General features: G+C 30.3%; 2 long non-coding RNA genes across 2 annotated transcripts; both read left to right on the top strand.

Moving 5' to 3' along the window:
* Positions 1-26,163: 26,163 nt before the first annotated feature.
* On the top strand, positions 26,164-27,400 carry LOC122513367. The gene is made up of 2 exons (XR_006302735.1): positions 26,164-26,408; positions 26,902-27,400. It is a non-coding gene; the product is annotated as an uncharacterized LOC122513367 (long non-coding RNA).
* Positions 27,401-35,198: 7,798 nt separating this feature from the next.
* On the top strand, positions 35,199-36,303 carry LOC122513369. Its single transcript, XR_006302736.1, has 2 exons — positions 35,199-35,527; positions 35,891-36,303. It is a non-coding gene; the product is annotated as an uncharacterized LOC122513369 (long non-coding RNA).
* Positions 36,304-72,089: the final 35,786 nt, after the last annotated feature.

The raw sequence follows: 72,089 nt of genomic DNA, 5'->3' as shown, positions 1-72,089 counted from the left end.
GAAAAGTAATAAACAGCTCTTTGGCATCTTCCATGAATGCTTGTTTCGAGTATCAATATTACCGAGCACTATAAATAGCTTATCATGTATTGCTTACAAATTTAAACTTTAACGAAAGTCAACGGGTAAAGCTTTACTTTTGTTCATCGTCCTTTTAACAAATTCATTTTTTTTACAGCTAAGAGAAATTTTTAACATTGGCATTTTTGAACATGTTTTTTCCTTCATTATTCTAAAATATTATTACACGCATTTTTGTTAATAGTACCGCGTCGAGTACTAGTATTTAATATACGTAAGCAGGACCATCTACTACGTCAATTTGTGCTAAAACATCGGAAATAAAACCTTTTACTTTTTAGAAAGCTATAAAAAATAATAATAATATTGATATAAAAAGTAATGTTCGTTTATTGAACATTTAGAGTTAATTTAACATTTTTTTTTTTTTCTATAATATTTACAAAGAAGTTTCAATATCATTCAGAATCTTAAATTTTTATCTCCACGATAACGCACATTTGTTTTTACAGATAAAATCGCAACTTTTTCGAGAATATACTTCTTTTTTTCTTTTGAACTCTGACTAATTTATCATTATGAATGAAGGTAATGTTTCCTAACACAGTTTATACCACTTGTCACTAATTACATAAACACTTCTTTTTCGTATACATAAATGATGTTATAGAGTATTGTGTTGTGTTTTTTAATAATTCTATTATTTTTATCAAATTTATGATTATGAAATTATTCTTGACTGTCTACTGAAGTTTTTTCTGGACTGTCAACTTTTTCTTCACCTTTTTGTTGCTTGTAACACATTGCAGCTAATCTTATAGGGTCGTAACATTTCTTTTCATAAAATTCCATGCGTTCGGCTACATGTACTGCATTATCGAACGTTATATTTGGTGTTTGTAGTAATTTAAGTTGAGTACTATGGCTTTTCAATCCAATTATGAATCGAGTTATTAAGAAAGTGGGTTTATTTATACCATAACGGCATTTATCAATTAACTTCTTTAAAGCATCAGCATATTGTTTTACGGATTCGCCTACAATTTGATTTCGAATATCAAAACGAAATCTTGCCGCCATCTTTCCTTTATAAGGTGAGAAAAATTCTTCTAACAATGATATGAGCACATCGTATTCTACGTCGAAAGGGTTCAGAGGAGAAAGTTTCTTTTGAATGTGTATATAAGCACCAGTTTCAATCATACATAATAAAAAATAACCTTTTTTATTATCTGGTATTTTGAGAAGATCAACTATATACTCAAAACTATTTTGCCAAACAAGAAAGTTCATAATATCCGGATCGAACTTTTGGAGGAGTAGAATACCTCGAGTTATTGCTGCCACTGATGGATCTATTCCACTCATTATTACAACAGTAAATAAAAACTTCCTATATTTTATATCACGTTAATAGATTATTTGTTTAAAGGTCTCTTTGTTCGATTTTTTGTTTCACTAACGAAATTTTTCTTCTTGTAATAAACTTCGAAAAAACGTTAAAACTTTGCTCTTGTCTTCAGTGTTTACTTATTATGTATGAAAAACAAAATATTAGGTAGATCACTGTATACTTTTCGTAGCAATAATATTTATTCAGAGAATATGTTCGGATGATTAACACATAAATTTGCTACGTTCACTGGCACGTACGAAAGTGGAATGAGAATAAACGGTTAGGGTTCTAGTGTTCTTCTTCTGATGATCCCCACTTTTATACGTTTCGAAATTTAGGATTGGGGGAGATTTGTAAGAGAGTTTATACACTGTAGAGGGTTGTTCACACCGTCCCTAGATGTCATAGCAATCGCGTGACATGCGACGTTGAACGTGCCTTGATCAAAATCTACAAAATAGATCGAATTTATTTGTAAGCCGTGATTTGTTTGTATTCGTTAAACAATTCCAATACATTGAATACTACGAGAAAATTGTTTGATTGGCAAAACAACTGTCTGTGTAGATAACAGAAGAATACGTCAGATAAATTCTTCTAAAATTCGCTTTAATTTTTAATGCGTTTTCTGACGTTGCGTAATTGTTCGTAAAAAAATTTGGTTGCACGGCATTTGTTTATGTTTGCATTACGTTTTATTTGTATTGATTTTTCATATGTTTTTTGACGTTTATTCTATAACCTTTAGTTGATATTATGTAGTGTTTATTATTATACGTTGTTTTTCTACAAAATTTATTATTATCTATTTTCATCATAATTTGTGGCCACTGTAACCATAGCCAATGGTTTCCTGAATTTTTACATAATCTTCGATAGATTCTCATATTAATAAAATCAGACCCATGTAAGGATACTTTTTCCTTTCTTGTTTAGGCCATTAACATTAAACAACTATCTTATTAAAGAGAAAGAAACGTGTTGAACGATTACAATTTCAAGGATTTCTCTAATTTCATAAAAGCTTGATATTATCGTCAGGAAGACAATAAACCGGAGCAAAACTTTATTTTGATTGAAGTTCAAATTCGCAAATATCAACGTGCTGTTTATAGTTCTTGGTCATACTGTTTCTTCGAGCAGTGACTTATCTAATGTATTGTATATCTACCTTTCTCTTCCCCGTTTTCTAACCAAATAAATCTAAACAGAAAATAGATTAGCATTCGTTAGGCACATGGGATATCAGTCAGAACTTTTCTATTTTTCTTATTCTATTAAAATTATACTTTTGTTAGATGGAATCTCTGTATTTATTTCAACCTTTTAATATTACGTTTGTATTTATTTTTGTTTATAAAAAAAGTATACAAGCTACACATCGAGCGATACGAGATTCAAATAAAAAATAATACTAATTGAAAGTACATCCAAATTAAACAACAGAACTTACATGACAAATAATAAACAACAATAAAATTATTTTCTTCAATTATTATTTATGTCTTTTTCAATGCAGGGTTTCTAAGGCTCATTTTCTATTCCACAGGATATTTCTATTATTCAGAAAACCATTATATTCACACTTGCTTACAATACAACTTGTTTATTAGCCACGTATGAAAACTTTTAAATTGCAACTAATCCTGATTGAACAATACATCAAGAATCTTGAGCATTAAATAAAAAAATGGAAATTAAAGTCAATTTAAATTAAAGCTGGTAATATCGTATACGCAATAAGATAAAGAAAATATAATAAAAATTAAAAGAAGTAATATATATATTCCTATATAAAATACATATTTTCTGTGGGAAAAACTCTCAGCTGTTAGAAAAAATACATCAAATTTGATGTAAAACGCTCTGTACAGTGAAAAAAATCGATTTGTCCACTTTAATTGGATTTTAAAGGATTTTCTGTTGCGTTTGATAAAAAATGAATATCTCCATTGAAAAGCTGAGAATTTTTCCTACAAAAAGCTATCAATTTCAAATTTTTATGAAAAATGTTACTACTTCGAAATAATTGATGAAAAAATTCGAAAAAAAATTTCAAAAATTAAAAAAATCGTAACTTTAAAAGGGCTGCATATTAAGGGTCGAAACTCTCAAGAAATTTTTGTTACAATGTAGAGAACATATTTACGAGGTTTGAAAAGAATCACCGGGGGTCGTCCCGTAAAAATGATTTTATTTGGTGGAAAGTCCCATATACGTTCGAGATTTCTGTTGTCGTTGATCAAAAAGGTTTATGATAAAAACAAGAATTAATTACATGAAATAAAAAACGTAGTTAAAACATTAGAAATAATGAAAATTTTATTAGCTTATTAGGAAAAAGACTTTCAATATAAGAACCCTTTTTTTATTGTGGGTGAATACAAAATTATGAGTGTATAACGTAAAAGTGAAGTGTTTGATTGTCACTCGTTGTTGACAGATATTCAATGATTCAGATATTCAGATATTCATAAACAAATAAAAAGAGGGAAATATTGGTTTGTTCTCTCACTCGCACTTTCATTCAAGACCGAGAGTCCCGAAGATTGCCGAAGATCCTTCGTTTGTGTATTAGTGCACACGGACGCTCGCACGCACACTAGCTCGCTCGCGTGTAAAAAGCGACAGATGGGCGATACTTGCTTCCTCATTCTTACAATTACTTTGACCACTTTTTCTCGTTTATTTTTGCAGATACGAAGATAAACCATACAACATTTTTTATGTATTTTTCAATTCTCTACAACTTTTGTTTGAAACTTTTTTCGCTTAAATGCCTAGATTCTAAGATAAGGCTATATTTTACCCTTTTTTTACCCTTTTTCCCCAAGATTTCTTTTCCGTAGAAACACCGTAATCCAGATATGAGTAAAATTCTTCTTATTCAATTAAAATAGGATTTTTAATTAGAATTTAATGCAATAAGCACTGTGTGTGTGTGTGTTCGTGTGAAATATAAATATAAAATATACAAAATAATAATAAAAATATATATTACAGTATCATCATCATCATCATCAGCCTATACTGTCCACTGCTGGACAAAAGCCTCTCTCATATTGAGAGGTTTTTAGCCTTAATCTTCCTCGCTGGCTAAAGACGTGTTGGAAGATGGTGTAAGGATGGTGTGTTAGGGAAATTTATAGGTTTAGACAAGGATACTGGATGGGACAATGGATTCCCCCGTATGGTCTTGGGAGATAATCCAAGGTTTGCGTAGGCAGGGTCGCATCCCTGAAGTAGGTCTATCCTCCACCGGGATCGTGTAGGAGTACCTACCCGCTACCTTAATATTACAGTATACACTATATATAATACACTTGTATTATATTACGTTGGAATACCATAGAAGATAAAAGAATATAGGAGAGTGTTATGTGTAGGAGAAAAGGACGGTTAGAAAATAACTCCATTGTTGCGTACGCGTTTCTTTGTTTGTCAGACGATCCGTTTGAGCCAATCGTTTGATTTATGGGCGGGAAGCGTCGGTAAGGAATGCGAGGAATGACGAAGAATGGTAGAGGGAGGAATAGATGTATATATGAGATTAAAAAGGACGAGCGGAGAGCATTTGATATTGTATTGTTCGTTGGACGACAGTTTTGTGTGGAAAGAAACAAACGACGACGAAAGCGACGGCAACGAAGAACTAAGGATGATTTTATCTTCGTTAAATACGATGTTTAAATTAACACAACACAATGAGTTGATTAATTATAAATTTAGATTATAGATACTTACCCATGTATATTTTCCTTGTATTATTAAAATTATTTTTGCATATTTTGTAAGGTATTAATTTCTTCAAAACATAGAGATAATGATATTATTTAAAAATGTATCAGTATCGATATTTATTATAATTATGAGTTGGAGGTCGATTATAAAATGCTAATCTATCTTTTTTGGAAGGCTCTTTTCCTTTTTTTCAAAAAAAGATTTAAGAAATTTACTCTCAAACGAATAGAAAAATTTTTTGATACTATATATAAAGCCGAAAGTTTAAAAAATTCAATACAACAAACTTTTAAAACGATTATATAACCTAAAGGGATTTCCACTAGATACTAAAATTACAAATAAATTTCTTCTATTCTATGTTTATAAATTAAAAGGTATAGTTATTGCTATAAACATAGAAATGTACGAATATTTATTACGCGTAGATTTTCTGCAAATTTTTAATAATTTGTTAATAATTTCATAACAAATATCAATAAACAATTATTTTTTAATAAAATTCATTTTAGAGATTTTTAAAAATATGTAAATGTTGTTTGTTAATATTTTTTTATAGTGAATAAAATTTAACAAAGTTTTTGTTCGAAATTACTGCTGTATGAATACTTTTCATACTCACCGTATATATGAATAATATGAATATTATTAAGGATATTATTACTGGGACGAATGAGGAATAAGTCATATAAATTATTATTATATATGAACTATTTTTATTTATTACTTAGGAGTGATACAATGTAATTGTCAACGTTTCAGAGTTTATGTCGGTAAGGTAGAGATCAGCATATTTTCTCTCTTTCTTTTTGAACGATCGATCTTTCTTTTCTTTTTCTCCTACTCTTTCCATACAAAATTTTAATTATCTATTTTACAATCTATTTTCATTACAGTTTCTTTTCTATTCTCTTTTTTTTTTTACATTAGTTTATATCTAACCGACTGTTTCAATAGATTTTCCGGTCTTAAATTATATTTAATTTTTTTTTTTTACAAGGTTTTTCTTATCAAGTCCTAGTTAGCTTGCTTCTAGAAACTCTCAAAAACTTCTATTATTTTCGTAACAATTGTTCTTTCATTCATCAATGTCGTAAAAATTCATATGTCTACTTATTTCTTTTTTTTCGGAAGCATAATGGTCTTGTGTCCCTGATGTCGCCGGATCGATTCCCCGATAGGGAAAATTTTTTTTTCCGGTTTCTCTTTTTTAATTCCCATTTTCGTTATTGTAAAGTATGTTCAATTAATTTTATTTTATTTTTTTTCTAAAATAAGAAGAAATAAGTAAGCATAAAAATTTTTGCGAGATTTCTATCCCAATTTTTTCGCAAACGGTGAAATTTATACACCATGTTTAAAAGTATAATGAACATTCTTAAAAACTACTACAAGTGTGCAAAATTTCAAAATAATATCAGATCAGCCACTCCTTCTGTACACTTGTTAGAACCAAACGCATATTTTCAATCATAGTCGGCTCCAATTTGTTATCTCTATACTGGGTAAGTTAGAATTAATCATACACATGAATATCTCTGTTGAATTTAAAGTTATAAAATATGTCTACATCAGAATCAAAATTGTTTTGATGCACGTATATGGTTATTATATATTATGTTTTTTAAAACGTTGAGTGTCATGTCAGTCACAGGTGACTGACACTGAACTTTTCGTTCAGGTTCATTCAATTGTTTTTTTAATACTAATAATAAGTAACGTTATTTTTTTAGGTGTTCTTTTTTATGTCACCAACATTTTTTAAAATAAAATTGCATTTTTTTCTACACATTTACACATTCTACACATTATCTTAGCATTCACCTAAACAAGTTCAATAATGTATCATTATATGGCCTTCAAACGACCTTTAACATAATAATACGAAATAAATAAAATTGAGCGTGTAAGGCTTATTATACAAGGTGGTCCATCAGTTATCAGCACTTAAATATTTCTGTTATTTGTTATAATATAGAAAAATGTTATACACAAAACTTATATGCCATGAAGAGATAAATAAGGTAGTGTAATTATTTTTTGCGTAAGTGAAGGCTTTCAAAAGCTTTTAAGATCACCTTGATTTTTTTTAAATAGATTTTTATGTTTTTTTTTATAGCGTAACAATAGGAAGGTATGAGCAGATTACAATGACATATTACTCAAAGTCATACAAAGTCATCCAAGGTCAATATTTACAAGATAAATAACAAGTATAGTTTTCGAATTTCTAACATTATTGAGGCTTCAATTTACAGTAAATGTTCGAAATTATGGCCGTTCACATTGATGCAATGCTGTTTTGGATAACTTAGTGTAACCTTCACACACACACACACAGACACACAGCCGTAATTATAATTTACAGTTCAAATTTTTCAGTGGTTTCTTCGAATAATGGTTTCTACAGTCGATTTGCCGAATGTAATTTTACAATCATAATTATTCCCAATACTGCTACACTGACTGACTTGAATTTAAGAAATCCGACCCACAAATGCGACGCGAACTTTTCCGCTAAATCACTAATTGTAAGTTCGTTTTCATTTATCACGTTTAACACTCACAGCGATTCTATCGGCATCTTTTGTCTTAAAACTCTTCTCTCGTTATTGTGTTAAGTATTGAAGGTCAATTGAAAGGGAACATTATGTGGTCTCGAAAGTTATCTCAATCAGATTCAGAGCAGATTCCATTAAAAGTCAGGTGTCATCATATTTCTAATGTATTTCGATGCTGAATTGGTGCACCTGTTGTTCCATTGTATAAGCAGGTTTATGTAGGAATTTGTACTATATTCCTTTGATAAAATACTTTCGTGACAGTAGTACGTTGCATGTTTCTATTTTTCCGGTGTTCAATAAGGTTCTGGTTTTCGGCTTTAGAAACATGCCCTGATTTTGTGATTTTGAAAGGTTACTAGGTTATTACTGGTAACAATCTATAGTATGACGAATGTTAACCAGTACAAAGTGTACTTAAAAATGTACACAATTTCATCACTAATTACTTCCATATACACTATTACTTCCATATTCCGGGCTCTTTATGACAATGTATACAAAGATATCTGGTAATACACTTGCAAGCACAGTTTTTAGCACTTGTTTCTCCAAATTGCATCGTTGTTCTAATATGTTACGATACAAGACTTCAATTGAGCCCGAGATTGTCTTCATAATTGAATAATACAAACAAATTTCGAATTAACATTATGTTTATGTTTTCTGAAGCAAGTCTTGATTTGGTTGCTTAGGTTTTTTCATGTGTTGCCTCCAGAATGAATAATTTGGAATGTTCCATTCTTCCCAATGTGTATCCGCACAGATGATATTTTTGCATTCACATCAGGTCGAATGTTGCATCCTTAGTCGTTATCATGTAAACTTCAGGAACGGTTGTCGAAATATTTGTCAAGCATTTACCTTTGGAGAACACGCATTGAATATGTCTTTTTTACGAGACAAAATAATCTTTCATTTTTACTATATCAGTATAAATTCCTAGTTCCACTTGTACTACTGCTTCCACTCTTACGCTGTCCAAGTATCATAAGTGTCAGTGTATTGAGTACCTGGAACATTTGCCTTCACTGATCACTGATCCAATCAAAGTTATACTATGATAGTTAGTTGTATTAACTCTGTTAATATACGAATGTAAACGATAATGTTCTGGTGTTGATAGCGTCATGGCATGTTTCTGAATTTATATTCAATGCCTGTTGCTGATGGCCGATATATGCGAGTGCATTCCACAATAATAAAATGTCCGATCTATCTCAATACGGCACTGATGCACACGCGTTGATTCGTAGTCAGTCAGCTGTAACAGTTATAGGCCTCATGCTGGCTTGGCATAGTGGAGGGGAAGTCGCACTTCCCCCTCTCCAACAGCTATTGGGCGGTGACCTTTACAGCTGATCCATCGCAGGATCGTAGTTTACAAGGGCCAAAGTGGTGCTGACGCAACAGGTTAGATAAACGGTGATAAATTGCATTCTTATAGTAATTCAATCTTCTGTAAAATACAGGCTATTCCAAAAATAATTTCTTTCGACTACAGGTCGTTACAAATCAGGGTATTACGAAAATTGTAAGTGTGATATAATTAAGTTCATTGGCTAACAATGCGAAATTCAAGTTTACGTTAGAGTACGAAATTCAATACGCGGACATAGGTTTTACAGCTTATTTTCGTTAATTACAAATTTTACATTCGTATTCAAATTTGCCAAATTTCGAATTTTTACTTTCTAAGGTAGATAATGTTTCAAATTCGAAGGTTCTAAGTTTATTTCCTAGGTTTGAAGATACTGATCTGCACAAGATACTACAGCTTTTGGTAATTTATTAAAAATTCAAAATTTACGATTTCTTAAGCTTAGATATTTTAACCTTATCCTGATGAACCACCTTTGCGACTTTCGTAGTTTTTATTCTTCAATTATTATTTGGTAGCACTTCCAGAATTTTATGGAGATAGGTGCATTGATCTTTTAATTTCGATTTAGGTTCTTATAGTAAAAATACTTTTAGTCCTATTACTACATGCTGTTTTTTTTGTTTTCTGATCGTAATATCTTATTGGTCTTATTTTGGCATTCATCAAATTTTTTTGTGCTATTTCATGCGTTTAGCGAATTTTGTTCAATAAATTAGTATAGTAATCTAAATAGATTGTTTCTAAATTATTTTGGCAAAATACTAATTCATAAAGTGTAAATCGCCGTTGCCTTCGTGGATACTCGGATTTTATGAAAACATGGCCATCCCTACCAATACGTCCCAATCATTTCCTTTATCGATGAATTGTTTCAAATATTTTATCAAAATAAAAAAAAAAGAAGATATTTTACCAGTCTATTTGCACATTTATCAAACAAATATTTTAAAACTATACGATCTCAAAATTGGAGGGTGTGTTTAGCTTGACGACAGGAATATCTACTGGGATTCACCTGTTTGCAGGTTCATGTGGTTTTACGAATTTTATAAATCAATTAAAACCCGTGAAAAATGTTATTGGATTGTCGGAGACCAAAATTGTTACAACAAGCTACTTCTCGAGCCATGGTAAAGATAATAATCTTTCTTCAATTCCTAATCTTATGTTTTCTATCTAATGGTATCCTAATCAAATTTCTGTTAAAATTACCCACCTTCTTCTTCAGTTTGTCATTCATCCCAGCAGTCTCATCACCCGTTATCACTTTCACAATAGTTTAGGTTACTCCCTGGTAAAGGCTTCACAGCTTGCATAAAAACTGATTTATTACGTCACAGGACGAAAAAACAGGTTCTTGAAAATATATTCGCAATTATAAAATAGTATCTCAAGCCTAGAACAATAATATAAAACAATAAGATTAGTTTTAGTTCTTGAAAATATATTCGACCTTATAATATTATCTTGAGCCTTTCAAAGGCCCAAGATAAAAAGAAACGTTTCAACGAGGAGAGAAGCACGTTAGTGGCAGAAAACGAGCAACATAATGAAAAGATTAGACAGTTAATGGCAAAATTAAAAACGGTAACGGAAATATTAAATTTGATAACATCAAAGAAAGGGGAAGAAGGAGGCTATTCTACCGGGTTGCCGCGCCCTGAACTTCTACTTCCCGCAAGTTCATCCACCCCTTTCCTTCACGTCGGTGAAATTCTTGACCAAAACCGAGAATCATTCCTTAGACCGAAGGAAATAATAGATCAAATTCCTAGATTCGACGGCTATGACATATCTGTGTATGATTTTATTCGCTGGTGTAAAGACGCGGCTCGCATTTTACAAAATTTCTCAACGCAAGAAATAATAAAAAATTTCAAAATTAAATTGAACGGGGATGCATATAGATTATTTTCCGGCGTGGAATTCGAGACGGTAGAATCAATTTTACAAGCAATAAAAAAAACCTTTTCTTCAAAAAAGACATTAAATAACTACCGCGGTGAAATAGCTAACTTAAAACTAAGATAAGAAGTGATCTTTTAGTTGTTCTATTTGATGAGGCGTATATATTCCGCTGGTTGCGAGAGTACTAGGAGAGGTGTATTTCCAGGAGAGCGCTGTCTCAGGTTTCAGTATTCCAGGTGCCAATACGTCTATTGCGTCAGGTGTTAATTGGATCAAACCGTGTTCGGATAGGAATTCCGTCTGTAAAATCACGTTGCACTCTCTCTCGCTGCCCACTTTCTTGAGGATCCTAGTTTTTGGTGTTAGAAAATATGAGCTATTTTTATATGTTACTGGCAGTTCGTTCTAACATCTACCAAAGTGTCGGAATGGTACTTCGACAGGTGTACATTTAACTATGTGGATTACTTCTCCTGCTCGCATGGCGGTATATCCAGGTCCTTTCATTATGGTGTATGCAAATTCTACCGGATCTCGGAGAGCATCTGCCAACGCGATTTGTAGTACCTGCCGTTCGAGCTCGCATTTTTGACTTATTACATTATTGTAAAGTTCTGTTATTTGCGTCTTTAAATGTTTTTCAACGAAGACGAATTTGGACTTCACGTAAGTGAATCTGTCGAGGTTTTCTATGAATATGGGTTGGCGCTGGATGAGTGATCCGCCCAGTTGTGTTTCCATGATGAAGAGTTTCGGATGTTCAGTACGGTAGATGGAGAATCCGCATAATTTAGTCTCCGTAGTCCTGGCTAACGCGAACGTGGTTTCTTTAGTGGTGAGAGAATAGACTTCGATTGCTCGGGGATCACTCATGTCGATTGTTCGTTCGACGGGTCCTTCGTACAATACATTGTAACTCGAGAAATCGCATAGTCGGTAAGGAGCTATTATGTTCCAGAAGGTGTAACCATTTTTGAGGTTTAAGCAATGTAGGTCATTGAGTTGACATACGATCCCGGAACGTAGCGTGACTTTTCATGATGAAATTTTTACGGGGATATATCCTGACTTCAGCGTTATCACCAAACTCGCGAGCACGACGACGCTTGTCCATGACCCGAACTGATCAGAGTATTACGATCCAGAGCACGACCCGTCGACCTCCACCTTTCCGGATAGCGTTATCGAGCGACTGGTAGTGCTATTTACTTTAATAGCGAATATATTTATTCCGTTGGCAAAAGTGAAGGTACCGGTACGATGCATTGTCTCGCATGGTTGTACCGTCGGTTCAAAAAGGTATTCTGCGAGTCCTTTGTTGACGATGGATATGTGGGAGTTCATGCTGCAGTAATATACGGTTCGAGTTATCATCACCTTACATTAGATATACGGGATTACTTGGTATTCTGCTGCTTGAAGTAGTTGTATATAGGCGCGCGTGGTGTTGAGGCGATGCATTTCCATATCGCAGTCACCCACGTCGCGGGGGGGTATCTTCGTGACGTTCAATAGACCGCCGCCGTAATCAAATCCGATAAATGCCTCCACGGTAGCTATGACTGCAAGAGCCAGGGTGACGTATCGCGCAATTCCTAGTAAATCATGCGCGGTTACCAAAATGTTGAACTTTGAGGGGTGTCTTCCGCAGGTGTACATAATTATTAACTAGTCTTAGGATCAAGCATGATCGGAGCGCAACTTACGTCCTGTGTAAGGAAAAGGATTCGTCTGGTTTCGGTTTTAACCAGTAATCTCGAAAGCTATATAATTTGTAAGAATAAATTCGTTCTGTCTAAAATGAAAACCAGAACGATTCCTTAAGAAAAGGAGTTTTATTTATCCGAACCCATCCTTTTCTACGATTTGGTTTGAAGTCAAAGTGTATTATTCCCGTGTCTAAGTCACAATAAACGAACGTCAATAATGTAAAATTGCTATTTTTATTTAATGGGAAATAGAAAAAAAGAATTTTTTTTATTGGCCGAAATAATGAATTTTATTCCGTATCAATTGGATTTTCTTCTAGGAACAAGCTTTGAATGGCTTCATCTATTGCTGTTAGGTTTTCTTGATGATAGTTCATTATGTCTTCCTCTCGGATTTCTGTATGGTTGGTGGGATGGGGGGCTGTGCGTGATTTTCTCCGTTTGCTAGTTTTCGACAGTGGTTGGATCTTAAATGTCAGGAGCGGCTTATCTATTCTTATGTTTTTCCTTTTCTCTCTTTTCGTTTGTTGTTGCTTTTCCATGTTGTATTAAATATGATTCGGACGTTCGTGCCAAAAATCTACAATAGGCTAAAGGCCTATCAAACAAGCTAGCAAAAATATAAAACTCTTAGACTTTGACGTTGGTCTGACAAATTAAGCGAATATGATTTCAGGGAATATATAAAGGTAATATATAAACTGAGAAAGGTAAATCTCAACGCGGATGCACTCTCTTGAAATTCGGTGGTTTCCATAAAATTAATTGTACCTTGGGATATATCGGGAAAAGTATATAAAATAATGCTACACTACGGGTTTCGCGAAGGTCAAAGACTCGGGAAAAATTCCGATGGCATTGCTACCTCCGCCCCCGCCCCCCATCCAACCGACATCCTCACCCTCGCCTCATGACATTAACATAATAATTCATTGCAGAAATACTAAATAAAATAGTAAAATAATCCGTCAATACTCACTTAAGATGCGATGCTCCATTGTCCTCCCATCCCGAAAAGAAACGACGCCTACTATCCCCTCCTCTAGAAAAATCCACTAATGAGGAAAAGGCAACTGTTGAAGGGCCTGGCACGTGTGAGTCCTTTGAGATTCTTCACTCCTCCCCGAAGCCATCCTCTCCATCGTCACCATTCTCATCTAGATCACTATCCCCTTCCTCCTCTAGCTCCACCGTCCCAGATGAACCTGACCCATGTGCTGTCCTCCGCCCTGCAGCTCTGAGTTCACTTTTTAAACTAATTGATGTCAGAGATTGCTTAAAAAAACAGGAAAGATTATTTAGTAATATTCATAACGTACGATGGCAAAACTCTCAGAAATAGCAGCGGCTAAAGCCATAGGTATCTCCATATATAACCGAACTAAACCAGATCTTGCGGTTATTGAGGGTATAGGCAAGTCGGCGGTAATACTGGATGACGCCAGAAGAATCCAGAATGAGGAGGAAAGACGTAATGGGCATACGTCAATGATAAAGATTCTGTAAATTCTGTAGTCTATGATGCTGTAGAAATGGCTCGAACTAATCAGGATAATATCTGGAGGCATCTTCCATCAAGAAACCACGCTTTCTATGCAGCAAATGGATTTGTCGAATTACAATTGCAGAGTACCAGTGTAGGGTCTCTCCCTGAAGTTATTTACGGGGCAGAAAATGTGATCTCTGAGGAAAGGGCAGAATATATGAATTTGATAACCCAATACACAGATCAATCATCTCAGCAGTTTTTAACACATGTTAAAGGGATATTGCCTAGATTTAATGGGATTAGAGCATTGGAGGCAAGATTCCTGACTTTGACAGGATTCTTAGCATTGACACTCCTGAGATTTGCCACTAAGACAAAGGATCAGATGGGTAATGCATTTTTTGAAGAAGCAATATTCTCCGATGTTCTATTATAATACCAGTGTACATGAGGGAACAAAGCATAGACCTTATGAGCTAGTATTTGTAAAAATTTGCCCGATTACACCGTCATCTTGCCCTCCTATATATATAGAGGAAGACGTAGATCTCACGTACAACCAATATTTAAATGATCAATTCGATGAAGTAAATAGATTACAGTCTCTAGCGCGAAAAAATATAGAAAAAGCTAAGATTAAGAGTAAAACTTATTACAATAAAAAGGTAGTGGAACAAGATTTCTTACTGGCAGTAAAACAAGGGAAATTCAGTAACACTTACAACGGTCCCTTTAAATTATTAGAGCTATTAGAGAACAATAATGCTATAATAGACTAAGGAAAGGGAAAAACGAGAAGGGTAAACGTAGATCATTTGAAAAAATTACAAAGTTCAGAATTAGAAAACAATGGTCAATATAATTTTAGATTTTTGGCACGAACGTTCGAGTAATATTCAAAAGAACATGAAAAAACAACAACAAACAAGAGGAGGAAAAAAGAAAATCCTAGGAATAGATAAGCCGCTCCCGGCACTTAGGATCCGATCACTGGCAAAAACTAACAAACGAAGAAAATCACGCACCGCCCCCCCATCCCACCAACCATACAGAAATCCGAGAGGAAGACATAATGAACTATCATCAAGAAAACCTAGCAGCAATAGATGAAGCCATTCAAAGCTTGTTCCTAGAAGAAAATCCAATTGATACGGAATAAAATTCATTATTTCGGCCAATAAAAAAAAATTATTTTTTTCTCTTTCCCATTAAATAAAAATAGCAATTTTCCATTATTGACGTTCGTTTATCGTGACTTGGACTCGGGGATAATACACTTCGACTTTAAACCATATCGTAGAAAAGGGTGGATTCGGATAAATAAAACTCCTTCCCTTAAGGAATCGTTCTGGTTTTCATTTTAGACAGAACAAATTTATTCTTACAAATTATATAGCTTTCGAGATTACTGGTTAAAACCGAAACTCAAAGAATCCTTTCCTTTACATAGAACGTAAGTTGCGCTCCGATCATGCTTGATCCTAAGACTAGTTAATAATTATGTACACCTGCGGAAGACACCCCTCAAAGTTCAACATTTTGGTAACCGCGCATGATTTACTAGGAATTGCGCGATACGTCACCCTGGCTCTTGCAGTCATAGCTACCGTGGAGGCATTTATCGGATTTGATTACGGCGGCGGTTCATTAAACGTCACAAAGATACCCCTCCGCGACGTGGGCGACTGCGATACGGAAATGCGTCGCCTCAACACCACGCGCGCCTATATACAACTACTTCAAGCAGCAGAATACCAAGTCATCCCGTATATCCAGTGTAAGGTGATGATAACCCGAACCGTATATTACTGCGGCATGCACTCCCACATGTCCATCGTCAACAATGAACTCGCTGAATACCTTTTTGAACCGACGGTACAACAATGCAAGACAATGCATCGTACCGGTACCTTCACTTTTGCCAACGGAATAAATATAATCGCCCTTAAAGTAAATAGCACCACTAGTCGCTCGATAACGCTATCAGGAAAGGTGGGAGTCGACGGGTCGTGCTCTGGATCGTAATACTCTGATCAGTTCGGGTCATGGACGAGCGTCGTCGTGCTCGCAAATTAGGTGATAACGCTTAGGTCAGGATATATCCCCGTAAAAATTTCATCATGAAAAGTCACGCTACGTTCCGGGATCGTATGTCAATTCAATGACGGACATTGCCTAGACCTCGAAAATGGTTACACCTTCTGGAACATAATAGCTCCTTACCGACTATGCGATTTCTCGAGTTACGATGTATTGTACGAAGGACCCGTCGAACGTACAATCGACATGAGTGATCCCCGATCAATCGAAGTCTATTCTCTCACCACTAAAGAAACCACGTTCGCGTTAGCCAGGACTACGGAGACTAAATTATGCGGATTCTCCATCTACCGTACTGAACATCCGAAACTCTTCATCATGGAAACACAACTGGGCGGATCACTCATCCAGCGCCAACCCATATTCATAGAAAACCTCGACATATTCACCTACGTGAACTCCAAATTCGTCTTCGTTGACAAACATTTAAGGACGCAAATAACAGAACTTTACAATAATGTAATAAGTCAAAAATGCGAGCTCGAACGGCAGATACGACAAAATGCGTTGGCAGATGCTCCCCGAGATCCGGTAGAATTTGCATACACCATAATGAAAGGACCTGGATATACCGCTATGCAAGTGGGAGAAGTAATTCACATAGTTAAATTTACACCTGTCGAAGTGCCAACCTGACACTCTGGGAGATGTTATAACGAACAGCCAGTAACATATAAAAATAACTCATATTTTCTAACACCAAAAACTATGATCCTTAAGAAAGTGGGCAGTGAGAGAGAGTGCAACGTGATTTTACCGACGAAATTTCAGTCCGAACACGGTTTGATCCGATTAACAACTGACGCAATAGACGTATCGGCACCTGGAATACTGAAACCTGAGACAGCGCTCTCCTGGAAATACACCTCTCCTAGTACTCTCGCAACCAGCGGAATATATACGCCTCATCAAATATTACAACTAAAAGATCACGTCATGTTTCCGTCCGAGGAACAAGCGATGACTAACAACATTATAAGAACGATGGCAGGAAATTAACTATCCAACGGCATATCCATTACAAATATGTTAAACGAAGAAGCCTTGGAAAAGATCGTGTTTAAATACCACAACGAGATAGGACACATTGGCGTCGGTAACACAATGAAAAATATCTTAAACAGCTATTGGTTTCCGGGAATGAAATCGAAGGTCGATAGCTCATAAAAGGCTGTTTGAAGTGTGTCGCTTTTACGTTGGATTCAGGGAGGTCCGAAGGTCTGTTACATTCGATATCAAAGGGTGAGATACCGTTTGTTACGTTGCATATAGATCATTTATCTCTAATATCCAGAACAGCTCGTTCAAAAAAACGCTATATTTTCGTAGTCGTAGATGCCTTTTCGAAGTATTTAAAATTGTATGCAACAAGGACTACGAGTACGTCCGAAGTACTTAAATGTCTTACGTTATATTTCAATTATTATAGTCGACCATTGCGTATCAAATCCGACCGAGGAAGTTGTTTTGCCTCTAGCGAATTCGAAAACTTTATGAAAATAAATAATGTGCAGCATATGAAGATCTCTACAGCTTCACTTCAGGCAAATGGCCAGGTTGAGAGATATAATCGAACTATTTTACCGATGATTGCGAAATTAATGAATGAGAGGAATGTGCGTTGGTATGATGTGTTAAGTGACGTGAAGTTTGCGTGTAACAATACAGTATCTGAAACCAAAAAAATGTCCAAGTGTTTTGTTATTTGGTGTGCATCAGCGAGGAACGGTCGTGGATGAATTGCGTGAGAGATTGGAAGCTCATGGATGTAACGGAAAAATGCGAGATTTACCAAGTGTGTGTAAGCAGGCGGATGAACGAATCCGACGAGCTCAAGAAGCAAATAAACGCGTTTACGATAAAAGACATAGAGTAGCGAAGCAATATCAAGTGGGCGATAAAGTCATGATAAGAAATTTTGATGCTACACCGGGTATATCACAGAAATTGATACTGCGTTTCAAAGGTCCTTATCAAGTCGATAGAGTATTAAGAAACGACCGATACGTTGTAAAAGATGTCGAAGATTTTCAGTTAACACAAACGCCATATTATTTTGGGACATGGGAAACATCGAACATGCGACCGTGGGTACCCGCTTAAGAAAGAAATTGAGGAAGTTATTTTTTTTATTTTTTTATGTTAATCTTAGAAGTGTGCGAGTTCGGAGACCGAACTTTGTCAGAATGGCCGATTTGTAAGAAATATTTTAAGGAGTAATATTTGTTTAGGGTAGGTATACGATACTCTAATCTTAGTTTACAGAAGATAGCCGAAATATTTATAGCGTTATAGAATCTGAGGGATGAGGTTCTCTTAAGAGAAAGGATCGGGCATTTATTTCTAAACAAATAACACGTGATGGTTTAGACTGGGAGATTCTGAGAACCTTTGGATGTACTCCCACTCTAAGGCGTCACTTATGTTTAGAAGAAAGACGGTTGATGACCAATGATGGATCGGAAAAGGATTAGGACCGCCCTGCGTCTCCTTTCCCCTTTCATCGGAAGTATGACCGTCACTTATGTTTAGAAGAAAGACGGTTGATGACCAATGATGGATCGGAAAAGGATTAGGACCGCCCTGCGTCTCCTTTCCCCTTTCATCGGAAGTATGACCGTTGCATAGGATATAAGAATAGGGAAAAAGGAAAGGAGTGGTCTTATTGAGTCTTATTGAGTCTTATTAAGTATTATTACGTGTTATGTCTTAAGTTCTTTTATGTCTTCTTATGTCTATGTCTTATGTCTTACGGTTATCTTATGGTTATGATTATATTAGTGTGAAAATCTTATGTTAAGTGAATTTATTTGAGATTAAATATATATGTATATCAGACTTTTATCTTCAATCAATAATTAGTCATTGCGCCCATCATCCAGACAAACTATCTAGATAAAATATATATTATATCATCACAATCATCCCTTTCTCCCTTATAATATATAATAATTAATAATTAAATTTAATGGCGGATTTTGTTAAAGCAAGGGAAGCATAAAGACGACTTTTTTGGGTCTTTTGTCTTGTTACTTCAATACCGAATTTTTTTACAAATTTAACAAATTCAAATGCAGTAAGTTTTTTACTAACCTTAAAAGTTTCGAATTGACCGACTTTTATAATCGAACCGATCGCAGCGCCACGGTACACGATGTGATAACTACTTTAAATAAGAGAATTACTTATGTATTGATAATGTAATGAAATATTGTGTGATAATATATCAATCTTTAGTCAAAATATCAAATAACCTGAACGACAAGTCACGCAAAAATGGCTTGGCACGGAACGTGTTAAAGAATTTTTTCATTTTTTGGAATAGTTACTCGGCAGCGAATTTACACGCCCTAATAAACTAAATTTATTGAAATGTTATAGCTATCAAGTAAGCTATTTCACGAATTTGGATAAAAACATGAGCAGGGTGTGGGATTGAAATAGGTGGAGTAGGAGAAAATGATCGATTATTTGACAAAAAGCGCGTTTATCATTCATTTTCGCATCTCAATTGAATTATAAAAATGAGTCAAAAAAATTTAAATTACTTTCGGATGAAAAATCCACTACGCGTGCCTGAACCGTACCATTTGTGATAATACTTCTTCATTTTCTATTCTTATTGGACAACTATTTATTCACGTATTATCAAACTATTCTGTCTTTGGGTAATTTCTATTTGCAACATAACTAACTTATCTTCTGTGCTAGCTAATTCATTAATTCTAACATTTCACGTGTCAGAACACTCCTCTTCGTAGCTTTTCACTTCTGTTTCGGTAAGAGTGGTACTCGGTTTATAACATGCGGCTTCTTACTTTTAATTAATTACGCGAAAGTACGTATAAGAAATTTTATTTACTGCTTTTTGGCAATCCCACCGCTGCCACGTGTTTTTATGTAAAGTTTCGTTGCGACAAATCGGTCAAAAAATTGATAATTATTATTCACACGTTCGAAAACAAAGGTTCCCTGTTTTTTCAATGTAAAAAAAGATTTTGCACGGAGATAAGGTAGGTTAGCTGCTAATAAAAATTGGAACGGATAAAGTGAAACTTACCTGTACAATGGTAATCAAAAGTTTAATACGTGTTAAGTTTCCTCGATGCGGATTGACATAGGTTCGATGTAGTAATCCAGATCACGAAGACTTGTAGATTGAATGAGTCGTTGGCACTTCACTTTTTTCAAAGGGTAGGAAATTGCAGATGAGTTGCAGATGGTGGGGTTGGTTTTAGGTAGATTGATAATTCGTTAATCAGATTTTAAATATGTGACAACAAAAGTATAAAAGAAAATCATACGTTGATCAAATAATTCTTACTAAAATAAAGATGCATGCACTCTCAAGGTGAATTCTCGATACGGGAGAGGATTTAGTTATACAAAAGCAAAAATATATTTGATTAATAACACAAAATTTTCTGAGAATTAGCTTAACTAATGCATACTCGGAATATGATTCGATAATGCGAATTCAGAATAAAATCTATGATTGCAATATTCAGAACAAACGTTCGATACAAAATTGCAATAAATCTATTAATGCGAAATTAAAGTAAAATCTATTAATCAAAGTAAATCTGTTAATACAAAATTGAGTACATTCTATTAACGCAAAATTCGAATTAAATCTATTCTTTGTCAGAATTCGCGAAGCAAAAGTTTTAGGTTTGTTGAAACAGGCTGAGTATAGGATTCGAAAGTAGGACTTACAATTTCACCAGACTCCATGTTCAAAATAGGGAATGAGACTCCAGTTAACAACCTCAGAAAAATCAAAGAATTAGGAGGGCTGATGAACTAGAACTGAAGTTCGAACGGTCCTTGCTTAAGTCGTTGGATTCGTTTCCCTTAGTAGGTGGGGATATTTCTTTCGTAGGGACAAAGTCTACAATACGATAGTCTAATCTCACAAAAGTATTTTTTTTCAAACTTAATTTCATAGCTAGCAAACATAAGATACTGTAGATGCTAGAAAAAGAGAGAGAAAGAGAGAGAAAGAGAAAGAGAGAAAGAGAAGGACTGATAATGAGAGACCGGCACATCGGATGTACAGTAAGGGACAAAAGTATTCGTACAGTAAGTATGCGAAAAGAAATTCAAAAAGAATAGATTATTTCTTTTTTATTTCAAAAAGAATAGATTAGGTGCAGTTATTCATCAAAAGGGGAATCTTATGAAATTACTAATCATTACATTTATATTAATTACTAACGATGTACGAATACTTATGTTTCGCTGATTTTTCACCATTCGACGAATATTAAAGTCTTGTACGTTACAAAATACTATAATTAATTTTTGTTTATTTATATTACTTACTACTAATGTTAGTGCATAACACGCACACTTATATATTGTATTACAATTAATAATGTAGAAATTACAGATTTTTTTCTTTTCACATACTCACTGTACGAATACTTTTGTCTTTTGTAGTAGTGTAGTGGCTACAGTAGCTACAGTGTGTGTATGTTTTTCACGTCGCCGATACCTATATTTTATCTTGACAACGCTAACAAGTACGTTTACCTTTCTTTCTTTCTTTTTCTCTTCGTTCTTTTTCTTTGCTTTCTTATTTCTCTTTTTCGTTATTGTGAAGTAAGCTTAATAAATTTTTTTTCTATTTTTGGCCTTTTTATATAAAATAATAATAATATCAACAAAAATACATTAAATTATCATACCGTAAACGTGGTAACGAACCTCGAATTAAAATTATTAAAATTCTAAAAATTAATACATAAACAACACTTTTTATAAAATACATTGAATTTCCAAAAAATATAATAATAAAAATTATACCCGAAACTAAAATTATTATATACTCAGCTAAAAAAATAAATGTACATCTTACTCTTATATACTCAAGGCCATTTCTATAGAAATTTTTTCTATAGAAATTTTATATACTTTTTTCTATAAGGCCATTTTTCCCTTTTTTACCCTTTATCTCAAAAACTTCGGATCCTATTGTAAAAAAATTAGCACCATTCGATTCAGCGTCGTCGACTTACCCTTAGATCAATTTCCCCCGCTTTCACCTGAAGTTCAGAAATTGGACCCATTTGAGTGGACTAAATAACCACATTAAAGCTTTAGTAATGTTTTTCGAAGTAAATTTATTTAAATAAATATCGGTAGTTCTTATAAAATATAATATTAAAATAATATAAAAATAATTTTTATGTATTCATACACAAGATAAAGAAAACAGTATCGCATTTAACATTAAGAGTTGTTAAACAAACAGTGCAAAATTAACAGGAATAAAATTACAAATGTTTTGACTGATATTTTTTTATAAACGGAAGGTTTCATCATAATTAATAAGAAAGGAAACTTTTTTATTTTTATTTTTTGGAGCATATTGACTACAAACTCAAACTCATTTTGCGAGTGGAAAAAACATTCCTTTTTTGGATCGAATCTTCGAAAATAATTGGATTACATCGCTCACGCCTGGCCGTTCTTGGAAGTTTTGGTAGACAGCTAATTGCGGATTTGCATCTTGGGAGATAACGAATCAGATTTTAGGTTATGTAAACTTTGTTTCTTATTAGATAGTCGCATTGATCCCTAAGAGGCTCATTGGTTTAGGTATTTTACAAAGAAATTACTATATTTTTCAAGGATGAAGTTCAGATGACATTTGAGACCAGGAATTTGAAGAGTTTGCGTCTGTTGATGAGATCCTTTGTTAAATAGTCATATATTTTCTGAGAGCGATAGGAAATACGAGATTTTCAAGATGTTTAGGTTATGTGAATCTTTTCCAAACGAACGCTTAGGCGACAATGAAGCGCGGGTCTGAAAAATGGTTATCATCTGGTCTTTTTGTTTTAGTAATAAATCTTTCTTGGATTTCTTGACCATTGTCTTCGACGAAAAAAATTTCGAACGTGGCAAATGAAGGAAAAGAAGGACGACTTTTTCCATCATTGTTCGACTCTTCCATCATTGTTCTGTTTTTTTAAAAGATAAATATACCCTTCTTTAATTTCTGGGTTTTTAATACAACAAAAATAAATCTGTGACGAACGGGGTGGTTCGGTAACAAATTCATAGTCGAAGAATTTATCTATTTTATTATTCCATTTTAGTTGTTCTTTAGTATAATTTAATATAACAGATTTACTTTTCAAACTTTCGTTCTCTAATCGGGTCCTGTTTGATTGAGAAGTCGGTATCAACTAAATGAAACTTAATATCCTCATCAAATATTCGTATTTTAATAGTTCCTAACTTACTATGCTCTATGTTTGATATTCTCGAAATTTTTATTATTTCAGTTACGTGAGTTAATATTTAATCTTTTTTCAGTAAATTTATTTCCGCGCTAGTGTATCATGAAAATCGTAATTTTTTTTAAATCGACGGAGGTGCCTACGACAATGGATCTTGTCTTGGGATCACATTTACGTTCCGGATTCTAATGGTTTCGAGTCCCGTTCAAGGGATGTTTGGCGATGTTGTGAAAAGGTTGTCTCGAGTTTCTTTTATTTTTTTCGGACTATGATTTTTATTAGGAAGGTCTTTATTTTATCGTTTTTAATCTTTACGTATGGTTATTCATTTCTAACCTTAGTATTGTGCATTGTTTGTGCATCAATTTGAACAAGGTTAAATATGCGCTAACTAACATGAGTTTAATAAATATTTTTGTTTATATCCGATTAATGCATATTGTGTAGTATGTTCTTAAAAATTTTATTATTAATTATTAGTTACAATCAATTGGAAGTTAAAAATGGAATGTAAAGAATCTACGAAAAGAACTGTATATAGAGAACTGTATGTATTCGAAATATCGAATGCGTGAAATAAAAAACAAGAAAAAACAAGGGACACATGTTGGTTTTTGCGAGTTTTTGAAAGCACGAAAGAAAGAATTTACAAAAATTCTGTTACCTGCCTAATTTTAGTTATATATGTGACATTGCATGCCAACTCAATTTACTGTAAAAATTGATACTTTTGATTTATTCTAAATTTTATTATTATTTTGTATTCCGTGAAAAAGAGCTTACTGATTCGTTTCCAATTTTTTAATGAAACCGTTCACGAAATATAAAACTTTAAAAATTTTAGTTACTTTTCTTGGAATGCATATAACATTTTTAAAAATGTTCTGGTAATCTTTTATCGCGCAAGTATACGTCGAGGAATCCTAATTCAATAATTGTTTTTAATATTTCTTGGTTTCTAGAATTCATATTTAAACTATTCAAGAACATTCCATATTCTTCCTTTCAAATCATTCGAGAAAATTCTACACGTTTTTTTTAGGTCAGAATTGTTTAGGGTTTATTCTATCGGCCGGTTGACGGTTGGTTTTATTTTGACATTTATATCCCGAGAAAACTCGAAGTGTTGGCTCTGGTTTATGTTAGGTTTCGGATATCCCGGCGTTGACAACAGTTTCAATGTATTCATGGCAACAATGGTGTCCCGGAGACAATAGGAGAACGTTGGTCCTTTCGATCCTAGATTTCATATTCTCCGATCCTCCCAGCTACCTGGCATGCGGTGTTTTATGGTTGACACGTGTTGACGGAGAAGGGTAGATGGTAGAAGCCATATGGGGTTTGTCGAATTCTTAGGAAATTTTCCAGTGATTCACTGTGACTGCTTCTATATCGCTGAAAAATGCGTGTATTAATGAAATCAGCTTGGTTCTAAGAATAATTATTTATGCGCTCTCTATCAAATGGATTTGATAAGTTAATTTTTTATTAGTATTACTGCTGCGATTGTTTCGGTACTTATTACTAAAAATGGTTTCAGTTGTCTTTTATGTAAATCATTAGAATAATGTCTCTTTTAGTTAATTTTTATTCTACTGCGGAAAATTGAAGGAAGATATGCCGCTACGAATTTCTAATTATATTTTTTTGCAGTAAAACAAAACAGATTACTAGAGACATTATTCTAGTGATTTACGTAAAAAACAATAGAAACTATTTTTATTAGTAAATATAAAAATCAATAAAAACAGTTTTAGAAGTAGTATAAATAAAAGATTAATCAATTATACTCATTTTTATTAACGAGGAACGAATAATACTTATTATCGATATCAAATTGAACTATCGGTAAGAATGTCACTCTTAAGACAAATACGAAAAAAATAAATCACCCATCAAATATTGTTCTTGAAAATCCAAAGAACACCATGTGGTTCCCATCCTTCACCCTCGCCTTTCGGTACAAACAAGGACTAGGAGTGCAATTCGTAATATATAAACGAAATAATAAATCATTGGAAAGTTTTCTTGGAAACCTAACGGACATTACATGGGCCCCACTCTTGACCATCGGCTTTCAACACGTGCAAAGATAAGGGAATTGCAGGACATGAAACTGAGAGGATTGGATAAGGTTGAAATTAGAGTCAAGCATGCATAATCAAAATAAGGCTGGGAAAACAAACGTTCGGAGCACACCAGCGTTCTCCTATCCTCACAAAGGCGTCATTGTGTGCCGTGGAATTTTACGAGACATAGGCGTCGGAGCGCGTTCATTCAAAGTAAAGTTCCTTCCTAGAATTCTTCATCATACGAAAAACAGATGAGATCATCGCCTATGCCAGGTCACTCAAAACCCAACGATAAATTAGCGATTTTTTGAAACCGATCGAGTAATAGGAAAAATATACCGTTAAGAAAATATCGGCTACATGAACCTCTTTCAGAATGGTAATGTTAAAGTAAACTAACTTTAAAACTGCTATAATGTCGATATGTTAGACTACATTATCGACGGAATCCCAGAAAAGTCATTGCACGATTAGAAGCGTATTCATTGTTTCGCGACGACAGAGGGCCTAATCGACACATTTGATAGAATTACTGTAAGTTCAACGAATTAACACGGGAAATGAAACGTCGTATCAGTGAAGCCGGTGCGTAACGCGAACAATGTAGCACGAAGCAAGGAAGAAAACTAATAACAGCAACTATAATCGTGATGCATTTGGTCATCCTGGCGCGACGTACCCTACGAAAGGGCTTGGGAAGAAATGTTCGAAGAAAAATGTTAAGACGGAAGAAACACGTGCTGTGACGCAGAATTCATCCGAAGAAGTATTACATTGGTTCGTATGAAATGTCGGATTCTTAAGTGAATACATAAAACTGCATATCTTTTTTCAAAACTTTTTTATTTAATCAAAGTAAACTCTGTTTGCTTTAATACATTTTTCTCAAAGAGATTTTAATACATAGATGCCTGCCTAAGAGAAATTCTGATCTTTGGTATCAATAAACTGTGACATGGAATTTTTCAGACTATCTTTATTTTCATACTATTTAGCTCGTAGAAACTATTCTAAATGTTTAAAAAAATGAAAGTTAATAAAAGATCCGGTAAATAAGATAAGTGCTGCAAAATTTCATACTTTAATTCATTTGTAAAATTCAGGTCAGTAATAATGAGCATACTTTAAACCGATCCAGCTTATTTTGCTTGGTTAGCTAGTGCACATTCACAGAATCCAAATTACTAGCACATGCAGTATTGAGAGAGTTCACGACAGAGGAAACAATAGATGAAAACCGTTTCCCACATTTTAACTTGAGTTGTTTCAGGTGCTATTTTGAAACAAGAAGTTGCTTATTGGTGCTGACTTCCTAGAGTTGAGAATTTCCACGCTAAGAAAGGAGCCCCTTTAAAATGACCCAGACAACGTGGTAAAGATAGAAAAAGCGATAATTACAACTGGGAGTATAAGACGAAGAAACTGTGCTGCAGCAGATACGATGTCTGGCAGCAAATGAGAGAGAAATTGTCAATCGATAAATAGACGAATGAAAAAACTAAAAAATATGACGAAAAATGAATTATCTCGTCCGGAAGTCCTTATCAGCGATTTCCCAGATGCATTAACAGACTAGCAATGGAATCCAAGACGACTCTGAATAGATAAGGACTCTAACCACATGTAGTGTTTAGGGTGTAACCTTGAGGAATAGAATAAATAATAAGTTTTACAATAATTATAAAGACGACTAGTCCTAGAATTGCAGCAATGACCGAACCAAATTTAAGAAAACTACTCTATACAGTAGTAACGACACTTTCTACAAATTTATAAAAAGAATCAACTTCACGAAATCTTAGCTATACTGAAAAGAAATGTTAGATAAGTAAACAACTTATGCTTTTAGAACAGAAAATAATTACTAACCTTTGGTAGAGAGATATATCTCTTTACCAAAAGAAAGATTTATCGCTATGTAATGCATCACTTTTATTCTGATTGCATGCCATTTTAATAAGCAGAACAATAATACGATTCTGAACGACTTAAGGACATTTTCACAGAATTACTCTTGACTGCTTGTGAATTTAAAATAAGCGAACTATTTTTTGAACTATAATTAATCTATGAAATATTTTCATTAAAATTCTAACATCTCTCTCACCGAAATGTATTCTTTTTGTTTAATTTTCTTGTTAATACACCGTTAAAGAACTTAAAGTTCATCAAAGGAAGATTTAACATGAAATACTTGAGAATACGCGTACATAAGAGTGTAAAAAGCATAAGAAATGAATACTTGTTTGGTTAATCTTTTTGCTTTGACTTTGGCATCTAGTCTATAAAAATCTATTATATAAAATCATAGCGTCATCAGAAAGATACAGTAACTGTTACACATTTAAATTTGTTATATTCGAGGAACTGTTTGTTGTGCTTATTGGTAAATATATTATTATTTCTACTAAGGACAAATGTAAAGCGTTGAATAGTTTTCCCTCTTCACTTCTATATAAAAGCAATAAGGTTTAAATAGTTAGTCGTTAAGAATATGTTAAACTGATAAGACATTACTTAAAGATATACAAGTTTTAACGTTTTTTTTCATTAACTTTATAGTTTTTTAAATAAATATTAATATACATTAAGAACTTATATCCTTTATTTATATATAAATGTAAAAAAATAACGGAAAATTTAAAACATATACGTGTTTTTCAAAGAAAAGTGAATTAAAGTTATTAGTCAAAGCAAAACAAAAAATTAGAACAAATAACTTTTAAAATATTATCGATTTTCGTGCAAAAATATATATAATATAATACGTTTTCTGTTTAAAAAATAATGAGCAACGAGGATTTATTACCCGAAGATAATGAACAAACTGATTATCAAGAACGAGCTCTTCGAATGCTGCGTCTTTACAAAAAACTGAATAAATATTCGTTTTGTTTGTGGTTAAATAAATTTGAGTATGTAGCAGATATGATCGAGATACCAAACGATAAACTGGTTGAAATTTTCAATAAATTGGTGGATAATAATATCCAGGAACTTGTCAAGCAAAATAATCCTTTTGTCAACTTCTCAGAACTTTCATACGAGGAAATAATAAATCATTACTTTTCTTATTTTAATCCTAGAGATGTAAAGTATATATACAGAATTCGATTTATACAACGGAATCAATATGAACAAGAGCTGATAGAAAAATATGCTAACAGTTTACATCGAATATATATTAAGTGCAAGTATAGAGATGTACGAGAAAAAAAATTATGTGAAAAATTTATTAATGGACTATACGACGATAATGTTAAAACCCATGTAAAAAAACTTTCTATCTTACCATTTGATGAAACAGTACAAAAGGTCCTTGAAATAGCAGAATTTCAAGTAGAAATTAATCGTAAAAGTCAAATTCATCCAACAATTAATATTTACAGTCCTGGAAATGGAAGTATATTTTACGTGTGGTTAAATAAATTTGAGTATGTAGCAGATGTTCTTCATATATCAGATCATAGAATGGTTGAATACTTCAATAGTATGGTCGATGATAATGCTCATACTGCTGTCAAAAAAGCCAACCCTTCTATCAACTTCTCTGAACTTACATACGACGAGATAATAAAGTATTACCTTGAATATTTTGATTCTGCCGATGAAACTGACTTACACAGAAAGCGTTTTCTGTGTCGTAAACAATATGAACAAGAGGCGATACAAAATTATGCTGTAAGATTACGAAAAATATATATTAAGTGCCATTATAACGATTACCTAGAAGAAAAACTAAGTCAACAATTCATTCATGGAATCCGCAACAGTTTAATAAAAAGTCACTTTAATATATTAACTTGTGTATTATTCGTTGACTTAGTATCAATGGCCATTGAGTTTAAAAACGTGAATGATAGAAATACTCATAAAAATCAAAATTCGTTAATGATTGATACTTACAGTCTAGGGAATGAAGGTATGTTTTGTGAGTGGTTAAATAAATTTGAGTATACAGTACACATTGCTAAAGTAGAAACTTCGAGCATTCTTCAAATCTTCAATGAAACGGTCGATAATGATGTCCATATTGAGATCAAGGAAGCCAACCCTTCTACCAACTTCTCTGAACTTTCATACGACGAGATAATATACTATTACCTTAAATATTTTGCTTCTGCCGATGAAACTGATTTACACAGAAGGCGTTTCCTGTGTCGAAATCAATATGACATGGAAACGATAGAAGAATATATTTATAATTTAAGGAAAATATATAGTAAGTGCAGTTATTCAAATGATCCACAAAATATAATATGCAAAAGATTTCTTGATGGAATCTATGACATTGAAATAAAAACTATTTTAAAAAAATTTTCTGGCTTTTCATTCAATGAAATAGTACGATTTGCCATTGAATTAACAAAATTTAAACAACAAGCTTCGCAGTTGAATCTAGATCTTTCAAGGATTCCTACATTCCATCCAGAAATGGGAGAAGAATTTTATGTGTGGTTAAACAAATTTGAGTATATCGCAGATATAATCATAGTACCAAATGATGAAATTAATAAATTCTTTAACCATATGGTCGATGATGATGTACATACGTATGTAAAGAAAAACAACCCCTCTATCGACTTCTCTGAACTTTCATACGACGAGCTAATAGACTATTACCTTGAATATTTTTCTTCTATCGATGAAACTGACTTACACAGAAGGCGTTTCCTGTGTCGAAATCAATATGAAAAAGAAACGATAGAGAGATATGCTGATAATTTACTGAAAATATATTCCAAATGTAATGATACCGATCCTTCAGATGAAATAGTACGCGAACGATTCCGTGAAGGACTCCTCGACGATGATATAAGAAATTATTTATGTAAATTTCGTGGCCTATCATTCGACGTATCTGTAGCAATGGCAGTTTCATTTTTAAGTGACAAAATTCAAGTGTATTAATTTGTTTTAAAGTTGAATAAAAAAGCTTAAAGAACTACAGGTACTATAACAATAAACGAATAAAGAAAGATAAGCGGTTTGTAATTCTGGGTAATTTTTTGTCTTTTATAATTCAAAGTAAACCCAAAAGCTATGTATTTATCCTGAAACAGTATTTTTGCACGTTATCGAAAAAGTTCAATATTTTGTTTCTGAACTTGCATAATTATGAAAATATATTTATATATAATAAGATTATTGTTCTCGACATTAAGGTTTTGTAAAAAAGAAATATGTTAACAAAAAGTGATCATTTTTATTTGGAAAGATTTTGTTATTTACCTAAAATTTTTACTAGAAAAAATACAATTTATATGATATTTATGTATGTGTGTTGTGACGAGTAAGACGAATCTTTAGTATGTATGAGACATAGAGTGTGAGATTATTCAGTGCAAGCCAGAGTGAGAAACCGACTCAATAATGTAAACATGGAATAATGATAGACTTTTTTACAGTGACATATAAACAGTGTGTAAAGAAGAAAATGTCTAAATAGGCAATCAGCGTCTAATAGTCAAACACTGAACTCGTTTTATTGTATTAGTATTGTTTTATTATTTTACTTATAAAAATATACTGCATTTTTGTGACGAAAGGCTCCCTTATTCAACGAAACCATCATCAAAATTATCGGAATTCTTTTTTTTTTGTTCGTCAGTTGTCACTCTGGAAGACTGAAGAGAGTGATAGAATTCCACATTCATGTAGGGACTCATTATGAATTATTTTTTAGGAGGCTTTAATTAGAACTTTTAAATGTAAAATGTCGAAGCAGACCTGGTCGTTATTTGATACCTATTAAAGTAATACTGGAGTAATTAATAATTAAAAGAATATTATATTAAAAAATTTTTACGGCAATATCATAGATTTCTTTTATTATATAAAACATCATCAGAATGATAATGTAATTGTTTATTTTGTTCCACGTTTAAATTAGATATATTACATGTGTGTGTGTGTGTGTGTGAAATGTTTATTGTATTCCTTGTTACTTTTATTATTACCCCTACCAAAGACTAACGTAGAACGTTGAATAAATTTCCCTTTCCACACATTTCTATCTAAAAGCAATATAGTTTAAATAGAATAGTCGTTAAGCATACGTTAAACTGTTAAGATATTAGTATAAGTTTTGTACGTTACATCTTGTTAACTTCAGAGTTTTTTAAAACAATTTTTAATATATATTACGACACTCAGATATTTTACTTATAAATAAATTTAAAAAATTTAATAGAAAATATATAAAATTAATACGTTTTCCTAAAACAGTCTTTTAAATTACTTTATGAAAAGTGTATTGTTGTTATTGATAAAAACGTATGAAAAGTCCGAACAAAGAACATTTAAAATATTATAGATCTACTTGCAGTAAGAAATATAAAGCGTTTTCTGTTTAAAAAATAATGAGCAACGAGGATTTATTACCCGAAGATAATCAAGTATCTGATTATCAAGAACGAGCTCTGCGTATGATGAATCCTTACAAACAACATAAACAAGCGTTATTTTATATCTGGTTAAATGAGTTTGAGTACGTAGCTGATATTATCGGCGTACCAGATGATAAAATGGTTGATTTGTTTACTAAAATGATGCAACATGATGTCCGTAATAGTGAGCCAGGTATAAACTACTGTAAACTTTCATACGACCAGATATTAACACATTATATTAAATTGTTAACTGATATCCCGAAATATCAATTCTATAGAAAACGTTTCATGTGTCGAGATCAATATGAACAAGAAACGTTTTTAAATTATGCTATATGTTTACGGAAAATAATTGATAAGTGCCGTTATAAAACTGGCTTAGAAGAAAGGTTGTGCAAACAATTCATTAATGGAATCCGTGACGATAAAATAAGAACTGAAATAGAAAAATTTGATGACTTATCATTCGATGAAACGGTGGCAGCAGCAGCTGATTCAGCAAATTTGAATGAAATAACTACTTATGTGAATAAAGCTGTTTCAATGATTCATACTTTCAGTTTAAAGAAGGAAGAAAAATTTAATGAATGGTTTGAATATGTGGCAGATACTGTCGAAGTTCCAGATTATAAAATGATTAAATTCTTCAATGAAATAGTGGATAGCGATGTTCATTCGATCGTAAAGAAATTTTTGTCTTCTGTCGAATTATCTGATCTTCCATACGAAAAGATAATAAACCATTATCTTCGTTACTTTTCTTATTCCCGTAAAAGTGATTTACATAGGAGTCGTTTCCAATGTCGAAATCAATATGAAAAAGAAACGATAGATAATTATGCCAATAGATTACAAAAAATATATCATATGTGCGTTTATAAATGTCATCGAGAGGAAAAATTATGCGAATACTTTATAAAAGGAATTCGCGACGATGATTTAAAAAAAAACTTAAGTAAAATCCCTTGCAGGTCGTTCAATGCAACAGTAGCAAAGGCTATTGGATTTACGAATGGTATTCAAATGAATGATTTTCAAACTCCAGCTCTTTCAATGATTCAATTTTACAATCCTGAGAAGGATGGTTTATTTTATGCGTGGTTAAATAAATTTGAGTATGTAGCAAATACTTTTGGGGTACAAGATTTTTTCATGGTTGAATTTTTCAATAAATTGGTGGATAATGGTATCCATAAAAGTGTTATGCAGACTTATGAATCTGTCAACTTTTCTGTACTTTCATACGATGAGATAATAAACCATTACCTCCGTTATTTTTCTCCTTCCAATGAAACTGATTTACATAGAAAACGTTTCCTGTGCCGAAATCAATATGAGCAAGAAACGATAGAGAATTATGCTGATTGTCTACGCAAAATATATTATAAATGCAATGAGACAAATCGCCTAGAAGATGAATTATGCGTACAATTTCTTAATGGAATCCACGACGATGAAGTAAAAGCTTATTTTAAAGATCTTCCTCTCTTACCATTCGATCGTACGGTAGTGATCGACCACCCATACTCATACCATCACATATATGTTACACGTATGATAACTCACCTTTCTTGTTGACAACGTTAGTCAAACACGATGTATTGATTTATATATTAAATAAATCGAAAATTAATTCTATTTTTCCATTAGTGTGCACGTCTCTTGTTAATATTTTTAAAATAATGAATAGAATAAAACCAATATATACTAAGAACCTTGTATCGTATCGTACAGAAGAACAGAAGAAGCACAGAAGAATTGTAAAGAAAAGAAACGTCGTTGGTAGGCATCTTTAAAACAATTGACATTGCACGCTATCAAAGTATTGAAATTGAAGTTAGTACCTAATCGACAATAGATCAATAAGGTAAAATTTTTCATTATCGATATAAATTACGCGAATTTTTTCTTTCACAGATGGCACGTGATGTTTTTTTTTTTTGAAAGATATTTCTACAACAATAATTCTTTTTTATACGACTGTTTTCTTTTGTTCGATGGGACAAAATTTTTAATATATATTATCTTTATTCTATTCATTTTTTTTTAAATATTAACAAGAAATCACTTAATAGAAAAATAGAATGTACGTGAATTTTCGATTTATTTAATATATAAATTATAATATCAAATTTGACTAACGTTGTCAAGAAGAAAAGCAAGTTAACATATGTGTGACGGCTAGCATGTGTGCGTGTATGAGACGTTGGCAATAATTTGAATTTGCAAGTAAGAAAATATTCATTTAATTTCATCCAATCGATTAAAAATACTTTTCTAATGACTTTGTATAACTCATGTTATAAGATATACTACTCTATAAATTGGTTATTATCTTATATATATCATATTATTTTATTTATTTAATATATGAATTTTTATATGGTCACACGTTCAAAATACTAAACTGCAATTTTTAAGCCAATCAGCGTTCTTTTCTTAACATCCGTTGTGGAGATCGTAAGAAAGCATCGTCGTCCCGTTAATATCAGGTAATTCAAAGAAATTTTCTAAGATGCACCCTTCTACTATACATCAAAAGATAATTGCAAGCTAGATTTTTATACGTGAGTATTCTCAAAATGAAATATTAAAAAGTTCGAAAGATATCCATTAAAATAAAATCGATATCTGTCAACTACGCGCCAAATCTTACGAATTAACTCGCACACATACATACATACATAACACATTCATATATTTGATTTTCTTTGTATTGTACTAATGTAATCTTTTCTTACTTTTTTAAGGTTTCCGAGCATTGGGAGAGTCCAGGACGAATACATATACTTAACCTTACTGTTGTGTTCACATTTTTATCTCCTTCATATTCGTTGAAGTAAGCTATGTATTTTTTCATAACGTAGAGAAGTATAATAGAAAGAATGTAAGAAAAAAAGCAAGAATGTGAAAAAGGGAGAAGAAGAAGAAAAAGAAAGAAAGAAAGAAAGAGAGAGAGAGAGAATAAAAATACAAAACATTCCGCATATAAACGTGTATTAACACGTTCTGTGTTTTTCAGCAATGCTCGAGCTAACAATGAGATAAAAACAAAAACAGCCGAAATTCGTTACTCTCAAGGATAAACAGAGAGAGAGAGAGAGAGAGAGAGAGAGAGAGAGAGAGAGTGAGAGAGGGAGAAAGAGATGCTCATTCCTCTTCCGTCCTTCGACAAGTTAAGACCAGTAAAAGTGACGGCGCATTAAACTATTGAATAATTTTATTTATAACGTTCTCGTGTTAATTCAAATACTTTCAAGAGTTTTTCATTACATAGGATGGTATAACAAACGATTTATTTTTTTGGTTATTCTTTATTGAGTTTGCTGATTCAATTATTGTTTATTTAGACAACTTTAAAGCTTTTTAATTAATATTTTTACTAACTTTATATACTTTGTATACAATTACATTGAAATAGTGAAACTTAAACAATTAATATTGCCTGAGTTTGCATATTGAAATGCAAAGCGAGTACTATCAAGCAAATAGTTGCATACTTTGGTACGTTATACAAATATTTTATAACTTATACTTTTAATTAATTCAATTCTCATAGATAATTACATTTTTTTGTTATATTTAACGTTGATTCTTTATGATAAAACATCTTTTAATGTGTGTCCTGCCTTCAGAAATGATTGACAGGGAATATTGTACTATAATCTTTAGTATATTTCAGCTTTGCAGATTTTTTATTTAATTTTATTTTATTCATCGTCATCCTAAGGATAGGATACCCATCCTGCAGTCATCAATGAAGACTAAAAGTCAATATATTTTCCTATCAAACATTTCTATGATAACTTTAATGGTTTTTTTATTATAACGATGGTATTAATTGTTCTTTTTCTTTTTCTGTTTCAGAACATCATTGCAATCGTGCGTGTAGACAATGAAGTATTCGTGTGTTGCATCGTTAAAATAAAATACAAAAGAATCGGAAAGTAAAGTCAGTGTTGATCGTCGCATGTTAAAGTTTCGTTTGCTCTAATGTTAGATTACATTATCGACGGAATCCCAGAAAAGTCATTGCGCGATTAGGAGCGTATTTATTGTTTCGCGACGACAGAGGGCCTAATCGACACATTTGATAGAATTACTGTAAGTTCAACGAACTAACACGGTAAACGAAACGTCGTATCAGTGAAGCCAATGCGTAACGCGAAGAATGTAAACATGGAACACCACGAAGCAAGGAAGAAAACTAATAACAGCAACTATAATCGTGATGTATTTGGTCATCCTGGCGCAACGTACCCTACGAAAGGGTTTGGGAAGAAATGTCCGAAGAAAAATGTTATGACGGAAGAAACACGTGCTGTGACGCAGAATTCATCCGAAGAAGTATTACATCGGTGCGTATGAAATGTCGGATTCTTAAGTAAATATATAAAACTGCATATCTTTTTTCAAAACTTGTTTATTTAATCAAAGTAAACTCTGTTTGCTTTAATACATTTTTCTCAAAGAGATTTTAATACATAGATGCCTGTCCTGAAGAAATTCTGATCTTTGGTATCTATAAATTGTGACATGGAATTTTTTAGACTGTCTTTATTTTCATACTGTTTAGCTCGTAGAAACTGTTCTAAGTGTTTAAAAAAATGAAAGTTAGTTAATAAAAGATCCGGTAAATAAGATAAGTGCTGCAAAATTTCATACTTTAATTCATTTGTAAAATTCAGGTCAGTAATAATGAGCATACTTTAAACCGATCCAGCTTATTTTGCTTGGTTAGCTAGTGCACATTCACAGAATCCAAATTACTAGCACATGCAGTATTGAGAGAGTTCACGACAGAGGTAACAATAGATGAAAACCGTTTCCCACATTTTAATTTGAGTTTTTTCAGGTGCTATTTTGAAACAAGAAGTTGCTTATTGGTGCTGACTTCCTAGAGTTGAGAATTTCCACGCTAAGAAAGGAGCCCCTTTAAAATGACCCAGACAACGTGGTAAAGATAGAAAAAGCGATAATTACAACTGGGAGTATAAGACGAAGAAACTGTGCTGCAGCAGATACGATGTCTGGCAGCAAATGAGAGAGAAATTGTCAATCGATAAATCTTCTTCTTCTTCTTCATTCTTTAATTTAGGCAAGTTGCCAGTTTCGTATCGACGTTTTTCTGCCTATTGCACTGTTAATTTGTCGCACCATCGTTTTCGTGGGCGCCCCGCACTTCTGCGGCCAATCGGTGATTTATCCCGTGCAATTCTGCTGATTCTTGTGGTCCATTCTGCTAATAGACAGAGTGTCGTTTCTATGAGCCGCAAATTTTTTTTACGTTGGGTAGGGAGCTAACCTGATCCAACAACCTTCCTCCTTTTCCCGGGCTTAGGACCGGCAACATGATCGCTGACCTTGATCCGTCCAGCGATCATGCAGGCGGAGTTCAATCGATAAATAGACGAATGAAAAAACTAAAAAATATGACGAAAAATGAATTATCTCGTCCGGAAGTCCTTATCAGCGATTTCCCAGATGCATTAACAGACTAGCAATGGAATCCAAGACGACTCTGAATAGATAGGGACTCTAACCACATGTAGTGTTTAGGGTGTAATCTTGGGGAATAGAATAAATAATAAGTTTTACAATAATTATAAAGACGACTAGTCCTAGAATTGCAGCAATGACCGAACCAAATTTAAGAAAACTACTCTATACAGTAGTAACGACACTTTCTACAAATTTATAAAAAGAATCAACTTCACCAAATCTTAGCTATACTGAAAAGAAATGTTAGATAAGTAAACAACCTATGCTTTTAAAATAGAAAATAATTACTAATCTTTGCTAGAAAGATATATCTCTTTACCAAAAGAAAGATTTATCGCTATTTAATGCATCACTTTTATTCTGATTGCATGCCATTTTAATAAGCAGAACAATAATACGATTCTGAACGACTTAAGGACATTTTCACAGAATTACTCTTGACTGCTTGTGAAATTAAAATAAGCGAACTATTTTTTGAACTATAATTAATCTATGAAATATTTTCATTAAAATTCTAACATCTCTCTCACCGAAATGTATTCTTTTTGTTTAATTTTCTTGTTAATACACCGTTAAAGAACTTAAAGTTCATCAAAGGAAGATTTAACATGAAATACTTGAGAATACGCGTACATAAGAGTGTAAAAAGCATAAGAAATGAATACTTGTTTGGTTAATCTTTTTGCTTTGACTTTGGCATCTAGTCTATAAAAATCTATTATATAAAATCATAGCGTCATCAGAAAGATACAGTAACTGTTACACATTTAAATTTGTTATATTCGAGGAACTGTTTGTTGTGCTTATTGGTAAATATATTATTATTTCTACTAAGGACAAATGTAAAGCATTGAATATTTTTCCCTCTTCACTTCTATATAAAAGCAATAAGGTTTAAATAGTTAGTCGTTAAGAATATATTAAATTGTTAAGACATTACTTAAAGATATACAAGTTTTAACATTTTTTTTCATTAACTTTATAGTTTATTAAATTAATAATAATATACATTAAAAACTTATATCGTTTACTTATATATAAATGTAAAAAAAATAACGATAAATTTAAAACATATACGTGTTTTTCAATGAAAAGTGAATTAAGGTTATTGGTCAAAGCAAAACAAAATCAGAACAAGTAACTTTTAAAATATCATCGATTTTCGTGCAAAAAGGAATATAAAACGTTTTCTGTTTAAAAAATAATGAGCAACGAGGATTTATCACCCAAAGATAATAGAAAACCTGATTATCAAGAACGAGTTGTTCGAATGATACATCCTTACAAAAATCTAAACAAATCTACGTTTTGTTTGTGGTTAAATGCATTTGAGTATATTGCAGATATGATCGATTTACCAAACGATAAAATGGTTGAAATCTTCAATAAAATGATAGATAATAACTTCCAGGAACTTATCAAGCAAAATTATCCTTCTGTCAACTTCTCTGAACTTTCATACGATGAGATAATAAACCATTACTTTCGTTATTTTGATCCTACAGATGTAAAGTATATGTACAGAATTCGATTTATAAATAGGAATCAATATGAAGATGAGCCGATAGAAAGATATGCTAACAGTTTACAGAAAATATATAATAAGTGCGAGTATAGAGAAATACGAGAAAAAAAATTATGTGAAAAATTCATTGATGGACTCTACAACGATAATTTTAGATTCCATATAAAAAACCGTACTGTCATGTCATTTTATGCAACAATAGACAATATCATTGATATAGCAGACTTTAATAAAACAAATAATTGTGAATGTGAAACTGATCCAACAATTAATACTTACAGTCTCAAGGATGAAGGTATATTTTACGAATGGTTGAATAAATTTGAGTATATAGCAGATGTTCTCAATGTACCAGGTCATGAAATGGTTGAATACTTCAATAGTATGGTCGGTAATGATGTTCATACAAATGTCAAGAATGCCTATCCTTCTGTTAACTTTTCTGAACTTTCATACGAAGAGATGATAAAATATTACCTTCGTTATTTTGATTCTCCTGATGAAATTTATTTACACAGAAAACGTTTTCTATGTCGTAAACAATATGAAAAAGAATCGATATTAAATTATGCTTCAAGATTAAAAAAAATTTATAAAAAGTGCGAATATAACGATCGCCTAGAAGAAAAACTAAGCCAACAATTCGTTGATGGAATCCGCGACACTATAACAAAACTTCATTTTGAAATACAACATAATTTATTATTCGTTGACTTAGTATCAATGGTCCTTGAGTTTGCAAACGTGAATGAAAGAAATACTCATAAAAGTCAAAATGCGTTAATGATTGATACTTTCAGTCTAGGGAATGAAGGTATCTTTTGTGAATGGTTAAATAAATTTGAGTATAAGGTACAAACTGATAAAGAAGAAAAATCGCGCATTCTTGAAATCTTCAATGAAACGGTCGATAATGAAGTCCATACTGCTGTCAAGAAAGCCAACCCTTCTATCAATTTCTCTGTACTTTCATACGACGAGATAATATACTATTACCTTAAATATTTTGCTTCTGCCGATGAAACTGATTTACACAGAAGGCGTTTCCTGTGTCGAAATCAATATGACATGGAAACGATAGAAGAATATATTTATAATTTAAGGAAAATATATAGTAAGTGCAGTTATTCAAATGATCCACAAAATATAAAATGCAAAAGATTTCTTGATGGAATCTATGACATTGAAATAAAAACAATTTTAAAAAAACTTCGTGGCTTCTCACTCGAAGAAATTGAACTGTTTGCCATTCATTTAAAAACATTTAAAAAAATAATTTCTCATCTGGATCCATCTCTTCTAAGGCTTCCTACATTCCATCCAGAAAAGGGAGAAGAATTTTATGTGTGGTTAAACAAATTTGAGTATATCGCAGATATAATCATAGTACCAAATGATGAAATTAATAAATTCTTTAACCATATGGTCGATGATGATGTACATAGGTATGTAAAGAAAAACAACCCCTCTATCGACTTCTCTGAACTTTCATACGACGAGCTAATAGACTATTACCTTGAATATTTTTCTTCTATCGATGAAACTGACTTACACAGAAGGCGTTTCCTGTGTCGAAATCAATATGAAAAAGAAACGATAGAGAGATATTCTGATAATTTACTGAAAATATATTCCAAATGTAATTATACCGATTCCTCAAATGAAATATTATGCGAACGATTCTGTGAAGGACTCTTTGACGATAAAATAGGAATTTATTTAAGTAAATTTCGTGGCCTATTGTTCGATGTATATGTAGCAGTGGCAATTTTAATTTCAAGGGAAATTGAAAAATTCAAAATTCAAAATTAAAAAGGAAATAATTTGTTTTAAACATGAATAAAAAAGTTTAAAGAATTACTGGTATTACAACAATAAACAAATAAAAAAAGATAAACGGTCTGCAATTTTAGGTAATTTTCTGTCTTTAATAATTCAAAGTAAGCCAAAAGGCTATGTCTTTATCGTGAAACAGTATTCTTGCACGTTATCGAAAAAATTCAAAATTTAGTTTTTGAACTCAAATAATTATGAAAATATATTTATATATAGAAAATAAAAATACGTTCTCGACATTAAGGTTTTGTAAAAAAGAAATATGTTAACAAAAAGTGATCATTTTTATTTGGAAAGATTTTGTTATTTACCTAAAATTTTTACTAGAAAAAATACAATTTATATGATATTTATGTATGTGTGTTGTGACGAGTAAGACGAATCTTTAGTATGTATGAGACATAGAGTGTGAGATTATTCAGTGCAAGCCAGAGTGAGAAACCGACTCAATAATGTAAACATGGAATAATGATAGACTTTTTTACAGTGACATATAAACAGTGTGTAAAGAAGAAAATGTCTAAATAGGCAATCAGCGTCTAATAGTCAAACACTGAACTCGTTTTATTGTATTAGTATTGTTTTATTATTTTACTTATAAAAATATACTGCATTTTTGTGACGAAAGGCTCCCTCATTCAACGAAACCATCATCAAAATTATCGGAATTCTTTTTTTTTGTTCGTCAGTTGTCACTCTGGAGACTGAAGAGAGTGATAGAATTCCACATTCATGTAGGGACTCATTATGAATTATTTTTTAGGAGGCTTTAATTAGAACTTTTAAATGTAAAAAGTCGAAGCAGACCTGGTTGTTATTTGATATTTATTAAACTAATACTGGAGTAGTTAATAATTAAAAGAATATTATATTAAAAAATTTTTACGGCAATATCATAGAGTTCTTTTATTATATAAAACATCATCAGAATGATAATGTAATTGTTTATTTTGTTCCACGTTTAAATTAGATATATTACATGAAATGTTTATTGTATTCCTTGTTACTTTTATTATACTCTTACCAAAGACTAATGTAGAACGTTGAATAAATTTCCCTTTCCACACATTTCTATCTAAAAACAATATAGTTTAAATAGAATAGTCGTTAAGCATACGTTAAACTGTTAAGATATTAGTATAATTTTTGTACGTTACATCTTGTTAACTTTAGAATTTTTTAAAGAAATTTGTAATATATATTTTACGACATTTAGATCTTTTACTTATATATACATTTAAAAAATGTAACAGAAAATATAAAATGTATAAGTTTTCCTAAAAAATTCTCTTAAATTACTTTTTGAAAAGTGTATTGAAGTTAGTGTTAATAGCAAAAAAAGATACCGAACAAAGAAATTTTGAAAGATTATTTATATACGTGCAATTAGGAATAAAACGGGTTTTCTGTATTCAGGTATAGGTATAGGTATAGGTATACCTAATGGGAAAAGACCATTGGGTAGACCAAGGCGTAGTTGGGAGGACAATATTAGGAGGATTATTAAGAAAATGGGATATGAGGATCGCGAATGGAACGAGAACACTGGCAGGATTTGGTATATGCAACAATGAGCTTTCGAGTTCCCAACGCCACTTAATAATAATAATAATGAGCAACTAGGATTCATTACACAAAGTTAATCAACTATCCTAGTATCTATCCTAGTATCTTAAAAGTTTGTCTTTATAAATGAATACAAATCAAGATATTAAGCGCTACCACTTAATAGATTTGTAGTAACGTCAATATCAGAAATTTCTTTAAGTTTCTAAAGTCATAAAACCGTTAAAAGGAAAATGTAATTTTTGATCTTTCTTACGTTCGAATTAAGAATATGCAATAAACTGTTTATTGGGCTCATTGGTAAATATATAATAATTTCTTCCAAGGACAAATGTAGAGTGTTAAATATTTTCCCCTCTCCACTCCTATCTAAAAGCAATAATGTTTAAATTCTTAGACGTTCAGTATACGTTAAACCGTTGCGATATGTCTTAAACTTATGTATGGTTATTCTTGTTAATTTAATAATTTCATTTTACATTATAAATAATCATTACAACACTTATGTATATATGTATATATATATGTAAAAAAATATAATAGGAAGTATAACACATATACCTGCTCTTAAAAGAAAAGTTCATTGAATAACTTTATGAAAAGTGTATTGAGTTAGTTGTAATAACGAAAAATAAGTCCGATAACAAAGAACTTTAAAAGATTATTTATTTACGTACTATAAGTTATAAAAACGGTTTTCACATTTGAAAATAATGAGCAACGAGGATTCATTACACGAAGTTAAAAATATTTCTTATTATCGAGATAAAGCTCTTTCGATGATGAATATTTACAACCAAGAGATAGAAGGATTATTTTATATATGGCTAAATAAATTTGAGTACGTAGCAGATAAGATCAATGTACCAGATGATAAAATGAGTGAATTATTAATTGCAATGGTGAATAATAAAGTCAATGGACGATTAAGAAATGAATGCCCTAATGTCAAAATCTCCAAATTATCATACAAAGAATTAATAAGCCAATACTTTCGTTTTTTTAATATTTCCAAAGAAATTAATGTATACAGAAAGCGATTTAACTCTCGAAATCAATATGAAAAAGAAACTATAGAAAATTATGCTGACAGTTTACGAAAAATGTGTCATATGTGTCATTATAGATGTAACAAAGACAAAAAATTATGCGAGCAATTCGTTAAAGGAATCCGCGACAATGTTATCAGATCTCTTTTAAGTAAAACTCCTAGATCATCGTTTGATGAAAAGGTAGCAAAGGCAATTGAATTTTTAAAATCAGATATAATAACGTTTTATGTAGATGAAGCACTTTTAATGATGAATTCTTACTATCCACCAAATGAAGGTGAATTTTATGATTGGTTAAATAAATTTGAGTATGTAGCAGATAAAATAGGGGTACCAGATAATAAGATCGTTGAATTGTTCAATAGAATGGTTTGTAATGCTGTTCATGTGGAAGTAAAGAACAGTTTCCCTGATGTTAATTTCTCTGAACTTCTATACGATCAGATAATAGATTATTACCTTCGTCATTTCTATCCCTTCGAAGTTGATTTACATAGCAGTCGTTTAACTGTTCGTAAGCAATATGATAAGGAAACGATAAGAAATTATGCCGATAGTTTACTAAAAATAAATAACAAGTGCTATAATAAAATTGACAAAGAAAAATGTTTATGCAATCTATTTATTTCTGGTCTACGTGATAAGGTTACAGGATGTTTTATGAAAAATTTTGATGAGTTATCATTCACTGAAACAGTAGCAAAGGCCACTAAATTATCTAAAAATAATTTGACATGGCATTATGTAGACCTAGCTCGTCAAAATTTGAATGTTTACAAGATAGAAATTGAGGGTCCTTTTCATGTTTGGTTTAATTCATTTGAGTATCTAGCAGATAGTATCGGAGTACCAGATGACAGAATGATTGAATTTTTTAATAAAATGGTTCATGAAAAGGTTCACAAGCAAGTCAGGAAGGCTTCTCCTTCAATTAACTTCTGCAACATTTCATACGACGAGATAATAGAAAAATACCTTTTTTATTTTTCTGAATCCTATGAATATAATTTACACAGAAAACGTTTTTTTTGTCGTAAGCAATATAGAAAAGAAACGATTAAAGAATTTTCTGAAAATTTAAAAAAAATATATAATAAGTGCAATTATAATAGAAGCAGAGATGATGAATTATGCGCACAATTCTTTAGCGGAATCTTTGAAAATGATATAAAAATTCTTTTGAGTAAAACTCGTGGCCTATCGTTCAATGAAATGGTAGCAAAAGCCACTCAATTGGAAATGGATAAAACGTTTCAGAAAATGTATATCAAAATGAAAAATCCAACGGGCTTTGAACAGTAAATAAATGAGTCAGAATAAATGTCCCTATAATCAGTGTCAATGTAAAACGTTAATAATTTGTAAAAATAATCAATTAATCTAATAATATCACATTGTGTGCTATAATATGTTTTACTAGCCCAAGTAGAATGTAAAATCAATATAATTTTTGCATGAACAATTTCAGAGCTATTGAGCTCTAGTTAAAAATTTACATTACTGAAGGAAAAAATAAAGTAATCAAAAATTTGTTTATGTCATTAGGCATTACTCCTGCAAGTTATCGCCAAGTTCAATGATTAAGTGTTCTGGATTTTACAAAATTAAGAAATTATTTGTGTTCTTACAACATAAATATTTGTTATTAACATTAAATGTTTATAACGATAAGACGAAACTAATATGTTTTAATTATTATTATGAGAAATATTACTATAGTTTATTTATATTTTCTCTTAAATAAAAATGCAATGTTTTTTCGACATTTATAAAAAACCGTTGTATCAGGTTTCCATAATTAAATCTTTTAAGTGTAAATAACCTGAATGAGCTTGGTCATAAATGAATTCAAATCAAAATATCATGGACCACCTTATAAAATGTTTCTGAAGTTGTTAATATTAGAAATTTTTTTAAGTTTATGAAGTTATATAACGCCGTTAGAAGGATAATTTAATTTTTAATCTTTCTTACGTTCGAATTAAGAATATGAAATAAACTGTTTATTGGGCTTATTGGTAAATATATAATAATTTCTTCCAAGGACAAATGTAGAGTGTTGAATATTTTCCCCTCTCAACTTGTATCTAAAAGCAATAATGTTTAAATTCTTATTCGTTCAGTATACGTTAAACCGTTGCGATATTGCTCGAACTTATGTACGGTTATTCTCATTTATTTAATAATTTTATTTTACATTATAAACGATCATTACAACACTTATATATATATATATTGTATAAATGTGTAAAAAAATATACTAGGAAATATAACACATATACATATATATATACTCTTAAAAGAAAAGTTCATTGAATTACTTTATGAAAAGTGTATTAAAGTTAGTTGTAATAACGAAAAATAAGTCCGAGAACAAAGAACATTTAAAAGATTATCTATTCACGTCCTATAAGTTATAAAAACGGTTTTCACATTTGAAAATAATGAGCAACGAGGATTCATTACACGAAGTTAAGGACATTTCCTATTATCGAGATGAAGTTCTTTCGATGATGAATATTTACAACCAAGAGATAGAAGGAAAATTTTATATATGGTTAAATAAATTTGAGTACGTGACAGATAAGATCCATGTACCAGATGACAAAATGAGTGAATTATTGATTGCAGTGGTGGATAATAATTTCAATGAGCGATTGAGAAAGAAATACTCTAACGTCAACATCTCTAAATTATCATACAAAAAATTAATAAGCCAGTACTTTCGTTATTTTAATTTTTCCAATGAACTTAATGTATACAGAAAGCGATTTAAGTCTCGAAATCAATATGAAAAAGAAACAATAGAAAATTATGCTGACAATTTACGAAAAATGTGTAATAAGTGTCATTATAGACGTAACAAAGACAAAATATTATGCGAGCAATTCGTTAAAGGAATCCGCGATAATGTCATTAGATCTCTTTTAAGTGAAACTCTTAGATCATCGTTTGATGAAAAGGTAGCAAAGGCAATTGAATTTTCAAAATCAGATATAATAACGTCTTATGTAGATGAAGCACGTTTAATGATGAATTCTTACAATCCACCAAATGAAGGTGAATTTTATGATTGGTTAAATAAATTTGAGTATGTAGCAGATAGTATAGGGGTACTGGATGATAGGATCGTTGAATTGTTCAATGCAATGGTATATAATGTAGTTCATATGGACGTAATGAACAGTTTTCCTGCTGTCAATTTCTCTAAACTTCAATACGATCAGATAATAGATTATTATCTTCGTCATTTCTCTCCCTGTGAAGTTGATTTACATAGCAGTCGATTAACTGTTCGTAAGCAGTATGAAAATGAAACCATAAGAAATTATGCCGATAGTTTACTAAAAATAAATAACAAGTGCTATTATAAATTTGACAAAGATAGTTTATGCAAACTATTCATTTCTGGTCTACGTGATAAGATTGCAGGAAGTTTTATAAAAAATTGTAATGAGTTATCATTCAATGAACCAGTTGTAAAGGCCATTAAATTATCTAAATCGGATTTGATGTTGTATCTTGTAGATATAGCTTGTCGAAATATTAATATTTACAATCCAGAAAATGAGGGTTCTTTTCATGCTTGGTTTAATACATTTGAGTATCTAGCAGTTAGTCTCGGAGTACCAGATGATAAGAAGATTGAATTTTTTAATGAAATGGTTCATGAAAAGGTCCACAAGCAAGTCAGGAAGGCTTCTCCTTCAATTAACTTCTGTGACATTTCATACGACGAGATAATAGAAAAATATCTTCTTTATTTTTCTGAGTACTTTGAATATGATTTACACAGAAGACGTTTTTTTTGTCGTGAGCAATATAATAGAGAAACGATTAAAGAATTTTCTGAAAATTTAAAAAGAATATATAATAAGTTCAATTATAAAAGAAACAGAGATTATGAATTATGCGCACAATTCATTAATGGAATCTTTGATAATGATATAAAAATTCTTTTGAATGAAACTCGTGGCTTATCGTTCAATGAAATGGTAGCAAAAGCCACTCAATTGGAAATGGATAAAATATTTCAGAGAATGAATATCGAAATGCAAAATCCGACGGACTTTGAACAGTAGATAAATGAGTCAGAATAAGTGTCCTTATAATCAGGGTCAATGTAAAACGTTAATAATTTGTAAAAATATTATTAATTAATTTTTATTAATAGATATTTATAAAAAAACCGTTGTATCAGGTTACCTTAATTAAATCTTTTAAGTGTAAATAACCTAAATGAGCTTGGTTATAAATGAATTTAAATCAAGATATCATGGACCACTTTATAAAACGTTTTTAAAGTTGTTAATATTAGAAATTTTTTTAAGTTTATGAAGTTATGACATTGTTAGGAAGACAATATAATTTTTGATCTTTTTTTCGTCCGAATTAAGAATATGCAATGAACTGTTTATTGTGCTCATTGGTAAATATATTATTATTTCTACTGAAGACATAATATTTTCCCCTCTCTACTCCTATCTAAAAGCAACAATGTTTAAATTTTTAGTCATTCAGTATACGTTAAATCTTTGCGATATTGCTTGTATTTATGTACGATTATTCTCGTTAATATTATAATTTTATTTTAAATTATAAATAATCATTACAACACTTATATATATGTATAAAAGAATATAATAGAAAGTATAACACATAAACATGTTCTTAAATGAAAAGCTCGTTGAATTACTTCATGAAAAGTGTATTGAAGTTAGTAGTAATAACGAAAAATAAGTCCGAGAACAAAAAACTTTTAAAAGATTATCTGTTTACGTACAATAAGTTATAAAAACAGTTTTCTCATTTGAAAATAATGAGCAACGAGGAAGTTAAGGAAATTTCTTACTATAAAAATAAAGCTACTTCCATGAAAGATATTTCTGTACTAGAAGATCTTATGTTTTTTGAATCATGATTAAATAAATTTGAGTACGTGGCAGAAAAGAGCGAGTTACCAGATCATAAAATTGGTGAATTTTTCATTACAATGGTGCACAATAATATCCAGGAGCATATTGAGCTGAAATATCCTCATATAATCGTCTCTGAATTTTCATACGAAGTTATAATAAACTTTTACCATAATATTTTTTCAGTATTTAATGAGTTTAACTTACATAGAAAACGATTTTACTGTCGATTTCAATACGAAGAAGAAACGATAGAAGAATATACTATTAATTTACGAAAAATATATAATAAATGCTATAAAATATATAAAAATGACTCGGAAGAAGAACAATGCGCACAATTCATTAAAGGAATCAGCGAAAATGTTATTAGAACTCTTTTATATATCAAAAATGTTCCAAAATTTTGTGTTTTGGGGATTTTAGAAAATTAAGAAAATATTTTTATACTTAAGACATAAACATTTGTTTTGTAAATTAAATGTTTCTAACGATATGACGAAAGCAAAAAGTTTGAATTTTTATGAGAAATATTATCATTGTTTATTTATATTTGGTCATTATTGTGCTCACATTGGTAAATATATTATTATTCCTACTAAAAACAAATGTAGAGCATTAAATATTTTCCCCTCTCTATTCCAATCTAAAAATTAAATTATTAGTCATTCAGCATATGGAAAACCGTTTAGATATTAGTTTAATTTTTCTGCATTTATTCTCGTTAATTTTAGAATTTTTTTTTCTTAAATATATGTTAATAATCATAACGACACTTAGATCCTTTACTTATATATATTAAAAAAATCTAATAGAAAGAGAGTATAAAAACATATACACATTTGTTCTTAAAAGAAAAGTTTTTCGAATTATTTGATCAAAAGTGTATTAAAGGTTAGAGTTAAATTCGGAAAAAATAAGTCAGAACTTTTAATTTAATTTATCTATGTTTGCTCTCCTGAATAAATATTTTCGAACGCATTTTATTTACATCGATCTGAAGCGCGTTCACCGTCGGATCAGCTGTTTCAATTCCCGTTGCTAAATCTCTGTTGTGCCGGTCGTATTTCTTGTTTTTATATTCACGACGTCAGAATTCGAACTTTACGTGTGACCCATCTGTTTATTTAGATATCGGAAATAAACTTGGTGGTTTACCTGTTTGTTTTACTGTTGGACGAGTGATTAAACGTGTTAAACGTTATTGCATTTAGATAGAAGTTGAAAGTGGAAGATTTATAACTCTTTACATTATAGTTTTTGGTAGATTTAATAATAATATAACAAATAATGAGTAAAATAAACAGTTCATAGAATATTATAAATTTTAACGTAGAATATAATCAACAGTTGCATTAAACTTTTAAAGGTGTTATGCTTTTATATGCAATAAAAAATCAAAGATATTTACATAATAACATTTCCATAACATTTTCATAAGAAATTATTAATCCCATAATATTTAGATGTGTATTAAATGATGACAAGGTCCGCTTTGAATTTTTACACTTACAATTTCTAACAACCTCATACATAACCTCATATATAACCTCATACATAACCTCATACATAACTTATAATCGGTCCCTATAGAAATATCATAAATAAATTATATTTTTATCGAGTGAAAAATGTATATAAATAACAATATCCTTCTTTAAATAACAATTATTACTTTATTAAGGTATCATTTTTACAAAATTGTAAGATTTACTTTATGTATATTTTAATTTTATTAATTTAATATCATTTAATAATGTTTTATTAAAAGATTTAATAAGTTACAATAAAATATAATGAAATGAGATAGAATAAAATGGTAAGTATCTATAATTTAAATTAATAACTCATTAATACGCTGTAATATGTGTTACTTTAAACATCGTAATTAACGAAGATATCGTTCTACTTAATTCTTCGTTGACGTTGTCTTTCGTCGTCTTTTGTTTTCTTTCAGACACAAACACTCGTCGTACAAACTGTTCGAATAAATGAATTTATTAATGAGTTGGATATTAAAAAGTTTTAAACATAATGTTTAATTGATAACAAAAATAAAATTTATTGGTTGCAGTAGAAAATATATATGATATTCTCAACACAAACAAAACAATATAAAATACGCCCCGTTGTTTTTTTTTCGTCGCCTATATGTGCCCATAATTATGAAAGTGGTTTAAGTCAGATATTTAAAGGATTACATTTGAACATTAAATAAATTCTATATAATATTGAAATAACAAACACTATCTAACGGTTCATTTTTAACAATATCGTTAAAATTACATTGAATTAATTTAGTTTAAAGTAATGTGATGTGAAATAACTAATAAACTGATTTTTTTTATAATTTTGATTTACAATTAGACCACTTTCATAATTATGGGCACATAAATACTTATCATCCCCCCTCTGTCACTTTTCGTCATTTCATTGCGTATCTTCACGAAATTTCCCAATGATTCCTGATCATAATGAATCTGAATTCATCTTGTTTTTTCGTATCGGGAATGTTCGAGAAGTTTCGGTGGGACGACATTTTAAGCGACGAGTCCAAGCGGTGTCACGTTACAAATAAAACAAATGCATTCTCGTCTAGAGAAACGGTCTCTTTTTCTTTCATCCTACAATAAACTCTCGCATACTCATACACATTTCATCACACTCATACAAATAAAGAATAACATTTCTTTTCGGTATTTATAAGGAAATTGTCTACACATATTTCCAGAAAAATCGATGCATACACTTCTCGTATTTCTTTTCATCCTCACAAAAGTATAGTACACAAATACGAACATAAATTTTGATTTCTTAAATATAAATATATTTCTATAATTGTGTACCATAAAAAACTTATCATCTGAACGTTTTCAATAACGTACAGGTTAACTGTTTAAGAAGAAAACCAATGTTTCTTTGCTTCGTTCTTCTTGAAAATTTTGATAATGTACTATTTTAACCGATAATTATTCGTTTTTTGATAATTCATGCAACAATTTTACTGGTTTCGAATAATTCTTGTGACTGTAAAAGATGTGGTATAATGTGAGATTCTTTGATTAATTAATTACATTTCTAAATTATTGACAATTTCAATTGTTGCAAATTTTTCCTACTGTCAGTTTGTTTTATTTGTTTATTTTTTAATAAACGATAGTTCACTTAATCTCGATTATTAAATACGCCAATAATAATTTTTTGTAGTTTCAAATTCAAGGGCGCTTATTACCATTTGTTCGAATGATAAGGTAGAAGTTTTAATTAAATGATTTCTTAGATCCTTGTCGCGGATTCCTGTAATGAATCGTAAGCTTAATTTTTGGTCTAGGCCAGTTGTATAATAGCACTTAGAATATAATTTTCGTAAACTAAAAGCATAGTGTGTTACTGACTCTTGTTCATATTGAATTCGAGACAAAAAACGTTTTTTGTTTAAATCAAATTCATGGGAAGGAGAAAAACAAAGAAAGTAATATTCTAATATTAGTTCGTATGAAAGTTTAGAGAGGTTGATTAAAGGATAAGTCTTCAAAACAGTCGTATGGACATAATCATCTACCATTTTGTTAAAAAATGGAATCATTTTATCAGCTGGTACCTCGATCATAGCTGCTACATACTCAAATTTATTTAACCAAATTTGAAACTCATCTTCCCTTTCCGGATTGTAAATGTCAATCATTAAAAGAGCTTGTTCTCGATAATACGTTATTAAATGAACTTTAGCAAATTCAATAGCCTTTGCCACCATTTCGTCGAATGATTCGTAATTAATTTCACGTAAATAAATTTTTATCTTAATTTCACGAAGTCCATACTTGAATTGTTCGAATAATTTGTTTCTTAGGTCAGTTGTATATATGCACCTGTTACAAATTTCTTGTAAACTATGAGCATAATTTTCTATCGTTTCTTCTTCAAATTGTTTACGACACCATATACGTGGCCTGTGTAAATCCTCTTCATGAGGAGAAAAATAATGAAGATAATGGATTACTATTATCTCGTATGGAAGTATAGAAAATTGGATAGAAGGGAAGGTCATTTGTACAGAAATATGGATATCATTATCTATCATCTTATTGAAAAACTCAGCCATTTTATTATGTGGTACCTTGAGCATATTTGCTACATACTCAAATTTATTTAACCAAATATAAAAAATACCTTGGGTCTCTGGATTGTAAATATCAATCTTTAGAAGAGCTAGATCGGTGTAATAAGTTATTAGATTAATTTTTGCAAATTCAATGGCCTTTGCAACCAATTCGTCAAACGATTCGTAATTAGTTTCATATAAATAATTTCTTAAAACAATTTCGCGTAATCCATCCAAAAATTTACCACACAATTTTTCATGTTTCTCGCTTCCGTAATTGCATTTATTTATCATTCTTCGTAAATAATTAGCATAAAGTTTTATCGGCTCATGTTCGTATTGATTTCGACACATGAAACGTTTTTTGTGTATATTACCTTCCTTCGCAGACAAAAGAAGAAGATAATAGGTTATTAAACTCTCGTATGGAACTTCATAGACATTGAAGTTATAGATAATCTGCTGGACATCTTTACGGACATTGTCATTCACCATTTCAAGGAAAAATTCAATCATTTTATCTCTTGGTAAACAGATAATATTTGATACATATTCAAATCTATTTAACCACATAATAAATTTCTCCACATCTTCTGATTCGTAAACTCCTATCATTGGAAGGGCTAGATTTCGATAATAATTCATTTGAACTTTTTCGTTAATTGAATTCACGTTGCTCATCATTTTCAATAGGGATTTTTATTACTTATTGTACGTAAATAAGATTCTATTTTGAAATTTTTTTTTTTCGGATTTTGTTTTTCTCTTCTACCAATAACAAGTATACACTTTTCGTAATATAATTTAAAATAATTTTCTTTTAGTAACACGTATACGTTTTATATTTTTTATGATATTTTTGTCATTTATATAGAAGAAACTGATCTTTGTGTCGTAACGAATATTACAAATTATTTTTTACAACTAATAAAGTTAACGATATTAAACATGTAAATGATTAAATAACATCTTGACGGTTTAACGTATGCTCAACGACTCACAGTTTAAACTTTATTGCTTTTAGATTGGAGAGGAGAGGGGAAAATATTTATAGCTTTACATTTGTCCTTAGTAGAATTAATAATATATTTACAGTAACGAATCCCTCTGTCTTGATGATAGGGTTAAAGGGCGTTATTATTTAAATAACAGTTTGTCAGGATTAAAAGTTTGGAATACACATATATTTAATCGTACATAAAATCACTTAAAAGTAAATCTTCGTAATTACATAAGCATAACATAAGAAAACATAAGACGTAAAAACCGTAAGACATAAGACATAAAACTCAATAAGGCCACATAACACTTTCACATAATACGACCACTTAAGGGGTTATACGCAGTTAGGATTTTCAAAAAATCGATTTTTTTTTTGCATTTTCGGAATGTACATATATTTAAGTATATTCTCTGAAAATTTCAAATCGATCCGACAAATATTCTTCACTTCATGTAAGCTGCAAACAAAAATTTTTAACTATGTGTAAACGTCTCTTTGAAACTTTAAACGCGTTTTTCTCAAAACGGTATTTTCAAAGTCGGTGATCTCGATTTTGCAAAAACGGCTTAACTGATCGGTTTCAAATTTTTACACAATCTTCTTAGATATATTCCTCAGGTATTAAGTATAAGGAATAATTTTTAAAAAAATTTATTACTATTTTTTTGTAACAATTTAGAGCGAAAATTTTAGTCAAAAACAACAACTTTTTTTCAAATAGACGCCATTTTGTCAAAAATCAAAATTTTTATTATTCCTTGGTTTTAATACTTGCATTAATCTATCCTTTAAAAGAATCCACCATATTTTTTAATTTCGGATAATCCAAACCGCCAAAATGGAGATCACCGCCAAACGTCTTTTTTTAGAGGACGTTCAGGAAATCATCTACAGGAGCAGTGCAGATTAATATTTTTACAGAATCGACGCGCTATTGTATTCTCAAAAGTTCACTCTATTTGAATTACCAACAATTTTTTTTGAGAAATAAAAACTGTTTCTAGAAAAAATTCATGAAAATACGTCTTTTTCGAGCCTCGCAACTGCGTATAACCCCTTAATACCATAAGACTTCCTAAGACTCAATCATAAGACTTTTCGAGGCGCAATCATAAGACTAACCCTTTTCTTTTCTTATGCATCGGTCCTAGCGCAGACGGAGAGGGAAAGGGGACGCAGGGCGGTCCTAGTCTCTTTTCCGATCCATTATTGGTCATCAACCGTCTTTCTTCCAAATCTACGTAACACCTTAGAGTGGGAGTACGTACAAAGCGTTCTCGGAATCTCCACAGTCTAAATCACCAAGATGTTATTTGTTCAGAAATAAATATTATATCCTTTTCTTAAGAGGATCCTATCTTACGGATTCTATAGTGCCATAAATTCTCTATCTATCTTATACAAACTAAGATCAGATTATCCTATATCTATTCTAAACTAATATTACTCCTTTACATTACTAATGAGTACAATAAACAGATCATTGCATATTTTAAATTCGATCGTGGAAAAGAATAAAAAAAACATTATCCTTCTGACTATGTCATTAATTGATAAATTTATAAAAATTTCTGATATTAGCAGTAGTCCTGCACGGTTTTACAAAAATTCAAAATTTTGGTCCTGGAATTTATACACTTACAGAATTCTATTCATACTAAATAGAAAAAGATTTGTTATTCAAAAAAAAAAAAACTTTTTTAAAAGGAAACGAAAATCGCTAATTTTTATTAAAAAAAGTAATGGTAATGATTGTAATATTTTCCTTAATAAAAAGATAATTTATTTTTAATATTTGTTTAAGGACTGACTGATCAGGAAACCCTTCTAAGTGACAGAATTTGTAATAATGAAAAAATACTTATTAAAGATATTGACGGATTGTAGAAGAAACTTTTTTAAATAGGAACATGTTAAAAAGAAATAATCAAATGGAACCGTAGAACTGACGATAAAGAAAAAAAAATCGGTAACCACCAATTTTGGTCGAAGTTCTATATAATTTCCTTTTACATATTATCCTATAATAAAAATTAATTTAATTCTTATTGTTATTGTGTTCCTTAAAACCTTAAATATATTGTCATATAGTACAAAATGTCATATTACTTTATAACTTTTAACCTCTAAATTAATATTTCAAAATTACTAACATATTAGAACAGAAAGAAGAATTTATGACTTGTGACATAGATTAGATATGACTTTTTAATCTAAATTGATTATGCTAACGAGAAATTTGTGTAAAATTAATATGAAAAATACTTTAAAATTAAAGAATATCTACTTTTTTCATATTAGTTTCTCTGCAAAAATTCTAACGAATTTAATTAATTATTTTCTTACACATTTTTACTTACATACAATCTTTTTCAAATTAAGAGGCCAAGATTACAATGTAATCTTTAAATTTATTTAAGGTATTTCCAAAAATTTAAAAAAAAAATGAAAAAAGAAAATAACGAAGGTAACGTAAAACATTGGATGTCGTTTTTCTTTTTATATAATGTTTACCGAACTACATAGCATAAAAAATTTTTACATCTAGCTACAAAATTATTTATAAGTGCCTTATATTTGAAGAGATTTTTATAAATTTTTTCTCAAATCGACATATTTCAGAATTTGTGTTAAAATTGTTGTAAATGCATTAGTTAATTTATTAGACCCAGATTTTGTATTTAAAAATACGAAATTCTGAAATTTTATTTATCCTTAAATATAAGTAAAAACATTAAAAAGCAAAGAGTTATTTGAATTGCAAATGATTGTATACCACTTTTATATATACATACTATTATAATGATAAGTAAATAAATAAAATTAAAACAATATCTATTATTATAATATATTTGTATTTTATGCTACAATGTTATGATGAATTTCTTCATAAAGAGAATAATAAACAAAATAAAGAAGAATAAACAAACACACGCCTTTATAAAAGAATTGGCTTTATTTCAGAATATTATCAATTATATTGTTACGTCCTCAAGAATATTTTATTTTCCCATTTCTGCTCAAGACAAAATCAATGTAACTCAAGAAACGTAAATTTTTAAGACTAAAAAATCAGATGACAAGCATTACCGCGGTACAATTCTGTACTGGGATTTAAAATTGACTCGTAGACTCAACTAGAAAAAATAAAAAACTCTACTTTGATTAAAAAACTTCTAAAAACTTTCGAAACTTCAAGATATTGTATGTAGTACGGTTCTAATTGATACTGTACGTTTCAATAAAATCTCGAGTTTGTTCAATCCCAATAGCAGCTTGTAGTTACCCTCTTGAATCAAAAATTAATTTTTTTTTACTCTTAATAATGGAATATCCAATGAATTCTCAGCAAGAATTATAGGCAATTTTTACTAATGTAATACATTGACATAAGATGGAAGTTCAAAAGAATGCTACAATGATTAGTGTAAATGGATGTATCTGTTACAGTATAATCATATTACTATTTAACTAATTCTTATTTCTAGATCAGAAGGGTAAAACCTTTTAAGTCTACATAGTAAATTAGTTTTTCAAAGCTAGATGATGTACTTTATGCATAGATGAGAACGTAAGAAACATTAAGGGGAAGATACTTGTTTAATTTGACTTTCTGTTTAGACTTTTGGTTTTAAGTCTTTAGAAATCTATAAAATTAAAACATTCTCAGAAAGTTAATGTAACTGTTATTCTGTTAAACGTTTATATTCTGTAACCTGTTTATTGTTCTCACTGACAGTGTTATTATTACCTTTTCTAAAGACTAATAAAGGACGCTGAATAAATTTCCCTCTCCACAACCATTGCAAAATGTAACAATATTTAAATATTGAGTCTTTGGATATACGTCAAACCAATAAGATATTAGTTAAACTTTTGTAAGATTATTATCGTTAAATTGGGCGTTTTCTAAAAAGAATGTCTTATATACATTACGACACGCAGATCATTTACTTATAAATAAATTTAATAAGAAGTATAAAACTTATACATTAGGAAATCGAAATTTAAATCCTTTGGAAATACATTACGAAAAGTTTATTGTGATTATTGGTGAAAGTGAAACAAAACGAATTTTAAAGAAATTGAATATTTACGGGCAAATAAATAATAATAATTTTGAAAATAATGAGCGATGAACTTTTATTCAACGAATATAATCTAGTATCTATTTATCAACAACGAGCATTCAGAATGATGAATATTTACAGATCAGAGGAAGTGGAGAAATTTTGTGAGTGGGTAAATAAATTTGAATATGTAGCAAATATTATCGAAGTACCAGATGAAAAAATGATTAAATTCTTCAAGAAAATGGTAGATAATGATGTCCAGAACAGAATAAAGAAGATTTTATTCGCTGTAAATTTTCATGTACTTTCATACGACGAATTAATAGACAATTATTTGTATTATTTTTATTTATGTGAACAAACTGGATACCAATATCGCTTTGTTATTCGAAATCAATACGAAAAAGAGCCGATTCGAAATTATGCTCAAGAATTAATAAAAATATATAATAAATGCGATTATGAAGAAATCACACAAAATATATTGTGTGAAAAATTTTTTCATGGACTACGCGAAGATCTTATAAGAATTGAATTATTTAATCATACTTTTTCATCATTCGATGAGTTAGTGGCAACGGCCATTGAATTGGAAGAATTTTATCTAATAACGTATTATCGAGATCGAGCACTACTAATAATTAATAGTTACAATCAAGAACAAGAAGGTCATTTTCATGTTTGGTTAAATAAATTTGAGTACGTAGCAGATAAGATCGAGGTACCAGATTATAAAATTCGTGAATTGTTCTATACGATGGTGGATACTGATGTCTTTGCGTCTGTTGAAGCGAATAATATTTCTACTAACTTCCACCGACTTTCGTACGATGACGCAACGAAAATTTTCTTTCGTCATTATTTTCCTATCACCGAGATTGATTTAAACAAAAAACGTTTCCTGTGTCGAAATCAATATGAACAAGAAACGATAAAGGAATATGGCGATAATTTAAAAAAAATATATGACAAGTGCGATAATACAAATTTCCCAGAAGAAAGATTATGCGAAAAATTTAAGAATGGACTATGCGACAAGAATTTAAAAGCTTGTTTGAAAGAAATTTCTGGCGCAACGTTCCATGAAACGATAGCCACTGCCATTAAATTGAAAAGAAAGAATCTAGTTACTATTTTTCAAAATGAAATTCTTTTAAGGATTAATGTCTACCATCCAGAAAGTGATGGTTCTTTTTATTTGTGGTTAAATAAATTTGAGTTCGCAGCAAGTATTATAGGGATACCAGATAATATGATAATTGAAATTTTCAATAAGATGGTACATGTCGATGTCCATACGTACGTACGGACGACTAACTCTCATGTCATCTTCTCTAAGCTTTCGTACAATGAATTAGTAAACAATTACCTTAGTATTTTTACATCTCCCTATGAAATTTATTTACATCGTGATCGTTTTATGTGTCGTATTCAATATGAAAACGAGACGATAGAAAATTATTCTAAAAATTTGAAAAGAATAATTGACAAATGTGAGTACGGAGAAAACATGATAGAAATATTGTACAAAAAATTCATCGATGGATTACGTGAGAATGATATAAGAATTCATTTGAAAAATAATACTTACCTAACGTACGACCAGTTGGTCGCAGAGGCTGTTAAATTTGAAAAAGTAAATCTAATAACGTATTATCTAAATCGAATAATAGTGATGATTAATCGTTACAATCAAGAAAAAGAAGGTCTTTTTTATGTTTGGTTAAATAGATTTGAGTATTTAGCAGCCAAGATCGAAGTACCAGATAATAAGATGATTGAATTGTTCTGTAATATGGTACATATAGATGTCCATAAGTTATTAGAGAAGATTTATCTTTCTGGATATTTCTCTAAGTTTTCATACGAAAATATAATAGATTATTACCTACCTTTATTTGCCTCTTCCCATGAATTTGATGTCGATATACAACGTTTTAAGTCTCGAAAACAATTTAGAGGAGAGTCAATAGAAGAATATGCCGTTTCTTTACGAAAATTACGTGATAAGTACTATTATAAAACTGGATACAAAGAAGATTTGCGAATACAATTCGTCAGTGGAATTCGGGACGAGTATACTAGCGCTCAATTAAATGTAATGCCTAATTTATCATTCGAACAAATGGTAGTATGGGCTATTGAATTAAGGATAAAAAAAATTATTCCGCAATATTCATAATCGAGCTTAAATAAACTTCGACCCTTAAATAATAAAAAAGAAAAACAAAATCAATTAAATGAAAATTTGTTCGAATTAAAATTTTAAATAATTCAAAAATGGTAATTAATTAATTAAAGAAGCTCTCATTACTAGAACATCCAGTTATTCTCTGTTTCATTAGATGTCAAGGATACGAGTGTGTATGTGTTTGTATGATTTATCTTTAGTATGTGTAAGTGGTGGTTTGAAAAAAGAGAATCTATCGAAGAGTTAAATTGAGGACAGTTTACTCGAATGACATGAAGAAATAGAAACGTGTTCTATCAGTTCTTAAACTCTATTATTAAAATCTTTTAAATCTTGTTTACATATTCAATTATATTAATATAACTTTCAAGTACTGATCGAGGACGTTGAAAATATGTTAGTTTCTGTTTCTAGCTAATATCAAAAAAGTTTAAATAGATTAGTCGTTAAACATGCGTTAGACCTTTAAAGTATCTATCATATTTTTGTTTGTTCATAATTTATAACATTTATGGATTTATTAAAACAATTTTTATCCACATTACGACAAGAAGATACTTTGCTTATTTATAAATGTGAGAAGAAATATTTTAGAAAATATATAACTTATACGCGTGTTCGAAAAAAAAATTTTTTCGAGATACGTTACGAAAAGTTAATTCTTTGTGGTTATTGCTAAATGTGAAATAAACAAACAACGAAAAACAATTGACTCCAAATAAATTTTTTTATTTATGTGCAATAAGAAATAAAAATAAGCATTTATCGTTTGGAAAATGATTAGGAACGAGTATTCGTTAGACAAAATTAATCGCATATTTGATTTTCAATTATTTCAAGCTCGTTCAATGTTAAACCTTATTATTTAAAAAGCAGCTTTTTTATCAGTAGTTAAACGATTTCTAGTATGTCAAGTGTATTGTCGGGATACCTTATCATAAAATGCATGATTTTTTCCTTATGATCGTGGATAATGAAATCTTTCAGGAAATAATGTATCTTCTACTTTGTGGAAAACTTTTTAACTTTTTTAACGTACTAACCAATCGTACAGCAGTTTCATCTTTTTTTCTCAAGACCCCAACATATATCACCTTTACACAAAAAACGTTTTTTAATTCGATATCAATATGAAAAAGAAACGATAAAACAATTAGTTGAAAATTTATACAAATTGTATATTAAGTGCGGATATGTAAATCCCCGAAAATATTGTTTATACTCACAATTCATATGTGGAATTCGCGACAAGCAAATAAGAAGTACATTGAAAAAATCTTGTTACATGACATTCGAAGAATTAGTAAGAGTAGAAATTATACTCGAAAGAGGAAAAAAAATTTTAAAAATTTCGTAAAAAAGATTAAATGAACTATAGATTGCTAAAAACTGAACAAATAAAACAAAGAAAACGAGCGGATCATACATTCCCATTATTTTAAATCGTCAATAATTGAGAAAAATTATTAAATAATTGAAAAAATATCAAATTATTACAAAATTTTCTACGAATACAAGAAGAATTTAAAATAAGTGAAATGTATGTTAGAACAAATTATCTACGTTTAAAACAACACGTTGGCGGGCGTGTGTTTCTATTTGTAAATAGTAATCCTGCATGGTTTTACAAAAATTCAAAATTTTGGTCCTGGAATTTAAACACTTACAGAATTCTATTCATACTGAATAGAAAAAGATTTGTTATTCAAAAATAAAAAACATATTTAAAAGGAAACGAAAACGGTAATTGTTATTAAAAAAAGTAATATTTTCCGTAATAAAAAGATATTTTTAATATTTGTTTAAGGACTGACTGATCAGAAAACTCTTCTAAGTGACATAATTTGTGATAATAAAGAAATAGTTATTAAAGATTTTGACAAATTGTAGAAGAAACTTTTCTAAATAGGAACGTGATAAAAAATTATAATCAATTGGCACCATTGAACTGACGATAAATAAAAAAAATCAGTAACCACAAATTTTGGTCGAATTTCTAAGTTCCTTTTACATATTATCCTATAATAAAAATTAATTTAATTCTTATTTTAATTATGTTCCTTAAAACCTTAAATATATTGTCATATAGTATAAAATGTCATATTACTTTTATAACTTTTAACCTCTAAATTAATATTTCAAAATTACTAACATATTAGAAAAGAAACAAGAATTTATGACTTGTGACATAGATTAGATATGACTTTTTAATCTAAATTGATTATGCTAACGAGAAATTTGTGTAAAATTAATATGAAAAATACTTTAAAATTAAAGAATATCTACTTTTTTTATATTAGTTTTTCTGCAAAAATTCTAACGAATTTATATAATTATTTTCTTACACATTTTTACTTACATACAACCTTTTTCAAAATAAGGGGCCAAGATTACTATGTACTCATTGAATTTATTTAAGGTATTTCCAACAATTTTTTAACGAAATGAAAAATGAAAATAACGTAGGTAACGTAAAACATTGGATTTCGGTTTTTGATTTATATAATGTTTACCGAACAACATAGCATAAAAAATTTGTACATCTAGCTACAAAATTATTTATAAGTGCCTTATATTTGAAGAGATTTTTATAAATTTTTTCTCAATTCGACATATTTCAGAATATGTGTTAGAATTGCTTTAAATATATTAGTTAATTTATTAAACTCAGATCTTGTGTTTAAAAAAATACGGAATTCTAAAATTTTATTTATCCTTAAATATAAGTAAAAACATTAAAAAGCAAAATTTTTTAAATCAAAAAAGCAAAAATTATTTGAATTGCAAATGATTGTATACCACTTTTATATATACATACTATTATAATGATAAATAAATAAATAAAATTGAAACAATATCTATTATTATAATATATTTGTATTTTATGCTACAATGTTATGATGAATTTCTTCATAAAAAGAGTAATAAACAAAATAAAGAAGAATAAACAGACACACACGCTTTTATAAAAGAATTGGCTTTATTTCAGAATATTATCAATTATATTGTTACGTCCTCAAGAATATTTTATTTTCCTATTTCTGCTCAAGACAAAATCAATGTAACTCAAGAAACGTAAATTTTTAAGACTAAAAAATCAGATGACAAGCATTACCGCGGTACAATTCTGTACTGGGACTTAAAATTGACTCGTAGACTCAACTAGAAAAAATAAAAAACTCTACTTTGATTAAAAAACTTCTAAAAACTTTCGAAACTTCAGGATATTGTATGTAGTACGGTTCTAATTGAAACTGTACGTTTCAATAAAATCTCGAGTTTGTTCAATCCCAATAGCAGCTTGTAGTTACCCTCTTGAATAACAAATGAATTTTTTTTTACTTTTAATAATGGAATATTCAATGAATTCTCAATGATAAGTGTAAGCGGATATATCTGTTATAGTATAATCATATTACTATTTAACTAATTCTTATTTCTAGATCAGAAGGGTAAAACCTTTTAAGTCTACATAGTAAATTAGTTTTTCAAAGCTAGACGATGTACTTTATGCATAGATGAGAACGTAAAAAACATTAAGGGGAAGATACTTGTTTAATTTGACTTTCTGTTTAGACTTTTGGTTTTTAGTCTTTAGAAATCTATAAAATTAAAACATTCTCAGAAATATAATTTAACTGTTATTCTGTTATACGTTTATATTCTGTAACCTGTTTATTGTTCTCACTGACAGTGTTATTATTATCTTTTCTAAAGACTAATAAAGGACGCTGAATAAATATCCTTCTCAACAACCGTTTCAAAATGTAACAATATTTAAATATTGAGTCTTTGGATATACGTCAAACCGATAAGATATTAGTTAAACTTTTGTAAGATTATTATCGTTAAATTAGGCGTTTTCTAAAAAGAATGTTTTATATACATTACGACACTCAGATCATTTACTTATAAATAAATTTAATAAGAAGTATGAAACGTATACATTAGAAGTATAAAACGTAAATTTTAATCCATTGGAAATAAATTACGAAAAGTTTATTGTGATTATTGGTGAAAGTAAAACAAAACGAATTTTAAAGAAATTGAATATTTACGGGCAAACAAATAATACAAATTTTGGAAATAATGAGCGATGATCTTTTATTCAACGAATATAATCTAGTATCTATTTATCAACATCGAGCAATTAAAATGATGAATATTTACAGATCAGAGGAAGTGGAGAAATTTTGTGAGTGGGTAAATAAATTTGAATATGTAGCAGATATTATCGAAGTACCAGATAAAAAAATGATAGAATTCTTCGAGAAAATGGTAGATAATGATGTCCAGAAGAGAATAAAGAAGATTTTATTTGCAGTAAATTTCCCTGAACTTTCATACGACGAAATAATAGACAATTATTTGTATTATTTTTGTTTATGTAAACAGACTGGATACAAAAATCGCTTTAATATTCGAAATCAATACGAAATGGAGCCAATTGGAAATTATGCTCAAAAATTATTAAAAATATATAATAAATGCGATTATGGAGAAAGCACACAAGATAAATTGAGTGAAAAATTCCTTCATGGACTACGCGAAAATCTTATAAGAATTCATTTATGTAAAAATAATTTTTCATCATTCGATGAATTAGTGGCATCAGCTATTGAATTGGAAAAACTTAATCTAATAACGTATTATCGAGATCGAGCACTATTAATAATTAATAGTTACAATCAAGAACAAACAGGTCATTTTCATGTTTGGTTAAATAAATTTGAGTACGTAGCAGATAAGATCAAGGTACCAGATAAAAAAATGCATGAATTGTTTTATACGATGGTGGATACTGATGTCCATGTGTCTGTAAGGGGGAATCATGCTTCTACTGACTTCCTCCAACTTTCGTACGATGCCGCAACGAAAATTTACTTTAATCATTTTTTTCCTATCACCGAGATTGATTTAAACAAAAAACGTTTTCTGTGTCGAAATCAATATGAACAAGAAACGATAAAAGAATATGGCGATAATTTAAAAAAAATATATGACAAGTGCGATAATACAAATTTCCCAGAAGAAAGATTATGCGAAAAATTTAAGAATGGACTATGCGACAAGAATTTAAAAGCTTGTTTGAAAGATGTTTCTGGCGCAACGTTCCATGAAACGATAGCCACTGCCATTAAATTGAAAAGAAAGAATCTAGTTACTATTTTTCAAAATGAAATTCTTTTAAGGATTAATGTCTACCATCCAGAAAGTGAAGGTTTGTTTTATTTGTGGTTAAATAAATTTGAGTTCGCAGCAAGTATTATAGGAATACCAGATATTATGATAACTGAAATTTTCAATAAGATGGTGCATAACTATGTCCATACGTCCGTACGGACGACTTACTCTCATGTCATCTTCTCTAAGCTTTCGTACGATGAATTAGTAAACAATTACCTTCGTATTTTTACATCTCCCGATGAAATTTATTTACATCGTGATCGTTTTATGTTTCGTATTCAATATGAAAACGAGACGATAGAAAATTATTCTAAAAATTTGAAAAGAATAATTGATAAATGTGAGTACGGAGAAAACATGATAGAAATATTGTACAAACGATTCATTGATGGATTACGTGAGAATGATATTAGAATTCATTTGAAAAAAAATACTTACCTAACGTATGACCAGTTGGTCGCAGAGGCTGTTAAATTTGAAAAAGTCAATCTAATAACGTATTATCTAAATCGAATAATAGTGATGATTAATCGTTACAATATAGAAAAAGAAGGACCTTTTTATGTTTGGTTAAATAGATTTGAGTATTTAGCAGCCAAGATCGAAGTACCAGATAATAAGATGATTGAATTGTTCTGTAATATGGTACATATAGATGTTCATACGTTTGTACAGAAGATTTATCCTTCTGTAGACTTCTCTAAATTAACATACGAACAAATAATAGATTATTACCTACCTTATTTTCCTCCTTCCCGTGAATTTTTTATCGATATACAACGTTTTAGGTCTCGAAAACAATTTAGAGGAGAGTCAATAGAAGAATATGCCATTTCTTTACGAAAATTACGTGATAAGTGCTTTTATAAAACTCATTTCCAAGAAAGTTTGCGAATACAATTCCTCAGGGGAATTCGCGACGAGAATATTAGTACTCAATTAAATGAAATGCCTGATTTATCATTCGAACAAATGGTAGTATGGGCTATTGAATTTAGGATAAAAAGAATTATTCCGCAATATTCATAATCGAGCTTAAATAAACTTCGACCCTTAAATAATAAAGAAGTAAAACAAAAACAATGAAATGAAAATTTTTTCGAATTAAAATTTTAAATAATTCAAAAATGGTAATTAATTAATTAAAGAAGCTCTCATTACTAGAACATCCAGTTATTCTCTGTTTAATTAGATATCAAGGATACGAGTGTGTATGTGTTTGTATGATTTATCTTTAGTATGTGTACGTGGTGATTTGAAAGAAGAAAATCTATCGAAGAGTGAATTTGAGGAGAGTTTACTCGAATTACCTGAAGAAATAGAAACGTATTCTATCAGTTTTGAAGCTCTATTATTAAAATTTTTTACATACTGTTTACATAATAAATTATATTATTATATCTTTCAAGAACTAACGGAGGACGCTTAAAATATGCTCGTTTCTGTTTCTAGCTAATATCAATAAAGTTTAAATAGATTAGTCGTTAAACATGCGTTAGACCTTTAAAATATCAATCATATTGTTGTTTGTTCAATGTTTTTACCAATTATGGATTTATTAAAACAATTTTTATCCACATTACGACAAGAAGATACTTTGCTTATTTATAAATGTGAGAAGAAATATTTTAGAAAATATATAACTTATACGCGTGTTCGAAAAAAAAATCCTTTTCGAGATACGTTACGAAAAGTTAATTCTTTGTGGTTATTGCTAAATGTGAAATAAACAAACAACGAAAAACAATTGATTTTAAATAGATTTTTTTATTTATGTGCAATAAGAAATAAAAAGAAGCATTAATCGTTTCGAAAATGATTAGGAACGAGTATTCGTTATACAAAATTGATCGCACATTTGGTTTTCAATTAGGTCAAGCTCGTTCAATGTTAAAACCTTAAAATTTAAAAAGCGGTTTTTTTTATTAGTAGTTAAATGATTTTGAATAATTAAAGTGTGTTGTCGGGATATCTAATCATAAAATGCTTGGTTTTTTCATTATGATGGTTGATACTAAAATCTTTCAGAAAATAAAGTATCTTTTACCTTCTATTATTCTGAAAAACCAATAAAATTATGCATGTTCGTCTTGTATTAGAAAACTTTAATGTCAAGAGCAAGTTCTTTACATTTTTTTGCTTACATTCGACAATCAAGGCCTTAATTATTGGTATTATTGTGAAATAAAATATTGTACTTATAAAATAATGTTTTGAATATTCAAAACGTATTTTACTGATTACTGATATTTTTGTAAGACACTCTTTTCTACTATTAATCTACCATTTTCATTTTGTTCGTAGAGCTGACGAAGAAATATTTTGTTACTTTCCTTGCTATACTACATAAGTTGTGCAACATCAGAATCCCCGCAAAACAGTTGCTCTACTTCATAACGAAATAGCTTGGCTGGTGTATGATATTGATATTCTTGCAAACTTCTGCAAATATCTTTATTATAAAGTTTAATTTGTTGCTCTGTTGGTTCAATAACCTGAAGAACATGACAATCACACCATGACTCTTCAGTGAAACTCTCTTCAACCATTTCACCAACAAAATATCAATCTCTTCTCTTTCATCGATCAAAATTGGTAAACATCTTCTACCATTTCATTAAAAGATGATCTATTTGTTTTACTGGCAAGGTATAATATAGGAATCCGTAAGAAATTTAGAATTAGGTTCTCTTCTTTCTTTGCAATTTATACAAACCTGCTTCTTGGCATTCTCAACAAAGGAGGATCAATGCGTTCTCAATGAAAATGATTTGAACAAATATCACACCTGATTAGTTTTCCACCACTTTTACATGAAAAACATATATCAATTGACTTGTCCACTTCTCCATAGCTTTCTTTTTCCATTTCATCTTTTTGATTTTTATTTTGATCTTCTTCCTCTTCGCTTTCTGGAATACGTTTAACACGAATATGTTGAATTTTTTTTGGTTAAAATAAAATTTTCGTCAATTTCGTCCTCAAATTTTCTTCATTTTTTTAACTTTTTCTTTTGGTTTTTTTTTTAAGGTGGTTTACAAGTAGAACAAAACCAATCACCTTCAGATACAGCATTTAATTTTGGTTTTAAACTTTGGTTTTAAAAAATGATGGCCTTTATTGCATCCATCACATAGTAGCATATTTTCTGCATCTCTTCGTCTTCGACATACTCGACACTGTGCATTAAATGCGCTCTTACCCCATGCAATACTATTTTGTATTTTAAATAATTGAGACCAGCTTGTCGAAGCCATAAGAGAATATTCCCATTTCTTTTTTGGATCTTTAAAAGACCACTTTTTATCTTTTTCATCTGTACCTAAAGGTTTTTTTAAGTATCGTTACTTTATAGCATGAGATAGTTGTAAAATATCACAAGCCATTTGCTTAATGTTAGTTTGTTGTTTTTGATCTGGAGATATTTCATTTTTATTTTGAGGACCAAGATATTTTCCCGGATCTTTGTAACTTTTCCTGTTAATATTAATAATTTCTGAATCTGCAGTACCGGGTCAACTTTGTTTGCATTTATTTTTTACTTTATCCAATATAATATTAGGAGCAACATCTACATCAATTTCATTTATACCATAGACTAATTTTTCACATTGTTTATCGTAGCTCTCATTATTTATTACCTTTCTCTAAGTATCTCGATTAACAACTTTTAAATTTCCCAAACAACTACCTTTACTTTTGTCCTCAGAGTCCAAAATAAAATCTCTTAATGTCAATTCCATTACAAGATCAACTGACAAATCAATTGGAAAATTTTGAGGTTAGAATTTTCATATTTATTTTTCTTCACTGTCTTATTGATCTGCTATTTTACAGGTTATGAAAAAATTTCAGGATTTTATTTGTGTCTCGTGCATTCTTCAATTACAGATATCAAACTGGGCATTTCATGTTTTAAATTATTACATAATTCACTTTCTCTGATTCCTCTTTTACTAAGAGCATTTATTAAGATCTGTATGTCTTCTATTTTTCTGTAAAAACTCTATTTAAGTCCAGATCTCTTCGAACGTGTAGGACAATTTTTATCTCCTTTTTCTCAAATGTTCTGTGCTTGGATACATCTGCAGTAAGGAATTTTTTAATTGATTCTTGTTTTTACTTTATTACATTTTTGGTACGCATAGAAAAATCAGATGTAGGTCCAGTAAATATTGTATCAAAAAATGTTATGAATATTTAATTACATGGTTGATAATTCAACTTTTTCATAAATTTTCTTTTTTTCACCTAGATTTATATATTGGTTTGAACGAAGACAATATTGTTTTAACATAATCAATACATTAATTCTACTTATTTCTAATACTTCTTGTTCTAATAGAATATACCGTAATAATACAACATTCACAACTGATTTTTAAGCAAACTTTCTTGTTCTTCTTCCGTTTTTAATTCATGCATTAGATAAAACCACTGATCTTCAAAAAGATTCTTTAATGAAGACTTTTTATTAAATTCTGTTTTCATGGCTATTACCATTGCATTATACATGGTAAAATTTGGTGTTTCTAGTAAAGCTTTACGTATTTCATCATCTTCTAATCCAAACTTGAATCGAAACAGTAAATTCGATTTTGCTGTAGAACTAATGTCCAACTTTTCATTTAACTTTTTTAAAGAATAGTAGTAATGTTCAAAAGATTCTCCTCTGAACTGATCACGAAATGTAAAACGAAACATTAATGATTGAAATTCTCCATAGGGTGAATATTTTTCCTGTAATATATCTATAAGCATTTCGTACAGAATACTGAAAGGGTTTTCAGGTTCTACATGTGTCCGTACATGAGTAAAAACCGAAGATTCGAGTATATTTAATAAGATATAATTTCTTGAATTAATTTTTATCTTAAACACATATCTAATATTTGCTCCACGAAATCGTGCCATTTAATGAAGTTCTCTTTCGTAGAATCGAATTTTCTGAGACAACAAAGAACTCTTTCCAATATCTCCTCATTTGAATCCCATTCACCCATTATCCCTTAAACAAAACACTGCTTTTTCTTGTATTATTACGTAAATAGAAAACGTGCCTAATTTTCTTTGTAGAACCTTTCGTTTCTTTTTGACCAAAAAACACTAAACACTTTTTGTAGTGTAACTTAAAAGGATATTGTTTTCTTAGAGAGAAAATCGATGTTGTATATTATTTAAATGGTTATTTTAAAAGAGAATATTTCCATGTAATTGGAGGTTCTCAGTGTCGTAATGATGAATAAAAATTTGTACAATAAAAGTTTTAACTTAACGAGAATAAAAATAAAAATTATACGGATGTCCCAAACGTTTAACGAACACTGAAAGGTACCAGAACATTTGTGGAAAACTTTTTAACTTAACGTACGAACAAATGGTACAGCAGTTTCATCATTTTTTCTCAAGACCCTAACATATATCACTTTTACACAAAAAACGTTTTTTAATTCGATATCAATATGAAAAAGAAACGATAAAACAATTTGTTGAAAATTTATGCAAATTGTATATTAAGTGCGGATATGTAAATCCCCGAAAATATTGTTTATACTCACAATTCATACGTGGAATTCGCGACAAGCAAATAAGAAGTACATTGAAAAAATCTTGTTACATGACATTCGAAGAGTTAGTAAGAGTAGCAATTATATTCGAAAGATGAAAAAAAATTTTAAAAATTTCGTAAAACAGATTAAATGAACTATAGATTGCTAAAAACTGAACAAATAAAACAAAGAAAACGAGCGGATTATAAATTCTCATTATTTTAAATCGTCAATAATTGAGAAAAATTATTAAATAATTGAAAGAATATCAAATTATTACAAAATTTTCTGCGAATACAAGAAGAATTTAAAACCAGTGAAATGTATGTTAGAACAAATTATCTACGTTTAAAACAAAACGTTGGCGGGCGTGTGTTTCTATTTGTAGATAGTAATCCTGCATGGTTTTACAAAAATTCAAAATTTTGGTCCTGGAATTTATACACTTACAGAATTCTATTCATACTGAATAGAAAAAGATTTGTTATTCAAAAAAAAAACATATTTAAAAGGAAAAGAAAACGGTAATTGTTATTAAAAAAAGTAATATTTTCCTTAATAAAAAGATAATTTATTTTTGATATTTGTTGAAGGACTGACTGATCAGAAAACTCTTCTATGTGACAGAATTTGTGATAATGAAGAAACACTTATTAAAGATATTGACGGATTGTAGAAGAAACTTTTCTAAATAGGAACATGCTAAATAATTATAATTAAATGGCACCGTAGAACTGACGATAATGAAAAAAAATCGGTAACCACAAATTTTGGTCGAAGTTCTAATTTCCTTTTATATATTATATCCTATAATAAAAATTAATTTATTATTAATTGCAATTATGTTCCTTAAAACCTTAAATGTGTTGTCATATAGTATAAAATGGCATATTACTTCGATAACTTTTAGCCTCTAAATCAGAAATTTCCAATTTAATAACATAACAGAACAGAAAGAAGATTTTTTGACTTGTCACATACATTAGATCGGTCGCACTTGTACTTGTTGTATTAGGTAATCCTAAAGATTTTGAAGTTGAGGTCCCTTTACCCAATAATCCGCTGCTACTACTAATACGGCCAACAACTCCCTCTCCGTTACCAGTGCTAGTATTTCCTCAAGACATTGATTTCAACGCTAACAAATTGACTTTTTGACCTAACAGGCCAGTTCTATTTCCACTAATGCTACTACAACTAGATAAACCAGGTAATTTGGGTGATGTATGGGATTGTGGCTTCTCTGATGCAGGTTCAGAATTTACTCCAGGTTTTAAGCTCCGTATGAGCTTTGGATGAACCATTTCCTACTACTGAACCAGACGATACTGTTGCAGAAGGTACGTCCAGTAACTGAAGTAACAGCGTTCGATGAAAGTATTATACTCCTCCCTGACTTTGAATCCTTTGTACGTGTTTTATTGATTGTTATTTTCATGCCATTTGAACTATGTTTCACCATATATTCTGCAGTATTTTTCGCGTCGTTTGATGAATTCTTGATAACGCATTTCCCCCTAACGTTTTTAATCGATGAACTACCAAAGCTCCTTTCCTTCTGACT

The sequence above is a fragment of the Polistes fuscatus genome, unplaced genomic scaffold (assembly GCF_010416935.1).
Source record: "Polistes fuscatus isolate 324 unplaced genomic scaffold, CU_Pfus_HIC Scaffold12, whole genome shotgun sequence".
NCBI lineage: Eukaryota > Metazoa > Arthropoda > Insecta > Hymenoptera > Vespidae > Polistes > Polistes fuscatus.
Note: the sequence above shows the minus strand (reverse complement) of the source record. Positions and strands in the feature narration are given on the sequence as shown.